A 72,089-nucleotide genomic window follows, 5' to 3' on the forward strand; every position below is an offset into this window, starting at 1 on the left:
ACCACAGTGATGTCCTCCTGTTTATCACAGGGACGTCCTTCCCACAGTCCACCAAAGGTGTCCTTCTTACTGACCACCACAGGGATGTCCTCCTGTGCACCACAGCAATGTTCTTCTCACTGACAACACAAGAACTTCTTCTTCACTGTCCACTACAGGGACATCCTCCTCACTGTCCACAACAGGTATGTCTTCACAGTAAACCACAGGGATGTCCTCAAGACTGTCCACCACAGGGACAACCTCCCCACTGTCCATCACAGAGATTTCCTCTTCCCTGTCCACCACAGTGATGTCCTAACCACTGTCCACCACATGGATGTCCTCCCATTGTCCACCACAGCAACATCATCCTCACTGTCCATCACAGGGATATTTTTCTCACTGTCCACCACAGTGATGTCCTCTCCATTGTCAACCACAGGAATGTGGTCCCCAGTGACCACTACAGGGATGTTCTTGCCACTGTCCTCCACAGAAAAATTTTTTCCACTCTGTACCACAGAGATGTCCTCCTCACTGTCACCACAAGGATGTTCTCTTCACTGTCCATCACAGGGACCTCTTGCCCACTATCCACCACAGAGATGTCCTCTTCACTGTCCACCACAGGTAGTCCTCCTGTGTATCACAGGGACGTCCTTCCCACAGTCCACCACAGGTGCATGCTTCTTACTGATCACCACAGGTACCCCGCTGCCCACCACAAGGAGGTCCTCCACAATGTCCACCACAGTAAAATCTTTCACACAGTCAACAACAGAGACATCCTTCCCACTGTTCATCTCAGGGAAATCCTCCCCACTATCCACCACAACGACATCTTCCTCACTGTCTACCACAGGTATGTCCTTTCCACTGTAAACCACAGGGATGTTCTCCCCACTGTCTGCCACAGGGCCAACCTCCACACTGTCCATCACAGGGATGTCCTCCTAACTGTCCACCACATAGAGGTCCTACACACTGTCCACCACATGGATGTACTCACTACTGGCCACCACAAAAAGTCCTCCTCACTGTTGATCATATAGAGATATGGTCCCCATTTTTTGCCACAGGGATGTCCTCCCTACTGTCCACCACAGAAAAATTATTTCTACTGTGCACCACAGGACGTCCTCTTCATTGTTCACCACAGGATATTCTTCTCACTGTTACCACCGGGATGTCCTCTTCACTGTCTACCACAGGGACATCCTCCCCACTGACCACCACAGGGACATTTTTCTCACTGTGCACCACAGGGATATCTTCCCACTGTCCACAACAGAGATGTGCTTGCCACTGCCCACCACAGGGATGTTCTCCCCATTTTCCACCACAGAAAAAATTTTCCACACTGTCCAACACAGTGACGTCCTCCTCAGTGATCACCACAGATATGTCTTCCTTACTGTCACCATAAGAATGTCCTCTCCACTGTCCACCAGAGGGAATATGCCCTTTCAACCACAGGGGCATCCTACTTACTGACCACCACAGGGACCTCCTCCACACTGTCCACCAAAGAGATGTCGTCCCCACTGTCCACCACAGGAACATTATTCTCACTGTCCACCACAGAGAAGTCCTTTTAACCATCTACCACAAAGACATCCTCCGCATTGTCCACCACAGGAACATACTCCAGGTTACCACAGAAATTTTGTCATCATTCTTCACCACAGGGGTGTCCTCCCCACAGACCACCAAAGGGACTTTCTCAACACTGGCCCCCACAGAGACATCCTTTCCACTGTCCACCCCAGGGACCTCCTCCACACTGCCCACCACAGAGAAGTCCTCCAGTGTACCACAGGGACGTCCTCCCAACTATCTACCACAAAGATATTCTCCCCATGGCCCACCACAGCGATGTCCTCCACACTGTCTACCACAGGGAAAACCTCCCCACTGTCCATCACAGGGAGATCCTCTTACTGCCCACCAGAGGAACATCCTCCTGTGCACCACAGGAACGTCCTCCCCACTGCCCACAACAAAGACGTCCTCCCCACTTTCCACCACAGTGAAATCCTCCTCACTGTCTACCAAAGAAACATCCTCTCCCATGTACACCAAAGGGATGTCCTCCCCACTGTCCACCTCAGGAAAATCTTCCCCACTGTCCAACAAAGTGTTTTCGTTTTCACTGTCCACAGCAGTGATGTCCTCCACACTGTCAACCACAGAGATATGCTCCCCAATGTCCACCACAGGGATGTCCTCCCCACTGTGCACCACAGGGACATAAACCTCATTGTCCACCACAGGGATGTCCTCCTGTGTACCACAAGGATGTTCTTTCCACTGTCCACCAAAGGTGCGTCCTCCTTACTGACCACCACAGGGACATCCTCCTGTGGACTACAGTAACGTCCTTCCCACAGCCCACCAAAAGAACTTCCTCCCCATTGTCCACCACACTGAAAACCTCCCACATTCAACCAAAGGGTCATCCTTCCACTGTACACCAGGGGAAATCCTCCACACTGTCCACCACAGGGATATCCTCTTCACTGTCCATCACAGGTATGTTTTCTCCACTGTAAACCACAGTGATGTTCTCCCCACTGTCCACCACAGGAACAACCTCCCCACTGTCCATAACAGAGACATCCTCCTCACTGTCCACCACAGAGATGTCCTACCCACTGTCCACCATATGGATGTCCTTTCACTGTCCACCACAGACACATCTTCCTCACTGTCCACCACAGGGATGTCCTTCTCAATCTCCACCACAGGAATGTCCTCTACATTGTCCACCACAGAGATGTGGTCCCCAGGGACCACAATAGGGATGTTCTCCCGACTGTCCTCCACAGAAAATCTTTTCCACTGTGCAGCACAGGGATGTCCTCCTCACTGTCATTACAGGGATGTTCTCTTCACTGTCCATCACAGGGATGTGTTGCCTACTATCCACCACAGAGATTTCCTTCCTACTGTCCACTAGAGGTAGTCCTCCTGTGTATCACAGGAATGTACTTCCAACAGTCCACCACAGGTGCATCCTTCTTACTGATCATCACAGGGACGTCCTCCTATGTACCACAGGAACGTCCTCCCTACTGCCCACCAGAAGGACGTCCTCTGCAATGTCCACCACAGTGAAATCTTCCCCATGGTCACCAACAGGAATATCCTTCCCACTGTCCATTTCAGGGAAATCCTCCCCACTGTCCACCACAAGTACTTCTTCCTCACTGTCCACCACAGGTATATCCTCCCCACTGTAAACCACAGTGATGTCCTCGCCACTGTCCACCTCATGGACAAACTCCCCACTGTCCATCACAGAGAAATCCTCTTCACTGTCCACCACAGAGATGTCCTACACACTGTTCACCACATGAATGTACTCCCCACTGTCCACCACAAAAAGTCCTCCTCACTGTCCTCCACAAAGATATGGTCCCCACTATCCACCACAGGGATGTCCTCCCCACTGTCCACCATAGAAAAATTATTTTTACTGTGCACTGCAGGACGACCACCTCATTGTTTACCACAGGGATGTCCTTCTCACCGTTACCACATGGATGTCCTCTTCACTACCACAAGGATGTCCTCCCCACTCTCCACCACAGAAATGTCCTCCTGTGTAAAACAGGGATGTCCTTCACACTGTCCACCACACAAAAGTCCTCCTTACTGACCACAACTGGAATGTCCTCCCCACTGTCCACTACAGGGACATTCTCCTCACTGTTTACCACAGAGATGTCCTAACACCAATCCACCACAGGGATGTCATCCACACTCTCCACCACAAGAAAGTCTTCCCCACTGTCCACCACAGGGAAGACCTCCTCACTGTCCATCACAGGGACATCCTCTTACTGTCCACCAGAGGGACATCCTCTTGTGCACTACAGGAATGTCCTTGCCACTGTCCACCACAAGGACATCCTCTCCACTGTCCATGACAGTGTAATCCTCCTCACTGTCCACAACAGAAACATCCTCTCCAATGTACACCACAGGGATGTCATCCCCACTGTTCACTTCAGAAAAGTCTTCCCCACTGTTCAACAAAGTGATTTATTTTTCACTGTCCACCACAGTGATGTCCTCCACACTGTCCAGCACAGAGATGTGCTCCCCACTGTCCACCAATTAATGACCTCCCCACTGTCCACCAAAGAAAAATCCTTCCCACTGTGTACCACAGGGACGTCCTCTTCATTGTCCACTACAGGGATATCCTTTACGTTTTCCACCACAAAGATATGGTCCCCACTGACCGTGACAAGGATATTCTCCTCACTGTCCTTCACAGAAAGATCTTTTACATTGTGCACCACAGGGATGTCCTCCTCACTGTCACCACAGCGATGTTCTCTTCACTGTTCATCACAATGACATCATGCCCACTATTCACCACAGATATTTTCTCCTCATTTTCCACCACAGGTAGTCCTCCTGTGTATCACAGGGACATCCTTCCAACTGTCCACCACAGGTGCATCCTCTTTACTGATCACTACAGGTACATCCTCCTGTGCACTACAGAAACATCCTCCCCACTGCCCACCACAAGGACATCCTCCACAATGTCCACCAGTGAAATCCTCCCCACAGTCAACAACAGGGATATCCTTCCCACTGTCCATCTCAGGGAAATCCTCCCCACTGCCCACAACAAGGACGTCTTCCTCACTTTTCACCACAGATATATCCTCCTTACTGTAAACCACAGGGATATCCTCCTTACTGTCCACAACATGGACAACCTCCCCACTGTCCATCACAGAGATATGGTCCACACTGTCCACCACAGGGATGTCCTCCCCACACTCCACCACAGAAAATTTTTTCTACTGTGCACCACAGGACATCCTCCTCATTGTCCACCACAGAATTTTCCTTCTCACTGTTACCACAGGGATGTCCTCTTCACTGTCTACCACAGGGAAGCCCCCACTGTCCACCACAGAGATGTCTTCCTGACACTCCACCACAGCAATGACCTCCTTTTTAAAACAGGAATGTCCTTCCCACTGTCCACCCCAGAGGAGTTCTCCTTACTGACCACAACTGGGACATCCTCCCCACTGTCCTCAACATGGACATCCTCCTGTTTACCACAGGGACATTCTCACCACTGTCCACCACAGTGGTTTCCTCATCACTGACCACCACAGGGACATCCTCCACACTGTCCACCACAGGGTGTCCTCCTCACTGTCTACCACAGGGATATCCTCCACACTGTCCACCACAGTAAAGTCTTTCCCATATTTTGCCACAAGGATGTCCTACTCACTGCCCACCAAAAGGATGTCATCCCCACTGTCCACCATGGAAAAATCCTCTCCTTTGTCCATCACATGGATGTCCTCCTCATTGACCACCACCGGGATATCCTTCTAACTGTCACCACAGGGATGTCCTTTCACTGTCAACCACATGGAAGTCTACCCTACTGTCCACAATGGGGACGTTCTTTTCATTGTTCACAGGAACATCCTCCACACTATTCACCACAGTGATGACCTCCTGTCCACCACAGAATAATTGCCCCACAGTCCGCTACAGAGATGTCCTTTCCACTGTCCACCACAGGAACGTCCTCCCCTATGTCCACCATAAGGACGTCCTACCCACTGTCCACCAGTTAAATCTTCCCCATTGTCTACCACAGGGACACCCTTTCCAATTTCTACCACAGAGACATCCTCCTCATGGTCCACAACAGGGAAGCCTTCCCCACTGTCCACCACAGACACGTGCTCCCCACTGTCTACCACAGGGATGTCCTCCTCACTGTCCACCACAGGGAAATCCTCCTCACTGTCCATTATAGACATCCATCTCATTGTTCAACACAGGGATATCCTCCTAACTGTCCACCACAGGGATGTCTTCTTCAATATCCACCAAAATAAAGTTCTCCCCACTGTTCAACACAGGGACATCCTCATTTTCAACCACAGGGACTTTGTCCACACTTACCACAACAGGGATGAACTCCTGTGCAACACAGCAACATCCTTCCCACTGTCCACCACAGGGAAGTTTTCCCCACTGTCCACCACAGGGATGTCATCCCCAGTTTTCACCACAGACACATGCTCCTCACTATCCACCACAGGGATGTCCTCCCCATTGTCCACCACAGCGAAGTCGTCTCCACTGTCCATCACAGGGACTTCCTCCTTACTGTCCACCACAGGGATGTTAACCCTACTCTCTAACTCAGGGATGTCCTCCCCACTTTCCAACACAGGAACATCTTTCTGTGCAACCAGGAACATACTCCCCAAGGTTCAACACAAGAAAGTCCTTTACACTGTCCATGACAGTGAAATCCTCCACACTCTTCGTCACAAATACATCCTCCTCACTGTTCTTCTTTCTGTCAGCTACATAAAAGTTCTCCTCACTGTCCACCCTTGGGACATACTCCCCATTGTCCACCACAGAGACATCCTCCTCACTGTCCACCACAGAGAAGTCCTCCACACTGTCTACCACAGGGATTTCCTCCTCACTGTCCAACAAAGAAACGTCCTTCCCACTGTCCACCACAGGGACATCCTCCCCACTGTCTACCATAAAGACCTCATCTTGTGTCCTACAGAGATGTCCTCCCAACTGTCCACCACAGGGGCATCCTCCCCATTGACCACCACAGGAATATACTCCACACTGTGCACCACAGTTATGTTCTCCACACTGTCCACAACAAGGACGTTTTCCTGTGCACCACAGAAATGTCCTCCCCGCTGTCCACCACAGTGAAATCCTTTCTTCTGTCCACCACAGGGACATCATTCCCACTGTTGACCTTCGGGATGTCCTCCCCCTGTCCACCACAGAAACATCTATCCCACTATGCACCACAGAATCATCCTCCTTTTCACCACAGGATGTCCTCACTATTGTTCAGCACATAGACATCCTCCACACTGTCCACAACAGGAACATCCTCCCCATTGTCCACCACAGAGATGATCTCCACAGTGTCCACCAGAGAGATGTCCTCCCAACTATCCACAAGAGGAAAATCCTCCCCACTGTCCACCACAAGGATGTCCTCCCCACAGTCCACCACAGTGAAATCCTACCCACTGTTCACCACAAAGATATCATCCTCACTGTCCACCACAGGGATGTTCTCCTCATGGTCAACCACAGAGAAGTACTTCCCACAGTCTACCACAGTGATGTCCTTCCCACTGTCCACCAAAGGCACATCCTCCCCACAGTCCACCACAGGGAAATCCTCTCTGCTGTTTACCCCAGAAAAGCTCTTTTCACTTTCCACCACAGGGATGTCCTTCTCACTGTCCACTTAGAAATGTTTTCCCCACTGTCCACCACAGGAAGGTCTTCCACACTATCCACCAAAGTGACGTCCTCATGTGAACCACAGGGACATCCCCCCCACTGTCAAACACAGGGACATCATCCACACTATACACAACAGAGACTTTCTCTCAACTGTCCAATATAGGGATATCCTTCTCACATTCTACCACAGAGACGTCCTCTCTACTCTCCACCACATGGGCTTTTGCTCCACTGTCCACCACAGAGATGTCGTCTACAATGTCCATCACAGTGATGTCCTCCACACAGTCCACCACAGGGACGTCCTTTTCACTGTCCACCATGGGAACGTCCTCACCACTGTCCACCACAGGGACATCCTCCTATGCACCACAGGGATGTCCTCTCCAGTGTCCACCATAAAGGCATCCATTTACAGTCCAACACAGTGAAATCCTCCCCACTGTTCACCACAAAGATGTCATCCTTACTGTTCAACACAGGGATGTTTTCCTCACTGTAAATCACAGAGAAATCTTGCCACTCTACACCAGAGAAATGTCCTCCCAATGTGCCCACAGAAACATTCTTTTGTGCACCACAGGGATGTCTTCGCCACTGTCCACCACAGGGACATCCTCCTGTGCACCACAAGAACATCCTCCCCACTGTCAACCACAGTGAAATCTTCCTCACTGTTCACCCAAAAGATGTCATTGTTATTGTACAGCACAGGGACATCCTCCTCACTGTCAACCACAGGGAAGTCCTTCCCATTGTCCGCCAAATGGACATCCTCCCCACTGTCCTCTGCAGGGACATCCTCCTCACTGTCCAACTCAGGAATGTTTTTCTTTCTGTCCTCAACAGTGACATCCTTCCCACTACACACCACAGAAACATCCTCCTGTGAACCACAGGGACGTCTTTGCCACTGTCCACCATAGAGACATCCTCCTGTGCACCACAGGAATATCCTCCCCACTGTCAACCACAGTGAAATCCTCCCCATTGTTCACCCAAAAGATGTCATCCTCATTGTACAGCACAGGGACATCCTCCCAACTGTCAACCACAGTGAAATTTTCCCGACTGTTCACCTTAAAGATGTCATCCTCTCTGTCAACCACAGGGAAGTCCTTCCCACTGTCCACAACAGGGACGTCCTCCCCAATGTTCACAACAGTGACGTCCCCCCATAGTCAACCACAGGGAAATCCTCTCGGCTGTCCAACACAGGTAAGTCCTCTTCACTGTCCCCCAAAGAGATGTCCACCTCACTGTCCACTCCAAGGATTTCTTTCCCACACTCAACCACAGGGCTGTCCTCTACACTGTCCATCCCTGAAATATTCTCCACGAAGTTGACCATAGGAACATCCTCCTCCCTCTCCACCATAGAAAATTCCTCCCCACTGTCCACCACAGGGAAGTCCTCCCCAGTGTCTAACACAGGAATGTCCTTCTGACTGTCCACCACAGTGAAGTCCTCCACACTGTCCACAACATGAACGTCCTCCTCACATTTCCCCACAGGAATGTACTCCACTGTCCACCAAAGTGATGCCCTCCCCACTCTCCACCACAGGGGCATCCTCCCCACTGTCCACCACAGAAAATTACTCCTCACTCTCCACCACAGAAAAGTCTTCCCCACTGTCCACCAATGGGAAGTTCTCAGCATTGTTCAGCACAGGGATGTCCTTCTCACTGTTCACCACAGGAATGTCCTCCCCACTGTCCACCACATGGAAGTCTTTCCCACTGTCCACCACAGTGATATCCTCTTCACTGTCCACCACAGTTATGTGCTCCAAACTGTCCACCACAGTGATGTCCTCCCCGTTGTCCACCACTGGCTAGTCTTCCCCCTCTGTCTAATATAGTGATGTCCACCTCATTGTTAAACCAGGGATGTCTTCCTAACTGTTCACTACAGGGATGTCTTCTTCAGTGTCCACCACAGGGAAGTCTTCCTCACTGTCCACCAAAGGGATGTTCTCCCCTGTGGGGAAAAAAAAGGCTTAGGGATCCCACGGTGCCTCCTGCCATGCTGTTAGTAGTTGGCTGGGAACGCTCTGGGTTTCTCCAGCTGGAAGTTGGGCCTGGCTGTTCATTAACTAAAAGTCTCTCCCTGGCTCCTCATGGTTCCTCATAGCAGTGCAGCCCCAACACACGAGGAAGCCCTTGGGTTTCCAAAACTGGTTTATTCACATGGAGGATCGTGGATGGATCTGGATGCATACCCCCAAACCCAGGATCGACCTGAGTTAAAAGGGGAGGGGAGAAGGGGGGAGGGGCTGGGGAGGAATGTTTAATCGGCTCCACCTCGGGCCTTCAGGTACCTCATTAGTATGTAAATCTCTCTAGGGCCTGTTTGCCCCCTCCACCTGTGTACATGACTGAAGGTTGGAGGTGGAATGGAGATTAGACCTCGTGTTTGGCCCAACACTCCCCACTGTCCACCACAGGGATGTTATCTTCACTCACCACCTCAGTCAAATCCTCCCCACTTTCCAACACATGAATGTCCTCCTGTGCAACAAGGAATGTGCTACCCATGGTTCAACACAAGAACGTCCTTTCTTCTTTCCATGAGTGTGAAATCCTCCCCACACTTCACTACAAAGAAGTCCTCTTCACTGTCCACTATAGTCATGTCCTCCTCCTGTCAACTAGAGAAAAGTCCTCCCCTCTGTCCACCACAGGGATATCCTCCCCACTGTCCACCACAGGGACATCCTCTCCACTGTCCACCACAGGAATGTCCTCTCAACTGTCCACCACAGGAAGTCCTCCCCACAATCCACTACAAGGACTTCATGCTTACTGTCCATCACATTGAATTCCTTAACAATGTACACCACAAATTCATCCTCCCCACTGTGCAACACAGGGACATCTTCCCCACTGTCCACTACAGGGATGTCCTCCTCACTGTCCACCACAACAAATTCCTTCCTACTGCCCACAACAGTGAAGTCCTTCCCATTGTCCACCACAGGGATATGCTCTTTAGTGTCCACCACAGAAACATCCTTCTCAATGTCCATCACAGAGACGTCCTCTCCACTGTCCACCACAAAGACCTCCTCTTGTTTCCCCAGAGACGTCATCCTCACTGTCCATCACAGGGTGTCCTCCCCAAAGACCACCACAGGGATGTCATCCTCACTGTACACCACAGAAACATCCTCCCCAGTGACCCCCACAGTGACATACTCCACACCATCCACCACAAGGATGTCCTCTACACTGTCCACAACAAAGATGTCCTCCACACTGTCCACCAAAGAAACATACTCCTGTGTACTACTGTGACATCCTCTCCACTGTCTACCACAGGAGCATCCTCCCTCATAACCACCACAAGGATGTCCTCCACACTGTTCAATATTGAGATGTACTCCCCACTGTCATCCACAGGGAAATCCTCCCAATTGTCTACCACATGGATGTCCTCCCCACTGTCCACCACAGGGACATCCTCTGGGCACCACAGGAACTTCTTCCCCACTGTGCAACACTGAAACAATGACCTGAGCACCACAGGGACATCCTCCCCACTGTCCACCAAAGAGATGTCCTTCGCACTGTCCACCACAGGGACATCCTCCTGTACATGACCAGAATGTCCTCCCTACTTTTCACAAGGACATACACCCCACTGTCATCCAAAGGGAAATTTTTTCAAGTGTCCAAATCTGGAACTTCCTCCCAACTGTCTACCACAGAAACTTCCTTGCCACTATCCACCACAGGGATGTCCTTCAAACCTTCCACCACAGAAATGTCCTCCTCACTGTCCACTAAAAGATGTCCTCCTCACTGTCCAACACAGGGACATTTTCCCTACTGCCCACCACAGGGACATCCTCATGTGCACCTCAGGAACATCCTCACCACAATCCAATACAAGGATGTCTTCCATCACATTACATTCCTCCCCACTGTCCATCATAAATACATCCTCCCCACTGTTCAACACAGGGATTTTTTCCTCACTGTCAACCACAGGTAAGTCCTACCCACTGTCCACCCGAGGGACGACCTTCCACTCTCTTCTACAGAGATGTCCTCCCCACTGTCCACCACATGGACGTCCTCCTCACTGTCCACCAAAGACACATCCTCATGTGCATCAGAGCAACATCCTACCCATGGTCCAATACAAGGACTTAGTTGCTAATGTCCACCACATTTGAATACTCCCCACTGTCTACCACAAAGACGTACTCCCCACAGTTCACTACAGGGAAGTCCTCCTCACTGTCAACAAAAGGAAAATTTTCTTCACTGTCCACCACAGGGATGTGCTCACCACTGTCTACCACAGTGAGATCCTCCCTCCCCAATATCTACCACAGGGAAGTCCTCCCCACTGTCCACAACAAAGACGTCCTGCTCACTGCCTACCACAAGGAGGTCCTCTCCAATGTCCACCACAGGGATGTCCTTCTCACTGTCCACCACAGAGATGTCCTCCTCACTGTCCACAAAAGAAAGTCCTTCCCACTGTCCACCACAGGTACATCCTTTCCACTGTCCTCCATAAAGACCTCATCTTGTGTCCCACAGATATGTCCTCCCCCCTGTCCACCACAGGGGTGTCCTCCAAATTGGCTACCACAGGGATGTCCTCCACACTGTCCACTACAGGTATGTCCTCCCCACTGTGCACCACAGTGATGTCCTCCACACTGTCCAGCACAGCGATGTCCTTTATACTGTACACCATGTGGACATACTCTTGTATACCACAGGGACATCCTCCCCACTGTCCACCACAGGGGCGTCCTCCCCACTAACCACAACAAGGTTGTCTTCCACACTGTCCACCACAGGGAAATCCTCCCCACTCTCTACCACCTGGATGTTCTCCCCACTGTCCATCACAGGGAGGTCTTCCTGTGCACCATAGGAATGTCCTCCCCACTGTCAATCACAGGGACTTCCTCATCACTGTCCACCACAGGGGCTTCCTCCCCACTCTCCACCATAGGGCCGTCCTTCTAATTTACCACCACAGGGACGCTCTCCACACTGTCCACCACAGGTATGTCCTTTCCACTGTGCACCACAATGATATCCTCCACACTGTCCACCACAGCGACATCCTCCACACTGTACACCATGGAAACATACTCCTGTATACCACAGGGATGTCCTCCCCACTGTCTACCACTGGGGCGTCCTCCCCACTAACCACCACAAGGACATCCTCCAAACTGTCTAAGACAGGGATATCCTCTCCACTGTCCACCACAGGAAAATCCCCCCCACTGTACACAACAAGGACATAATTTCCACTCTCTCTACACAATGGGGACTTACTCCTGTATACCCCAAGGACATCCTCCCCACTGTATACCACTGGAGCATCCTCCGCACTAAACACCCCAAGAACATCCTCCCCAATTTTCACCACAAGGATGTCCTTTTTACTGTCCACCATAGGGTTGTCCTCCACACTGTACTCAACAGGGTTGTTTTTCCCACTGTACACAACAGGGACATCCTTTTTACAGTCCACAACAAGGATGTCCTTCTTACTGTCCACCACAGAGAAGTCTTCCCCACTGTCCACCACAGAAAAGTCCTCCACACTGTCAACAACAGAAATGATTTCTCCACTGTTCACCACAGGGTCATTCTCCCAACTGTCCATCACAAGGATGTCCTCCCCACTGTCCACCACAGTGATATCCTCCCCACTGTCTATGACAGGGACTTTTTTGTGCACCACAGGAATATCCTTCCCACTGTCCACAAGGATGTCCTTCCCACTGTTCACCACAGTAAAATCCTCCCCACTGTCCACCACAGATATGTCGTCCCTACTGTTTACCACAGAGTTGTCCTCCTCACTGTCCGCCTCAGGGATTTCCTACACACTGTGTAACACAGGGACATTCTCCCCAAAGTCTACCACAGGGACGTCCTCCAGTGCATTATAGGAACATCCTCCTTATGGTCCACCACAAGGACATCCTCCATGCTGTCCACCACACTTAAATCCTCTACACTGTCCAACACAAAGACGTCCTCAGCACTGGCCATAACAGGGATGTTCTTCTCACTGTCAACCACAGGGAAGCCCTCCCTACTCTCTACCACAGGGATGTCCTCCCCACTGTCCACAAAAACGATGTTCTCCCAACTTTCCAACACAATGAAATCATCCTCATTGTCCACCACAGTGAAGTCCTCCCAACCTTCCACCACTGGGGTGTCCTTCTCACTGATCACCATGGGGATGTCGTCCCCACTGGCCACCACAGGGATGTCCTCCCCATTGTCAACCACAGAGATGTCCTCCCACTGTCAACCACAGGGATGTCCTCCCCACTGTCCATCATAGGGACATCCTCCCCACTGTCCACCACAGGGAAGTCCTCATCACTGTCCACCACAGAAATGTCCTCCTCATTTTCATCACAGTGATGTCCTCCCCACAGTGCACCACAGGGATATCCTCCTCACTTTCCAACAAAGGGAAGTACTCCCACTGTAAACCATAGGGATGTCCTTCCCACTGTACACCACAGGATTATCCTCTTTACTGTTCACCACAGGGATATCCTCCCCACTGTCCACAACAGGGATATCCTTCTACCTCTCCACCAAAGAGAAGTCCTCCCCATTGTCCACCACAGGGAATTTCTCCCAAGTGTCCACCACAGGAATTTCCTTGCCCCTGTCAACCACAGGGATGTCCTCCCCACTGTCCACCAAAGGGATAACCTCTCCCCTGTCCACCACAGGGATATCCTCCCCACTGTCCACAACAGTGATTTCCTTGTTACTGGCCACCAGAGAGAAGTCCTCCCCACTGTCCACTACAGGGAAAACCTCCCAAGTGACTACCACAGGAATGTCCTTCCCACTGTCAACCACAGAGACATCCTCCACATGGTCCAACACTGGGATGTCCTCCCAACTGTCCAACACAGACATGTCCTATCCACAGATATGTCCACAGACATGTCCACCACAGGGACATTTTCCTGTGCACAACGGGAATGTTCTGCTCATGGTCCACCACAAAACATCCTCTCCACTGTCCAGTACAGTGAAAACCTCCACACTGTCTAGCACAGAGACATCCTCCCCACTGTCCATTACAGGGACGTCCTTCTGTGCACCACAGGAAGATCCTCCCCATAGTCCACAAGGACGTTTTACCACTGTCCACCACAGTGAAATCCTTTCCACTGTCCACCACAGGGACATCATCCATACTGTGCACAACCAGGACATCTACCCTGTCCACCATGGGGATGTCCTTTTCATTGTCCAACACAGTAACATCCTCTCAACTGTCCACCAGAGGGACATTCTCCTGTGCACCATGAGAAAATCCTTCCCACGGTCCACCACAAGGTCGTCCTTTACACTATCCACTACAACAAAATCCTCCCCACTGTGCATCACAAAGACTTTCTCCCCACTGGCTACTACAGAGGTGTCCTACTCACTGTCATCCAAAGAGACGTTCTCCACACATTCCACTACAGGAACATACTTCCCACTGTCCACAAAAGGGATGTCCTCTCCACTGTCCACCAGAGGGAAGTCCTTCCCACTGTCCAACAAAGGGTGTTCTTCCTTACTGTCCACCACAGAGATTTCCTCCCCACTGTCCAACACAGGGACATCCTCCTGTGGGCCACAGGGACATCCTTTCAACTGTCTATGACATAGATTTTCTCCCCACTGTCTACCACAGGGACGCCCTCTCACTGTCCACCACAGAGATGTCCTCCCCACTGTGCACCAAAGGGGCCTCCACCCAATTGACTACCACTGGGACATCCTCCACACTGTCCACCACAGAGATGTCCTCCCCACTGTGCACCAGAGGGTCCTCTGCCCAATTGACCACCACCGGGACATCCTCCACACTGTCCACCACAGAGATGTCCTCCCCACTGTCCAACACAGGAACATTCTCACAACTGTCCACCACAGGAATGTCCTCTTGTGTACCACAGGGTCTTCCTCACCACTCTCCACCACAGGGGCATCCTCCCCACTGTCCACAACAGAGATGTCCTCCATACTGTCCACCAAGGGAATGTCCTCCTGTATACCCCAGATATGTCCTCCCCATTGTCCACCACAGGGGTGTCCTACTTACTGACCACCACTGGGACGTCCTCCACACTGTCCACGAAAGAGATGTCCTCCCCATTGTCCACCACAGGGACGTTCTCTGCACTCTCCACAACAAGGATGTCCTCCTGTTCACCACAAGTATGTCCTCCCCACTGTCCACCACAGGAACATTATTTCCACTGTCCACCACAGACCCGTCCTTTCAACTATCTACCACAGTGATGTCCTCATCATTGTCCACCACAGGGATGTACTCCAGTGTATCATAGAAATGTCATCACCACTCTCCAGCACAGGGGTGTCCTCCCCACAGACCACCACAGGGACTTCCTCCTCACTGTCCACCACAGGGACCTTCTTCACACTTCCCACTACAGGGAAGTCCTCCTGTGCACCCCAGGGACGTCCTCGCAAATATGTACAACAAAGCTGTTCTCCCCACTGCCCACCACAACTATGTCCTCCCCTATACACCACAGGGATGTCCTCCCAATGGTCCACCATAGGAATATCCTCTCCAATGTACACCACAGGGATGTCCTCCCCACTGTTCACCTCAGGAACGTCTTCCCCACTGTCCAACAAAGTGATTTCCTTTTAACTGTACACCACAGTGATGTCCTCCCCACTGTCCACTACAGGGTTGTCCTCCCCATTGTCCACCACAGAGATGTGCTTTCCACTGTCCACTACAGGGATGTCCTCCACACTGTTTACCACAAACAATTTTTTTCTACTTTGCACCACAGGACATCCTCCTCATTGTTCACCACAGGGATGTCCTTCTCACTGTTACAACAGGGATGTCCTCTTCACTGTCCACCACAGGGATGTCCTCTGCACTGTCCACCACAGGGGTGTCCTCATGAGCACCACAGGGACGGCCTTCCAACTATCTACCACAAAGATGTTCTCCCCACTGCCCACCACAACGACGTTGTCCCCACTATCCACCAGAGGGAAGAACTCCTCACTGTCCACCACAGGGACATCCTCTTACTGTCCACCAAAGGGACGTCCTCCTGTGCACTAAATGTAAGTCCTCCCCACTGCCCACCACAAGGACATCCTTATTACTGTCCACCTTAGTGAAATCCTCCTCACTGTCCACCAAAGGAACATCCTCTCTAATGTACACCTCAGGGATGTCCTCTTCACTGTCCAACTCAGAAAAGTCTTCCCCACTGTCTAACAAAGTGATTTCTTTTTCACTGTCCACAACAGTGATGCCCTCCCCACTGTCCACCACAGGGATGTCCTCCCCACTGTCCACCACAGAAAAATTTTTTCTACTGTGCACCACAGGACATCTTTCTCATTGTTCACCACAGGGATGTCCTTCTCACTGTTACCACAGGGATGTCCTCTTAACTGTCCACCACAGAGACCTCTTCCCCACTGTCCACCACAGAAATGTACTTTCAACTCTTCACCACAGCAATGTCCTCCTGTGTAACACAGGGACATCCTTCCCACTGTCCACCACAGAGGAGTCCTTCTTATTGACCATAACTGAGGCATCCTCCCCACTGTTTACCACAGGGACATCCTCCTGTTTACCCCAGGGACGTCCTAACCACTGTCCACCCCAGGGGTTTACTCCCCACTCACCACCGCAGGTCCATCCTCAACACTGTCTACCACAAAATGTCCTGCTCAGTATCCACCAAAGGGACATCTCCCACACTGTCCAACAGAGTCATCCTCCTCACTGTCCACCACAGGGCATCCTCCTCACTGTCCACCACAGGGATATCATCCCCACTGTAAACCACAGGGATATCCTCCCCACTGTCCACCACAGAAAATTCTTCCCCACTGTCTACCAAAAGCATGTCCTACTCACTGCCCACCACAAGCATGTCCTTTCCACTGTCCACCACAGAAAAATCCTTCCCTCTGTCCATCACAGGGACATCCTCCTCATTGACCACCACTGGGATATCCTCCTAAATGTCACTACAGGGATGTCCTTTTCATGGCCCACCACAGGGAAGTCCACTCCACTGTCCACAATGGGGACGTCCTTCTCACTGTACACCATAGAGATGTCCTCTGCATTGTCCTCCACAGGGACGTCCTCACCACTGCCCACAACAAGGACATCCATCCCACTTTCCACTACAGTGAAATCATCTTCACATTCTGCCACAGGGACAGGCTTCCCACTGTCCACCACAGGGATGTCCTCCACACTGTTCACCACAGGGAAATCATCCCCACAGTCCATCAAACGGATGTCCTCCCCACTGTCCACCACAGGGACGTCCTCTTGTGCACCACAGGGACATCCTCCCCACTGTCCACCACAGGGGAATTCTCCTTACTGACCCTCAAATGGACATTTTCCACACTGTCCACCACAGAGATATCCCCCCCACTGTCCACCACAGGAACTTCCTCCACACTGTCCACCACAGGGACATTCTCCTGTGCACCACAGAGACATCCTTTCCACTGTCCACCACAGGTATGTTTCTCTGTGCACCACAGAAATATCCTCCTCACTGCCCACCAGAAGGATGTTTTTTCCACTGTCCACCACAGGGACATCCTTCCCACTGTCCACCACAGGGATGTCTTCTTCACTATACACAACAGGTACATACATTGCACTTTCCACCACTGTGATTTTTTTAACTGTCCACCACAGGGATGTCCTCCCAACTGTTCACCACCTTGAAATCCTTCCTGCTGTTCACCACAGAAAATTCTTCTCCAGTTTCCTCCACAGGACAGTCCTCCCCACTGTCCACCAATGGACATCCACCACACTGTCGACCACATGGATATACTCCCCACTGTTTACCAGAGGCATGTTCTTCTCAATGACCACCATAGTGAAGTCCTCCCCACTGTCCACTATACCGATGTCCTCCCCACAATCCACTGTAGGGACATTCTCCTCACTTTCCAGCACAGAGATGTACTCCACTCTGTCCACCACAGGGACATCCTTCTCACTGTCTACCACAGGGTTGTCCTTCTGTTCACAACAGGGACATCCTCTCAACTGTCTACCAAATACATGTTCTCACCACTGTCAACTACAGGGCGGTCCTCCCCACTATCCACCACAAGGACGTCCTTCTGTGCACCACAGGCACATCCTCCCCACTGTCTACCACAGGGATGTCCTCCTCACTGTCCACAAAAAGGAAGTCACCCCACTGTCCACCAACGGTTGTCCTCCCAACTGTCCACCACAGAGACGTTCTCCCCACTGTCCATGACGGAGAGAATCTTGCCGCCGTTTACCACAGAAAAATCCTTTCCACTGTCCACCATAGGGCTGTCGTCCACATTGTCCACCACAGGGATGTACTCCCAACTGTAAACCATAGGGATATCCTTCCCACTGGCCACCACAGGACATCCTATTCACTGTACACAACAGGGACATCCTGCTGACTGTCCACCACAGAAATGTCCCACCCACTGTCCACCACAGAGATGTCCTCCCCACTCACCACCACAGGAAAGTCTTTTCCACTGTCCACCACAGGGATGTCTTATCCAATGTCCACCAAAGAAAAATCCTCCCCACTGTGCACCACAGGTATGTCCTCCTCATTGTCCACCACAGGCATGTCCTCTCCACTGTAAACCACAGGGATGTCCTCCCCATTGTCCATCAAAAGGATATGCTCTCCACGATCCACCACAGGACTGTCCACCACAGATAATTTCTCCCCACTCTCCAACACAGGAAAGTCCACTCCACTGTCCATGAAAGGGATGTCCTTTTCACTGTTCCCATATAGGGATATCCTCCCCACTGTCCACCAAAAGGACGTCCTTCCCACTGTCGACCACAGTGAAATCCTTCTCACTGTCCACCAAAGGGATGTTCTTTCCAATGTCCACCACAGGGATGTCCTTCCTCACGGTCCACCAAAGGGAAGTCTTTGCAACTGTTCACCACATTGTTGTCCTCCCAAATGGCCAGCCATGGACTTCCTCCCCATTGTCCACCACAGGGACATTCTTCCCACTATCCACCCCAGGGAAAACGACTTCACTGTCCACAACAGCAACGTCCTCCTTGCTATCCCCCAAAGGTATATCCTCCCCACTGTAAACCAGAGGGACATCCTCCTCACTGTCCACCACAGGGACATCCTGATCACTGTCCACCACAAAGATGTCCTAACCACGTTCCACCACAGGTATGTCCTCCCCACTGTCCACCACAGGAAATTCTTCTCTGCTGTTCAACACAGGAATGTTCTTCTCAGTGTCCACCACAGGTTTATCCTCAACACTGTCCACCACAGAGATGTGCTCCAAACTCTCAACCACAGTAATGTGCTCGGCACTGTCCAGCAGAAAAAATCCTCCCCATTGTGCACCACAGGGACATCCTCCTCATTGTCCACCACAGAAATGTTCTTCTCACTGTCATAACAGGGATATCCTCCTCTGTACCAGAGGGATGTCCTCCCTACTGTCCAACACAGGGATGTCCTCCTTACTGACCTCCACAGGGATGTTCTCTACACTGTTCACCACAGAGGTAGTCTCCCCACTATCCACCACAGGGATGTCATTCTTTACTGTCTACAACAAGAATGTCATCCTGTATACCACAGGGATGTCCTCCCCACTGTCAGAAGCCAGGACCCTTGCCTCTTACCCTCACCCCCCCTACTTTGCCCCACCTGCACAATGTCCCCATGCAGCTTCATCCCTCTGACAACCACAAGATCCTGCTTGATAGTTAAGTCCCCTGCAGCTTCATCCCCCTAGCAACCACAAGGTCCAGCTTGACAGTTACAGATAGACTTATAGACTCAAAGCAGTGTACCGTATCTTTTGAGAAAAGCAGTTAGACTGCCATTGTTTCAGGGCACAGGCCAAGAAGATTTTGTACTTTCCCATCACCTGGATCCCTCTTACACCTCTCTTTCTAAACTGTATTATAAATAAGCGCTTTGCACCCAAATATATGACTCTTGACAAGCATTTGCTTCCTTGAGTCCTTTCCCCTGTCTCGCCCATTCTTCTTTCAGGTTGCGGTCCTTCTCGTGTCCACAAATTACTAGGCCTGTGGGTCAGGTCAGGTGGCGCCCAACTGTGAGGCTCGAGGCACGGACCCCTCCGGATGGATCCACAGCAGAGGAAGTGCACATGATATATATAGGGAGTGAGACAGAGATCATCACCCATGACCTGTCGTCCTTGGGGTAAGCTTCATTTTCATTGCATCCCATAAGAATGGGCCAAACTCTCTCTAAGGAGGCATCCTTTATAAAGGACCTTAAACAAAGTCTCAGAGATAGGGGAATAAGGGTTAAAAATAAAGATCTAATAAAGTTTTTTGTCTTTATCGATGGGGCATGTCCCTGGTTCATGATTGATGGTCCCACCATACACCCTAAGAAGTGGCAAAAAAGTGAAAAAATTAAATGTGAGGGTGATGATGCGATTGATGCAACAATTTTCTCATTCTGGGGCATTATCAGAGATATCATTGAAGAGGCCAATAAAGATTCAGGAAAACGTCAGCTTTTGTCTGTAGCCAAATTCTGCTTGTCACAGTCTTGCCCTAGCTCTGCCTGTCCTTGCCGCCCACCATCTCGAACTCCTTTTCAGGCATCCGTTTCTTTTACATCTACTGATATGCCTTCAGAATCTCGGCTTCCCTCTTCTGATCCTCCTTGCATTTATCCTGAATTGCCAGCTTTGAATTCTCCACCGTTGGCCTTGTCTGTGTGCCCCCGCCAAAATTCCACGCACACTGTTTCTTTGCCATCACTGTATGTGTCTTCAACCATTGGCGATCCTTGGCCTCTCATTCTCAAATTTCCTATTATAATCCTGTTCTCCAGAAGCCTCTGCTTCTATGCCCTCCCTACACTGCTTTTTGGCATTTGTCTCCATACCCCTCCCCAGTCTATCCCGTGGCTGCAGGCGCAGCATCTGTGCCCCCATGGCCGCCATTCCAGTGTGCGGCAACTCCGCCCTTCCAACGGCTGCCGCCTCAGTGAATTTTGCCCCGCCCTTTCAGCTTCAGCAAGCTCTGCCTCAGCGCTCTCTACCCCCACTTCTGAATCGCAGCTTTTGGATCCTGGTGCTTCTGCCACGTTTGTGGAAGAAGCATCTCCCACAGCCGCCGTGCCATCTCTGGTTCCTTTGGCCCCCGCAGCGCTCCCTACACCTGTAATTCTGACCTTCCCTGCTACTTTGTCTGCTTCTGTTTCTGATATGAAGGCCCACCTTTCTTCCCAGGTCCATGAATTGACAGAGATCCACCATAGAGATATCCTCCACACAGTTTACCACAGAGAAGTCCTCCCCACTCTCCACCACAAGGACGTCCTTCTCACTGTCCACCAAAGAGATGTCCTCCACACTATACTAAAAAGTGTTGTCCTGCACACTGTACACAACAGGGACATCCATTCCAATGTCCATACAAAAATTTTTTACTGTCAACCACAGAGAAGTCCTCCCAACTGTACACCACAGGAAAGTCCTCTACACTGTCAACAGCAGGGATGTTTTCCCACTGTTCACCACAGGGACATCCTCCCAACTGTCCACCAAAATGATGTCCTCCTCAATGTCCACCACAGGGATGTACTCCCACCTGTCCAACATAGGGAAGTCCTATCCAGTGTACACCACTGTGATGTCCTCATGTGCACCACAGAAACATCTTCCTAACAGCCAACCAGAAGGACATCCTTCTCACTGTTCACCATGGTGAAATCCTCCCCACTGTCTACCACAAGGACTTTTTTTGTGCACCACAGGAATATCCTTCCCACTGTCTACAAGGACGTCCTCCCCACTGTTCACCACAGTAAAATTCTCCAAAGTCAAACACAGGGATGTCCACCCCATTGTCCACCACAGGCACGTCCTCCCACTGTTTACCACAGAGTTGTCTTCCTCAATGTCCACCACAGGGATGTCCTACACACTGTCTACCACAGGGGCATTCTCCCCAATGTCCACCACAGAAACGTCCTCCAGTGCATTACAGGAATGTCCTCCCTATGGTCCACCACAAGGACGTCCTCCATGCTGTCTACCACAGTTAAATCCTCTCCACTGTCCACCACAAAGACGTCCTCAGCACTGGTCATTACAGGTATGTTCTTCTCACTGTCAACCACAAGGAAATCCTTCATACTGTCTACCACAGGGACAACCTCCCCACTGTCCATCAAAGTGATGTCTTCCCAACTGTCCAACACAATGATGTCATCCTCATTGTTCACCACAGTGAAGTCCTCCCTACCTTCCACCACTGGGATGTCCTTCTCATGAATAACCATGGGGATGTCCTCCCCACTGCCACCAGAGGGATGTCCTCCCCACTGTCAAACACAGTGAAGTCTTTCCCACTGTCCACCACAGGGACGTCCTTCTCACTGTCCACCAAAGGGATGTCCTCCTCACTGTCCACCACAGTGATATCCTCCCCACTGTGCACCACAGGGATGTCCTCCACACTGTCCAACACAGAGAAATCCTCCCACTGTAAACCACAGGGATATCCTCCCCACTGTCCACCACAGTGATATCCTGTCCACAGTCCACCACAGGGATAGCCTCCTTACTGTCCACAACAGAAATGTCCTTCTCACAGTCCACCAAAGAGAAGTCCTCCCCACTGTCAAGCACAGGAATGTCCTCTCCACTATCCACCCCAGGGAAATCCTCTCCACTGCCCATCACAGGCATATCCTCCCCAATGCCCACAACAGGGATATCCTTCTCACTGTCCACCAGAGAGAAGGACTCCTCACTGTCCACCACAGGGAAAACCTCCCAAGTGTCCACCACAGGAATGTTCGCCCCACTGTAAAACACAGGGATGTCCTCATCGTGGTCTAACACTGGGATGTCCTCCCAACTGTCCACCACAGACATATCCTATCTTCTGTCCATGACAAGGACGTTTTCCTGTGCACAACAGGAATGTTCTGCCCATGGTCCACCACAAGGACATCCACTCCACTGTCCACTACAGTGAAATTCTCCCCACTTTCCAGCACAGAGACATCCTACCAACTGTCCATTACAGGGACATCCTTCTGTGCACCACAGGAACATCCTCCCTGTAGTACACAGGGACGTTTTTGCCACTGTCCACCCCAGGGATGTCCTTTTCATTGTCCAACACAGTGACATCCTCTCAAATGTCAACCAGAGGGACTTCCTCCTGTGCACCACAGCGAAATACTCCCTAGTGTCTACCACAAAGACTTCCTTCTCATTGGCCACCACAGTGCTGTATTACTCACTGTCATCCATAGGGAAGTCCTCCCTACAGTCCACTACAGGAACATTTTTTCCACTGTCCACAACAGGGACAGCCTTTTCACTGTCCAGCATAGGGACATCCTCCAAACTGTTCCCCTCAGGGACGTCCACCTGTGACCCACAGCAAACTAATTCCAAAGTCCACAAAAGATTTGTCTTCCCCACTATCCAAGACAGGGACGTCCTCCCCACTGTCCACAATAAAGACATCCTCCTGTGCACCAAAGTGATGTCTTTTCCACTGTCCACCACAGGGAAGTCCTTCTCACTGTCCAAAACAGAGACTTCCTTTCCACTGTCCACCACAGGGATGTCCCTCTGTTCACCACAGAAACATCCTCCTGACTGCCCACCAGAAGGATGTCCTTTCCACTTTCCACCACAGGAACGTCTTTTTCACTGCCCACCACAGGGATGTCTTTCACACAATGCACCACAGGTACATACACTGTACTTTCCACCACAGTGATGTCCTTTTAACTGTCCACCACAGGGATGTCCTCCCAACTGTCGACCACAGTGAAATCCTCCCTGCTGTTCACCACAGGGAAGTCTTTGCCACAGGCCACCACAGGGTAGTCCTCCTCACTGTTCACAAATGATCGTCCACCCTTCACAGTCGACCACCCTGATGTCTTCCCCACTGTTTGCCACATGGATGTTCTTCTCACTCTCCACCACAGTGAAGTTCTTGCCACTGTCCACTACATGGACATCCTCCCCACTCTCCACCATAGGGACGTCCTCCTCAGTTTCCACCACAGAGATATACTCCGCTGTGTCCAACACAGGGACATCCTTCTCACTGTTCACCACAGGGACATCCTTCCGTTCACAACAGGGACATCCTCCCAACTGTCTACCAAATACATGTTCTCCCCACTGTCAACTACACATATGTCCTTTCCATTGTCCACCACAGAGATGTCCTTCACATTGTGCACCAAAGGGGCCTACTCCCAATAGACTACCACAGGGACATCCTCCATACTGTCCACCACAGAGATGTCCTCCCCACTGTCCAACTCAGGGACATTCTCACCACTATCCACCACAGGAATGTCGTCTTGTGTACCACAGGGACGTCCTCACCACTGTCCAACACAGGGGCATCCTCCCCACTGACCACCACAGGGATGACATCCACACTGTCTATCACAGAGATATCCTCCCTACAGTCTACAACAGAAACATCCTCCACACTTTCCAACCAGAAGTCATCCTCCTGTGCACCACAGGGTCTCCCTCCCAACTGTCCAGAACAGAGATGTCCTACTGACTATCCAACAAAAAGACATTCTCCACAATTATAACCCGCACGTGCACGCTCTTGCCCGCGAAAGATGACACGCACGTCAGGATCCTTCCACAACAATATTTATTTCATCAATGAGGAGAGGAGACGGGACAGGCAGGGGTCCGTGGTGCCAGCTTATATAACCCTTAGCTTGTCGTGTTTACACTCGATTGGCTGTTTGCCAGATTGCTCATATCCTGCCCTGGTTTGGGCCGTGAGTTTGGCGTCTCTAACCGTAACGCTTATTGTATGGAACTAACTGCCTGAGAGGAAGTGGGCTGTATCCTGAGCGAGCTCCGCAGCTTGTAGTTTTTCTCTCTGCACTTTCCTAGCTGCCAGTTCGCGCGCTCCATCCCCCTCAAACGGAGCCTGAGCTCCAGTGCGGCTCATAACACACAATATCCAACAGAGGGACTTCCTCTTATGCAATGCAGGGACATCCTCCCCACTATCCACCACAGATATGTCCTCCCCACTGTCCACCACAGGAATGTCCTCCTGTCTACCACAGATATGTCCTCCACAGTGTCCACCACAGGGGCATCCTACTTACTGACCACCACAAGGATGTCCTCCACACTGTCCACCAAAGAGATGTTCTCCCCACTGTCAACCACAGGAATGTCCTTACCACTGTCCACAACAAGGATGTCCTCCTGTGCACGACAGGGACATCCACTCAACTGTCCACCACAGAAACATTATTCCCACTGTCCACCACAGAGACATTCTTTTAACTATCTACCACAGGGACGTAATCCCCATTCTCCACCACAGGGATGTACTCCAGTGTACCACAGAAATGTCGTCACCACTCTCCAACACAGGGGTCTCCTATCCACAGACCACCACAGGAACTTTCTCAACACTGGACACCATAGAGACATCCTCCCCACTGTCCACCACAGGGACCTCCTCCACACTTCCCACTACAGGGAAGTCCACCTGTACACCACATTGACATCCTTCTGTCTACCACAAAGATGTTCTCCCCACTGCCCACCACAGTGAGTTCCTGCCCACTGTCCACCACAGGGAAGACCTCCCCACTGTCCACCACAGGGATGTCCTCTTACTGTCCACCAGAGGGATGTCCTCCTGTGCACCACAGGAATGTCCTCCCCACTGCCAACCACAAGGACGTCCTCCCAACTGTCCAACATAGTGAAATCCTCCTCACTGTCCACCACAGGAACATCCTCTCCAATGTACACCACAAAGATGTCCTCCCCACTGTCTAACTCAGGAAAACCTTCTCCACTGTCCAACAAAGCAATTTCCATTTCACGATCCACCACAGTGATGTCCACCACACTGTCCACCAGAGAGATGTGCTCCCCACTCTCCACCACAGGGATGTCCTTCTCACTGTTTAACAAAGAAAAATCCTTCCCACTGTGCACCACAGGGATGTCCTCCTCATTGTTCACCACAGGGACGTCCTCCTGTGCACCACAGTAATGTCCTTCCCACTGCCCACCACAAGGACGTCCTCCCCACTGTCCACCACAGTGAAAACCTCCCCACTGTCCACCACAGGGACAACCTCCCAACTGTCCATCACAGAGATGTCCTCCTCACTGTCCACAACAGAGATGTTGTACCCACTGTCCACCACAGAAACATCTTCCTCACTGTCCACCACAGGGATGTCCTCCTCACTGTTTACCACAGAGAGGTCCTAACAACAGTCAACCACAGGGATGTCCACCACACTGTCCACCACAGGGATGTCCTCCCACTGGTCACCAAAGTGATGTGCTTGCCACTGTCCACCACAAAAATGTCCTCCACATTTTTCACCACAGAAAATTACTCCATACTGACCTCCATAGGGACGTCCTTCTCATTGACCACCACAAATATGTCTTCCTCACTGTTGACACAGAGATGTCCTCTTCACTGTCCACCAGAAAGAATTTCCCCATTGTCCACCACAGGGGCGTCCTACTTACTGACAACCACAGGGAAGTCCTCCCCACTGCCAACCACAGGGACATCCTCCCAACTATCCACTACAATTAAATCCTCCTCACTGTCCACCTCAGAAACGTCCTTTCCAATGTACAGCACAGGAAAGTCTTTCCCACTGTCCAACAAAGTGATTTCCTTTACACTGTCCACCACAGTGATGTCCGCCACACTGTCCACCACAAAAGTGTGTTCACCAGTCTCCACCACAGGGATGTCCTCCCCACGGTCCACCAAAGTAAAATCCCCCCCCACTGTGCACCACAGGGACGTCCTCCTCATTGTTCACCCCAGGGATGCCCTCCTGTGTACCACAGGGACATCCTTCCCACTGTTCACAAAGGTGTGTCCTCCTTACTGACAACCACAGGGATGTCCTCTTGTGCACCACAGTAACATCCTTCCCACTGCCCACCACAAGGTCTTCCTCCCCAATCTCCATCAAGTGAAAACCTGCCCACAGTCAATCACAGGGACATCCTTCCCTCTGTCCACCATAGGGAAATCCTCTCCACTGCTCACAACAGAGACCTCCTCCTCACTGTCCACAACAGATATGTCTTCTCCACTGTAAACCAGAGGGATGTCCTCCCCACTGTTCACCACATGGACAACATCCACACTCTCCATCACAGAGACGTCCTCCTCACTGTCCTCCCCAGAGATGTCCTATCCACTGTCCACAACATGGATGTCCTCCCACTGTTCACCACAAAACATCTTCCTCAGTGTCCACAACAGGGATGTCCTTCTCAATGTCCACCACAGGGATGTCCTCTCCATTGTCCACCACAGAGATGTGGTCCCCAGTGACCACCAGAAGGATGTTCTCCCCACTGTCCCCTACAGAAATATCTTTTCCACTGTGCACCACAGGGATGTCCTTATCACTGTCACCACAGGGATTTTCTCTTCACTTTCCATCACAGGGACACCTTGCCCACTGTCCACCAAAGGTAGTTCTCCTGTGTATCACAGAGACGTCCTTCCCACAGTCCACCACAGTTGTATCCTCCTTACTGATCACCAAAGGGACATCCTCCTGTGCACCACAGGAACGTACTCACCACTGCCCACCACAAGGACTTCCTCTGCAAAGTGGACCACAGTTAAATTCTCCCCACACATAACAACATGGACATCCTTCCCACTGTCCTTCACAGGGAAATCCTCCCCACTGTCCATCACAGAGACGTCCTCCTCACTGTCCACCACAGAGATGTCCTACAAACTGTCCACCACATGGATGTACTCCCTACATTCTACCACACAAAGGTCCTCCTCACTGTCCACCACAGAGATATGGTGCCCACTGTCCACAACAGGGTTGTCCTCCCCACTGTCCACCACAGAGATGTCCTCCCCACTCTCCACCACAGAAAAGTTCTCCTGTGTAAAACAGGGACGTCCTTCCCACTGTCCACCACAAAGGATTTCTTCTTACTGACCACAACTGGGACATCCATCCACCCTGGGGACATCCTTCTGTTTACCAAAGGGATGTCCTCACCACTGTCCACCACTGGGTTTCCTCCCCACTGACCACCACAGGAACATTCTCCACACTGTCCACCACAAAGATGTTCTTCTCAGTATCCACAAATGGGATATCTTCCCCACTGTCCAACACAGAGACATCCTCCTCACTGTCCACCACATGGACAACCACCCCACACATCCCTGTGGTGGACAGTTGGGAAGACCTCCCTGTGGTGGAGAGTGGAGAGGATTTCACTGTGGTGGACAGTGGGGATGACAGCCTTGTGTAAGTGGGGAGGACGTTCCTGTGGTGCACAAGAGACTGTCACTTTAGTGGATAGTGGTAAGCATGTCCCTGTAGTGGAGAGTGCAGAGAACATCTCTGCAGTGGACAGTGGGGAGGATGTCCCTGTGAGGGACAGTTGGGAGGATGTCCTTGTGGTGGACAGTGGGAAGGACATCCCTTTAGTGGACAGTGGAGAGGACTTCCTTGTGGTGGACAGTGAAGAGGACCTCCCTATGGTGGATAGTGGGTAGAATGTCCCTTTGGTGGACAGTGGAAAGGATGTCCCTGTAGTGCAAAGTGGTGAGGACTTCTTTGTTCTACACAGGAGGATGTCCCTCTGGTGCACAGTGGGGAATATGTCCCTGTGATGAACAGTGAAATGGACATCGCTGTGCTGGAATTTGTTGAGGATGACCCTGTGGTTTACAATGGTAAGGACATCCTTTGGTATACAGGATGATGTCCCTGTGGTAGACAGTGGGTAAAACATCCCTGTGGTGTCCAGTACGGTTGACAACTTTGTGGTGGATTGTAGGAAGAATGTACCTGTTGTGGACTGTGGGAAAACATCACTGTGGTGGACAGTGGGAAAGATGTCTGTGTGGTGGAAATTGGTGAGGACGTCTCTGTGGTGGACAGTGGAAAGGACATACCTGTGGTGGAGAGTGGGGAGGATGTCCCTTTGGTGAAAAGTGTGAAGGACGTCCCTGTTGTGGACAGTGGGAAGGATGTCTCTGTGGTGGACAATGGAACATACATCACTATGTTGAATAATAGAGAGGATTTCCTTGTGGTGGACAGTGGTGAAAACGTCCCTGTTGTGGAAAGTGGTAAGGACGACCCTGTGGTGGATAGTTGGGAGGATGTCTGTGTGGTAGACAGTTGGAAGAATGTCCCTGTGGTGGACAGTGAGAAGGACGTCTCTTTGGTAGACAGTGGGAAGGACATCCCTGTGGTGGAAAGTGGGAAGGATGTCCCTCTGGTGGACATTGGGAAGGACATCTCTGTGGTGGACAGTTGAAAGGACATCCCTGTGGTGGACAGTGGAGAGGACCTGCCTGTGGTGGACAGTGGAGAGGACCTCCCTGTGGTGGACTTGGGTATGACATTCCTGTGGTAGACAGTGGGTAGTACATTCCTGTGGTGGTCAGTGGGTAGGACATCCCTGTGGTGGACAGTGGAAAGAACATCCCTGTAGTAGACAGTGAGAAGGATGTCCCTGTGGTGGACAGCAGGGAGGATCTCTATGTGGTGGACTGTGGGAAGAACATCCCTGTTGTGGACAGTGGCAAGGACATCCCTATTGTGGACAGTGGAAAGGACATCACTTTGCTGGACAGTAGGGAGGACCTCCCTGTGGTGGACAGTGTGAAAAAGGTCCCTGTTGTGGAAAGTGGGAAGGACATTAATGTTTTGGAGAGTGGGAATGACATCACTGTTGTGGACATTGGGGAGGAACTCCCTGTGGTGGACAGTGTGAAAAAGGTCCCTGTTGTGGAAAGTGGGAAGGACATTAATGTTTTGGAGAGTGGGAATGATGTCACTGTTGTGGACATTGGGGAGGAACTCCCTGTGGTGGACAGTGGGAAGGATGTCCCTGTGGTCGACAGAGGGGAGGACGTCACTTAGGTGAATAGTGGGATGGACATACCTGTTGTAGACAGTGGGTAGGACATCCCTGTGGTGGACAGTGGGGAGGATTTCACTGTGGTAGACATGGGGAAGATGTTACTGTGGTGGACAGTGGGATAGATGTCTCTGTGGTAAAAAGTGGGGAGGACATCACTGTGGTGGACAGTGGGGAGAATGTTTTTGTGGTAGAATGTGGGAAGAATGTCTCTGTAGTGGACAGCAGGAAGGACATCTCTGTGGTGGACAGTGTGAAGGATGTCTCTGTTGTGGACAGTGGAAAGGATGTCCCTGTGGTGCACAGTGGTGAGGATGTCCCTGTTGTGCACAGGAGGATGTCCCTGTGGTGCACAGTGGGGAGGATGTCCCTGTTGTGCATAGGAGGATGTCCCTGTGGTGAACAATGGGAAGGATTTCACTGTGCTGGACATTGGTGAGGATGACCCTGTGGTGGACAGTTTTAAGGATGTCCTGTGGTACACAGGAGGACGTCACTGTGGTGGACAGTGGGGAGGACCTTTCTCTCATAGACAGTGGGGAGGACATTCCCTGGTGGACACTGGGGAGGACCTCCCTGTGGTGGAGAGTGGGGAGAACATCCCAGTGGTAAAAAATGGGAAGTATGTCATTTTGTGGACAGTGGAAGGACGTCCATGTTGTGGACAAGGGGAGGATGTCCCTTTTGTGGACAATGGGGAGGACCTCCCTGTGGTGTACATGGGTAGGATGTCTCTGTGGTGGACAGGGGGTAGGACATCCCTGTTTTGGCCAATGGGGAGGACATTACTGTGCTGGACAGTGGGAAGGACCTCCCTGTGGTAGACTATTGGGAGAATCTCCCACTGGTGGACAGTGGGGATAATGTCCCTGTGGTGGACAGTGGGATGGACATCTTTGTGGTGGACAGTGGGAAGAACCTCCTTGTTTTGGACAGTAAAAGAATGTTCCTTTGGTGCATATTGGGGAGGATGTCACTGTGGTGAACAGTGGGAAGGATGTCTCTGTGTTGGACAGTGGGGAGGACATCCCTGTAGGGGACAGTGGGGAGGTCATCCCTGTGGTAAACAGTGGGAAGGATGTCATTTTTGTGGACAGTGGAAGGATGTTCATGTTGTGGACAAGGGGAGGACATCCCTATGGTGGACAGTGGGGTGGACCTTCCTTTGGTGGACATGGGTAGAAAGACTCTGTGGTGGACAGTGGGAAGGACATCCCTGTTTTGGACAACAAAGAGGATATTATTGTTCTGGACAGTGGGAAGGACATCCCTGTGGTAGACAGTTGAGAGAACCTTCCTCTGGTGGACAGTGTGGAGGACGTCCCTGTGGTGGACAGTGGGGATGACGTCTCTGTTGCGGACAGTGAGAAAAATGTCTCTGTGGTTGACAGTGGAAAGGATTTCTCTGTGGTGGACCATGGGAAGGATGTCCCTTTGGTGGACAGTGGGAAGGATGTACCTGTGGTGGAAAGTGGAAAGGACGTTTCTGTGGTGGACAGTGGGAAGAATGTCCCTGTGGTGGAGAGCGGGGAGGACCTCTCTTTGGTGGACTGTGGGAAGGACATTCCTGTATTGGACAGTAATAGGATGTCTCTTTGGTGCACATTGGAGAGGATGTCCCTTTGGTGAACAGTGGGAAAGACATTACTGTGATGGACAGTGGTGAGGATGACACTGTGGTGAACAGCAGGGAGAACCTCACTTTGGTGAATATTGGGAAGGACCCCTTGTGGTGGACAATGCAAAAGACGCCCTTGTGGTGCACAGTGGTGAAGACGAATCTGTTGTGCACAGGAGGATGTACCTGTGGTGCACAGTGGGAAAAACATCACTATGCTGGAGATTGATGAGGACGACCCTGTGGTGGACAGATTTAAGGATGTTCTTTTGGTACACAGGAGGATGTCCCTGTGGTGGACATTGGGGAGGACCTCGCTCTGGTGTACAGTGGGGGAGGACAGACCTGTGGTGGACAGTGGGAAGGACGTCCCTGTGTTGGACTGTGGGAAGGAACTCCTTGTGGTGGACAGTTGGGAGGACATTTCTGTGTTGGACAGTGGGTAGGACTTCTCTGTTGAGGACAGTGGGAATGACTTCCTTGTGGTGGACACTGGGGAGTATGTCCCTGTTGTGTACAGTGGGATGGATGTCTCTGTGGTGGACAGTTGGGAGGATATTTGTGTGGTGGACAGTTAGGAGGACATCCCTGTGGTAAACATTGGGAAGGACGTCTCTTTTGTGGACAGTAGAAGGATGTCCATGTGGTGGACAATGGGAAGGATGTCCCTCTTGTGGACAGTGGGGAGGTTCTCCATATGGTGGACAGTAAGAACATCCCTGTGGTGGACAGTGGGGTGGATGTCCATGTTTTGGACAACTGGGAGGACATTACTGTGGTGGACAGTGTGAAGGAGGTCCCTGTGTTGGACAGCAGGGAGGACCTCTCTGTCGTGGACAGTGGTAATGATGTCCCTGTGATAGACAGTAATGAGGATGTTTCTGTGGTGGACAGTGGAAAGGACGTCCCTGTGGATGACAGCAGGAAGGATTTCAGTGGGGTGGATAGTGAAGAGTGTATCTCTTTGGTGGAGAAGGGGAAGGAAGTTCCTGTGGTTCACAGAAGTACGTCCCTGTGGTGGACAATTAGGATGATGTCCCTGTGGAGGACAGTGCAAAGGACATGTCTGTCATCGACAGTGAGGACCATGTCCCTGTGATGGACAGTAATGAGGATGTTTCTGTGGTGGACAGTAGAAAGGACGTCCCTGTGGATGACAGCAGGAAGGATTTCAGTGGGGTGGATAGTGAAGAGCACATCTTTGTGGTGGAGATAGGGAGAAAGTTCCTGTGGTTCACAGAAGTATGTCCCTGTGGTGGACAATTAGGATGATGTCCCTGTGATGGACAGTGTGCAGGACGTCTGCGTGTTGGACAGTGGGGAGAATGTCACTCTGTTGGAGAGTGGAGAGGATGTCCCTGTGGTAGACAGTAGTGAGGACATCTCTGTGGTGAACAGTGAGAAGGAAGTACCTGTGATGGACAGTGGGAAAACATCCCTGTGGTGGACAGTGGGAAGGGTGTCCTTGTGGTGGACAGTGGGAAGGATGTCCCTGTGGTGGACAGTGGGTGATGTCCCTGTGGTGGACAATGTTAAGGATGTCCCTCTTTTGGACAATTGGGAGAACGTCCCTTTGTAGGACAGTGGAAATGACATCTTTTTGATGGACAATGGGTATGACGTCTCTGTTGTGGACAGTGGGGAGGATGTCTCCCTCGTGGATAGTGGGGAGGACGTCCCCATGGTGGACAGTAAAAAGGGTGGCCCTGAGGTGGACAGTGGGAAGGATTTCCCTGTTGTGGACACTGAGTAGGACATCCTTGTGGTCGACAGTTTTGAGGATGTCCCTGAAGTGGACAGTGAGGAGGCCTTCCCTATTGTATATAGTGAAGAGGACATTTCTGTGGTGGACAGTGGGGAGGACACCCCTGTAGTGGACAGTGTGAAGGAGGTTCCTGTGGTAGACAGTGAGGTGCGGGTCTTTTATGTAAACAGTGTGGAGGACTTTCCTCTGGTGGAGAGTGAGGAGGAAGTCCCTGTGGTGGATAGTGGGAAAGATGTTCCTGTGGTGGACAGTAAGAAGGACTGGCCTGTGGTGAACAGTGAGGAGGACATCCCTGTGGTTGACAATGGGGAGGACGTCCCTGTGGTGGACAGTGGAAAGGACATCACTGTGGTGGACTGTGGGTATGACATCCCTGTGGTGGACAGTGGAGAGGGTTTCCCTCTTTTGGACAATGGGGAGGATGGCCCTTTTGTGGACAGTGGAATGATATATCTTTGGTGGACAGTGGATATGATGTCCCTGTGGTGGACAGTGGGGAGGATGTCTCTCTGTTGGGCACTGAAAAGGATGTCTCTGAGATCGACAGTGGGGAGGACTTTCCTGTTGTAGACAGTGGGGAGGATGTCCCTGTGGTTGACAGTGGGGAGGAATTCCGTCTGGTGAACAGTGAGAAAGAAATCCCTGTTTTTGACAGTGGGAAGGAAGTCCCTGTGGTGGACAGTGAAGAGGATTTCAGTGGGGTGGACAATGGGGAGGATGTCCGTTTGGTGAACAGTGGGGAGAACGTTTCTGTGGTGCACAGGAGGAGGTCCCAGGGATGGATAATAAGAAGGATGGTCCTGGGGTGAACAGTGCAGAGGATATATTTGTGGTAGACGGAGGGGAGGAGGTCACTGTGGTGGGCAGTGGGGAGGAATTAACTGTGGTGGTCAGTGTGGAGGACATCCTTGAGATGGGTAGCGGGGAGGATGTCCCTGTCATGCACAGAGGGGAGGATGTCTCTCTGGTGGAGACTGGGGAGGACATCTCTGAGGTGGACAGTGGAGAGGACTTCCCTCTCCACTTCCCTGTTGTTGACAGTGATGAGGATGTCCCTGTGGTGGACAGTGGGGAGGACATCTCTGTCATTGACAGTGGGGAAGACATCCCTGTGGTGGACAGTCGGGAGGACTTCACTTTAGTAAACAGTGGAGAGGTCGTACCTATGGTGGACAGTGCAAAGGATGTCCCTAAGGTGGACAGTGGGGAGGACATTCTTGTGGTGAACAGTGGTGAGGATTTCACTGTGGTGGACACTGGGGAGGATGAGCTTATGGACAGTGGGGAGAAATTCCTATCATGCACAGGAGGACATCCCTCTGGTGGACAGTGCGCAGGATGCCCCTGTTGGGAGGATATACCTGTGGTACACAGCAGGACGTCCCTATGGTGGACAGTGTGGTAAACATCACTGTGATGGACAGTGGAGTGGCCATCATTGTCATTGAGGGTGGGAAGAATGTACCTGTGGTGGACAGTGGGGAGGAGATCCCTGTGGTAAACAGTGGGAAGGATGTCCCAGTGGTGGACAGTGGAGAGGAAGTCTCTGTTCTGGACAGTGGGGGGGATGTCCCTGTAGTGGACACTGGGAAGGATGTCTCTGTGGTGGACAGGAAGGAGGAAATTCCTGAGGTGGACAGTGGGGATGACATCTCTGTGGTGGACACTGAGGAGAACATTCCTGGGATGGGCAGTGGGAAAAAGTTCTTGTGGTGGGAAGTGGGGAGGATGTCCCTGTGGTGGAGAGTGGGGAGGACTTCCCTGTGCTGGACAGTGGGGAGGATATCCCTGTGGTGGACATTGGGGTGGAGGTCTGTGTGGTTGACAGTGGTTAGGACGTCCTTGGACAAGGATTTGGACAGTGGGAAGGATGTCCCTGTGGTGGACAGTGGGGAGGATTTTTCTATGGTAGACAGTGGGGAGGACGTCACTGTGGTGCACAGGATTAAATCCTCATGGTAAACAGTGGAGAGACTTTCATGTTGAGGACAGTGAGGAAGATATCCCTGTGGTTGACAGTGGGGAGAACGTTCCTGTGGTGGACTGTGAGGAGGACTTTACTATTGTGGACGGTGAGGAGGACATCCTTGTGGTGGACAGTAGAAAGGACATCCCTGTGATGGACAGTCAGGAGGACATCACTGTGGTAGACAGTGGGGAAGATTTCAGTGGTGTAGACAGTGGGGATGACATCCTTGTGGTGGACAGTGAGGAGGATGTCCTTGTGGTGGACAGTAGAAAGGACATCCCTGTGATGGACAGTCAGGAGGACATCACTGTGGTAGACAGTGGGGAAGATTTCAGTGGTGTAGACAGTGGGGATGACATCCTTGTGGTGGACAGTGAGGAGGATGTCCTTGTGGTGGACAGTGGGGAGGACATCCTTCTGGTGGAGAGTGGGTAGGCCGTCTCTGTGGTGGACAGTGGGGAGGATTGCAGTGAGGTGGATAGAGAAGAGTACATCCATGTTGTGGACAGGGGAGAGGACGTTCCTTTGGTGCACAGGAGGACATCCCTGTGGTGGACAATAAAGAGGATGTCCCTGTGGTGGACAGTGAAAAGGACATCTCTGTCATTGACAGTAAGGAGGATGTTTCTGTGATGGACAGTGTGAAGGACTTGCATGTTGTTGACAATGGGGAGAATGTCACTCTGTTAGAGAGTGGAGAGGATGTCCTTGTGGTGCACAGTGGAAAGGAGGACCCCGTGGTGGAAAGTAGTGAGGACACCTCTGTGGTGGACAGGGAGGAGGACTTACCTGTCGTGGACAGTGGGAAAATGTCCCTGTGGTGGACAGTGGGGAGGATATCACTAAGGTGGACAGTGGGTAGGACTTTCCTGTATTGGAAAGTGGAAAGGACATTTCTATGGTGGACAGTGGGGTGGACATCTCTGTGGTTCACAGGAGGATGACCCTGTGGATGACAGTGGGGAGAATGTCCCTGTTGTGGACACTGGAAAGGATGTCACTATGGTGGACAGTGGGGAGGATGTCCCTGAGTGGACAGTATGGAAGACTTCCCTGTGTGGACAGTGAGGAGGACATTCTTTTTGTGGACACTGAAGTGGAAATTCCTGTGGTAGAAAGTAAGGAGGATGTCCCTGAGTGGACAGTGGAGAGGACTTTCGTTTTAAGGACAGTGAGTAGGATGTCACTGTGGTGGACAGTGTGGAGGACGTCCCTGTTGGTGGACAGTGGAAAGCACATCCTCTGGTGGACAGTGGGGAGGAAGCCTCAGTGGTTGGCAGTGGGGAGAATATCCCTGTGGTGGACAGTGTGGTGGGTGTCCCTTAGGTAAGCATTCTAGAGGAATTCCCTATGATGGACAGTGAGAAGGACATCCCTGTGTTGGATAGTGGAGTGGAATTACCTCTGGTTGACAATGAGGAGAAAATCCCTGTGGTGCATAGTTGGGAGGATGTCTCTGTAATGGACAGCAGGAAAAATTTCAGTGGGGTGGACACTGAAGCGTATGTCCTTGTGATGGAAACTGGGTAGGATGTCCCTGTGGTGGACAGTGGAAAGGACTTCCTCTTGGTGGACAGTAGTGAGGACATCTCTTTGGTGGACAGTGAGGAGGACATACCTGTGGTACAAATGTGGAGGACATCCTTGTGAAAGACAGTGGGGAGGACATCCCTAAGGTGGACAGTGGGGAAAGTAGGGAGAATGTCCCTGTGGTGGACAGTGGAGAGGACGTCCCTGTGGTCCACAGGAGGACAACACTGTGGTGGACAGTGCGGAGAACATTCCTGTGTTGGAGAGTCGATAAGATGTCCCTGTGATGAACAGTAGTGAAGATATCCCTCTGGTGGACAGTGAGGAGGATGCCACTTTGGTGGACAGTTTTAAGAAAGTCCCTGTGGTACAATGGGGAAAACACCCCTGTGATGGACAATGGGGTGCCCATCTCTGGAGTGGACTGTTCGAAGAACATACCTGTTGTGGACAGTGGGAAGAACATCTCTGATGTGGACAGTTGGGAGGACGTCCCTGTGGTGAACAGGAGGACGTCTCTTTTGTGGACAGTTGTGAGGACGTACCTGTGGTAGAAATTGGGGAGGACATTCTTAAGGTGGACAGTGGGGAAGACTTCCCTGAGGTTGAGAGTAGTGAGGACTTTTCTGTGGTAGACAGTGGGGTGGCTGTCTCTGTGGTAGACACTGAGGCAGAGATCCCTTTGGTGGTCAATGGTGATGACACCATTTTAGGGAATAGTGGGGAAGACGTCCCTGTGGTGAACAGTGGGTAGGATGTCCATGTGGTGGACATGGGGAGGATATCTCTGTGGTGGACAGTGAGGAGGACATTCCTGTGGTGGACAGGAGAGAGGACGACCCTGAGCTGGACAGTGGGGAGGAAGTTATTGTGGTGCACAGGAGGACGTCCCTGTGATGGACAATTGTAAAGACATCTCTGTGGTGGACAGTGAGGAGGCCGTAAATTTGGTGGAAAGTCAGGAGGATGTACCTGTGGTTGACAGTGGGGAGGATGCCTTTAAGGTGGACAGTGGGGAGGATTTTTCTGTTGTGGACAATGGGTGGACATAAATGTGGTACAGTGGAGAACATCCCTGTGGTGGACTGTGGTTTGGATGTCCCTGTGGTAGACAGTGGGGAGGACGTTCCTGTGGTGGACAGTGGGGAGGATGTCTTTGTGGTGGACAGTGGGGAGGACATTTCTGTGGTGGACAGTGGGGAAGAGGTTTAGTGGCACACAGGGGGATGTCCCTGTGGTGGACAGTTGGGAGGACATTTCTGTCATGGACCTTGAGAAGGACGTTCCTGTGGTGGACAGTGGGGAGGACATCTCGAATGTGGACAGTGGAAAGGACTTCCATGTGGTGGACACTAGGGGAGGATGTTTCTGTGATGTACAGTGGGGTGGACATCAATGTGGGACATTGGAAGATATACCTGTGGTGGACAGAAGGAAGGACTTCCCTGTGGTGGACAGAGGGGAGGATATTCCTGTTTTGGACAGTGGGAAGAACATCTCTGTTGTGGACAGTTGGGTGGATGTCCCTTTGGTGCACAGGAGGTCGTCCCTGTGTTGGAAGGTGGGGAGGATGTCCCTGTGGTGGACAGTGGGGAGGAAGTCTGTCTGGTGGACAATGAGGAAGAAGTCCCTGTGGTGTTCAATGTTGAGGATGCCCCTGTGGAGGACAGTGCTGAGGAAGTCCCCGTGGTACATAGGTGGATGTCACTTTGGTGGACAGTGGAAATGATGTCCCTGTGGTGGACATTGGGGATGAGTTCTCTGTTGTGGAGTGTGAGGAAAACATTTCTGTACTGGACAATGAAGAGGACATACCTGTGGTGGACTCTGGGGGGAGGCCATGCCTGTGGTGGACTCTGGGGGGAGACCATGCCTGTGGTGGACCATGAGAAGTACATCCCTGTGGTGGACAGTAGGGAAGACTGGCCTGTTGTGGACAGTAGCGAGTACATCTCTGTGGTGCAGGAAGTGTGTGTGTGTGTGTGTGTGTGTGTGTGTGTGTGTGTGTGTAGGAAGTCCCTGTGGTGTTCAATGGGGAGAATGCCTCTGTGTGGACAGTGGGAAGGACATCTCTGTGGTACACAGGAGGATCTCTTTGTGGTGGACAGTGGTGAGGACGTCTTTGTGGTGGACAGTGGGTATGACATCCCTGTGGTGGCCAGTGGGGAGGATGTCCCTGTGATGCACACTGGGGAGGACATCCCTGTGGTGGACAGTAAAATGTACATCACTGAGTGGACAGTGGCAAGGATTTCTCTGTTGAGGAGGGTGAGGAGGAGGATGTGCCTGTGGCAGAAAGTAGGGAGGATGTCCCTGTGGTGTACTGTGTGAAAGATTTCCCTGTGGTGGTCAGAGTTGAGGATGCCCCTGTGGAGGACAGTGCTGAGGAAGTTTTTGTGGTACATAGGAGGAAGTCACTGTGGTGGACAGTGGAAAGGATGTTTCTTTGGTGGACAGTGGGAAGTATGTCCCTGTGGTGGATATTGGAAAGGACATTTCTTTGGTGGAGATTTGGAAGTATGTCCCTGTGGTGGACAGTGGGAAGAGGGTCCCTTGGTGGACAGTGGAGAGGACATCTCTGTGGTGGACAGTGAGAAGGACATCCCTGTGGTGCAAGGTAGAGAGGATGTTCCTGTGGTGGACTGTGGGGAGAACCTCCCTCTGGTGCACAGGAGGATGACACAGTGTTGGACATTTGGGAGGACATCTTTGTGGTAGACAGTTCAAGGATGTCCTGTGGTACACAGGATGATGTCCTTGGGGTACACAGTGGCAAGAATGTCCATGTGTTGAACAATGGGGAGCAAGACCCTATGGTAGACAGTGGGTAGGATGCCCAAGTGGTGTACAGTGGTAAGGGTGTTCCTGTTGTACACAGGAGGATGTCCCTGTGGTGTACAGTGGGGAAGATATACCTGTGGTGGACAGTGGGGAGGACGTATCTGTGGCAGACAGTGGGAAGTACGTCACTGTAGCACATAGTGAGGAGGATGTCTCTGTTTTGGACATTGGGGAGGACATCCCATTGGTGCACAGGAGGATGTCTGTGTGGTGGAGAGTAAGGAAAACTTCCATGTTGAGCACAGTGCGGAGGATGTCCCTATTGTGCACAGTGGGAAGGATGTCCCTATGGTGGACAGTGGGGAGGATGCCTCTGTTTTGGACAGTGATAAGGATGTCCTTGTGGTATACAGGAGGACGTCTCTGTGGTGGACTGTGGGGAGGACATCCCTGTAGTGGACCGTGGGAACGATGTTCCCATGGTAGATATTGGGGAGAACGACTCTGTTGTGGACAGTGGGTAAGATGTCCCTGTGGTAGAGAATGGAGAGGACATTCCTTTGGTGCACAGCAGGATGAAACTGTGGTGGACAGTGGGGAGAATATCACTGTGGTGGAAAGTGGAAAGGTTGTCCCTGTGGTGAATAGTGGGGAGAATATCTCTGTCTTGGACACTCTGGAGGATGTCCTTGTGTTGGTCAGTGGGGAGGACACCCCCGTGGTAGACAGTGGGCAGGACGTCCCTGTAGTACACAGGAGCAGGTCCCTGTGGTGGACAGTTTGGAGGAAATCTCTGTGCTGGAAAGTGGAAAGGACATAGCTGTGGAGGATATCCCTGTGGTGGACAGTCAGGAGCATTTTTCTGTGGTGGACAGTAGGAAGAAAGTCACTGTGGTGTACAGTATTAAGTCCTAGTGGTGGAGAGTGGGGAAGATATTGCCGTGGTGGACAGTGGGGAGGACATCTGTTTGGTGGACGGTGTGGAGGAAGTCACTGTGGTGGTCAATGGGGAGGACGCCTCTGTGGAGAAAATTGGAGAGGACTTTTCTGTGGTATACAGGAGGACATCTTTGTGGTGGACAGTGGCGAGGAAATCTTTGTGGTGGACTGTTTAAAAAATGTTGCTGTGGTGAAAAGTGAGGAGGACGTACCTGTATAAATACCTAAAAAGAAAAGGATGTATACTACATGAGTTAAAGACAACTACTAGGGAGTGAAAAACACTAAATGTACATTACTTCTGCAGTTTGAGTTAAGACGTGTTCTTTTGATTTTGATATAAACACTGTATTAGCTGACCATGCATTGTTCTTTCTTTTGTATACTATGTACAAATACATACTTGTATTGCAGGTAAAACACATGATAAAATGTAAGGCAGTTTCTGACTGTAAAAATACCCAAGGACAAAAGCACATGTACTACTTGAAAGACAATGATTAGAGAGCTGAAACAATACATGCACATTACTTGTGAAGTTTGAGTTAAGATGTGTTCTTTTGATTTTGGTATAAACATTGTAGTCACCAGCCAAGCACTGCTCACTGCTCATTTTTTGTATACCATGTACAAATAAGTAACTGCACTGCAGCAAAAATGCATGATAGAATGTAAGGCAGTAGCCATCTGTAAAAATACCCAAGAAGAAAAGCATGTGTACTACCTGAGTTAAAGAAAATCTATTAGAGAGCTGAAAACAGAAAATGCATGTTACTTGAGCAGTTTGAATTAAGACGTGTTCTTTTCATTTTGGTATAAACACTGTATTAGCCAGCCATGCATTGTCCCTTTGGTGGACAGTAAGAAGGACATTCATCTGGTGGACAGTGTGTATGACATTCCTGTGGTAGACACTGGGGAGAATGTCCTTGTGGTGGACATTGGGGAGGACGTTCCTGTCTTGGACAGTAAGGTGGATGTCCCTCAGTGTACAGTATGGAGGATGACCCTGAGTGGATAGTGGGGAGGAATTCCATGTTGAGGAAAGTGAGGAGGATGTCCCTGTGGTGGACAGTGGGGAGGACTTCCCTGTTTTGGACAATGAGAAGAACATCCTTGTGGTTTACAGTGTAAAGGACATCCATGGGGTGGACAGTGGGGAGTATGTCTCTGTGGTGGACAGTGGGGAGGATGTTCCTCTGGTGGACAGTGGAAAGGATTCCCCATGGTGGACAGTGGTGAGGACATCTCTGTGGGGGACAGTGGGGAGGACATCCCTAAGATGGACAGTAGTGAGGACTTCCCTGTGATGGACCCTGGGAAGGACGTCCTTCTGGTGCATAGGAGGATGTCCCAGTGGTGGACTGTGGTGAGGATTTCAATAAGGTAGACAGTGAGAAGTATGTCCCTGTGTGACAGAAAGTGGGGAGGATTTTTCTCTGGTGGAGAGTGAGGAGAAAATCCCTGTGGTGCACAGTAGGGAGGATATCCCTGTATTGGACAGTGGGGAGGATTTTAGGGGGTGGACAGTGGGTAGGACGTCCTGGTGTTGAACAATTGGGAGGACGTTTCTGTTGTGAACAGGAGGACATCCTTGTGTTGGACAATAAGGAGGTCATCTCTGTTGTGGACAGTGTGGAGGACATCTCTGTGGTGGAAAGTAAAAATGACATCCCTGTGGTTGACAGTAGGGAGAAGGTTCCTGTGGTGGATCGTGGAGAGGACATCCCTGTGGTTGACAGTGAGAAGGACTTTCCTGTGATGGAAAATGGTGAGGATGTTTTTTGGTGGACAATGGCAGGAAGTTCTTGTGTTGGACAGTGGGGAGGACTTCCTTGTGATTTACAGTGAGGAGGACATAGGTATGGTGGACAGTGGGGAGGACATTTTTGTGGTGGACAGTGGGGGTATGTCCCTATGGCAGACAGTAGGGAGGACATCCCTGTGGTGGACAGTGAGGAGGATGTCCCTGTGGTGGACAGTGGGAAAGATGTCCCTGTGGTGGACAGTAGGGAGGATGTGCCTGTGGTAGACAGTGGAGAGGACATCTCTGTGGTGGACAGTGAGGAGGATGTCCCTGTGGTGTACAGAAGGATGACATTGTGTTGGACAGTGGGGAGGACATCCCTGTGGTTGACAGTGGGGAGGATGTTTCTGTGGTGCACAGTGAGGAGGACATCCCTGTGGTGGACATTAGTTAAGATGTCCCTGTGCTAAACACTGAGGAGGTTGTCTTTGTGGTGAATATGTGGATGACACTGTGGTGGACAGTGGAGAGGACATCCCAATGGTGGATTGTGGGGAGACCTTTTCTGTGGTGATCAATGTGGAGGACGCCACTGTGATGGAAACTCGGGAGGACATGTCTTTGGTGCACAGTGGAGAGGAGGTTTCTGTGGTGGACAGTGGGGAGGATGTACCTGTGCTGGACAGTGTGGAGTATGCCCCTGTTGTAGACAGTGGAAAGGACAGCTGTGGGGGACAGTGGGGAAGACGTTGCTGTGGGGCACAGGAGGACATCCCTGTGGGTCCATGGGGAGGACGTCCCTGTGCTGGACAGTGAGGAGGATGTCCTTGTGGTGGACAGTGAGGAGGACGTCCTTGTGGTGGACTGTGGGAGGACTTCCCTGTTGTTGACAGTGAGGAGGATGTAAGTATGGTGTACAGTGGGGAGGATGTCTTTGTGATGGACAATACGGATATGTCCCTGTGATGGACAGTGGGAAGGACTTCCCTGTGGTGGACTGTGGGTAGGCCGTCCCTGTGGTGGACAGTGGAGAGAACTTCCCTGAGGTAAACAGTTGGGAGGATGTCCCTGTGGTGTACAGTGGAAAAAACCTCCCTGTGTTGGACATTGGGGGGATTTCACTGTAGTGGACAGTGGGAAGGACGTCCTTGTGGAAAGTGGAGAGGATGTTCCTATAGTCCAAAGGAGGATGATGCTGTGGTGGACTGTGGGAATGATATCTCTGTGGTGGAGAGTGTGGAGGACCTCTCTGTGTTGGACAGTGGTGAGGACGTCCATGTTGTGCTTACGAGGATGTCCCTGTGGTACACAGTGGAGAGGATGTTCCAGGGGTAGACAATGGGAAGTATGTCCCTGTGGTTGACAGTGGGGAAAACATCCCTGTGGTAGACAGTGCGGTGGACATCTGTGTGTTGGATGGTGGGAAGAACGTACCTGTGGTGGACAGTAGGAAGGACATCCCTGTTGTGGACATGGGGAAGGATGTTCCTATGGTGGACATTGGTGAGGACATTTCTGTTGTGGACAATAGGGAGGATGTCTCTGTGGTGGACAGTGGGGAGGATTTCACTGTTGTTGACAGTGCGGAGGATGTTCCTCTGGTGGACATTGCAAAGGACGCCCCTGAGGTGGACAGGGGAGAGGACATCTCTGTGGTGGAAAGTGGGGAGGTTATCCCTGTGGTGCACAGTAGGAAGGATGTCCCTGTGGTTCACAGAAAGATGCCACTGTGTTGGACAGTGGGGAGGATGTACCTGAGGTGTGCAGTGAGGAAGACATCCCTGTGGTGGACAGGAGGGAAGATGTTCATGTGCTGGACAGTGGGGAGGATGTACTTGTGGTGAATATGAGGATGACACTGTGCTGGACAGTTGGGAGGACATGCCTGTGATGGACAATGGGGAGGACGTTTCTGGGGTGGTCAATGTGGAGGACACCACAGTGATGGACAGTGGGGAGGACATTTCTTTGGTGCACAGTGGAGAGGACATTTCTGTGGTGGACAGTGGGGAGGACGTACCTGTGCTGAAGGTTGGGGAGGATGTTCCTGTTGTGGACAGTGGAAAGGACATCTTTGGGAGACAGTGGGGAGAATGTTGCTGTAGGGCACAGGAGGACGTCCCTGTGGTGGACAGTTGGGAGGACATCCTTGTAGTGGGCAGTGAGGAGGATATCCTTGTGGTGGACTGTGGAGAGGAATTCCCTGTGGTTTACAGTGAGGAAGACATAAGTATGGTGGACAGTGGAGCAGATGTCTTTGTGGTGGACAATATGGAGTATGTCTCTGTGGTGGACAGTGGGGAGGACATCCCTGTGGTGGACTGTGGGTAGGCTGTCTCTGTGGTGGACAGTGGGGAGGACATTCATGAGGTAAAACAGTTGGGAGGATGTCCCTGAGGTAGACAATGGGAAGAACCTCCCTGTGTTGGACATTGGGAAGATTTCACTGTAGTGGACAGTGGGAAGGACATCCTTGTGGAAAGTGGAGAGGAAGTTCCTATGGTGCAAAGGAGGATTACCCTGTGGTGGAGAGTGTGAGGGATGTCCCTGTGGTGGAGAGTGCAGAGGATATCTCTGTGTTGGATAGTGGTGAGGATATCCCTGTTGTGAACATGAGAATGTCCCTGTGTTGCACAGTGGGGTGGATGTCACTGTGGTGGACAATAAAACGTATGTTCTTGTGGTTGACAGTGGAAAAAACATCCCTGTGGTGGACAGTGGGGAGGAAGTCCCTGTGGTGCACACAAGGATGACACTGTGGTGGATAGTGAGGAGTAAATACCTGTGGTGGACAGTGGGGAGAATATCACTGTTGTGGACAGCAGGGGGATGCCCCTTTGTTGGACAGTAGGGAGAATGTCCCTGTGGTTGACAGTGAAGAGGACATCTCTGTGGAGGACAGTGAAAAGGACGTCCCTGTGGTCATCACTGAGGAGGTTGTCCCTGTGGTAGACAGTGGAGAGGACGTCCCTTTTGTGCACAGCAGAACGTCACTGTGGTGGACAGTGGGGAGAATGTTTCTGTGGTGGACAGTGGAAAGAACATCTTTGTCTTGGACAGTGTGGAGGACGTGCTTGTGGTGATAAGAGGAGAGAATGCCCCTGTGGTGGGCAGTGGGGAGGACATCCCAGTGGTGGACAGTAGGGAGGATGTTTCTGTGGTGGACAGTGGTTAGGATATCTCTGTTTTGGATAGTGGAGAGGAAGTCCCTGTGGTGGACAGTGGAAAAAATCACTGTTGTGTACAGGGAGGAGGAAGTCTTTGTGGTGGGTATTTCAGAGGACCTCCCTGTAATGGACACTGTGGAGAACATCACTGTGGTGGACAGTGCGAAGGACATCTCTGTGGTAGACAGTGTGAGGATGTCCTGTGATGCACAGTAGGATGTCCTTGTGATGCTCAGTGGTGAGGATGTCCATGTCATGGACAATGGGGATCAAGACCCTATGGTAGACATTGTTGAGGATGCCCCTGTGGTGGACAGTGGTAAGGATGTCCTTGTTGTACACAGGAGGACTTCCCTGTGGTGGATAGTGGGAAGAACATACCTGTGGTGGACAGTGGAAAGGACATCCCTGTGTCAGACAGTGGGAAGTACGTCCATGTGGTGGACAGTGGTGAGGACGTCTCTGTTTTGGACAGTGGGGAGTATGTCCCTCTGTTGGATAGTGGGGAGGATTTCCCTGTGATAGACTGTGGAAAAGACGTCCCAGTGGTGGAGTGTGGGGAGGACATCTCTGTGGTGGACAGAGGGAAAGATGTCCTTGTGTTGCACAGTAGGACTTCCCTGTGGTGGACAGTGGTGAGGACATCTCTGTGGTGGACAGTGAGGAGGATCTACCTATGGTCGACTGTGGAGAGGGCGTACCTGTGGTGAACAATGGGGAGCACGTCCCTAAAATGGACAGTGGGGAGGACTTTCCTGTGATGGAAAGTGGGGAGGAAGTTTCTGTGGTGGACAGTGGGGTGGACATCTCTGTGGTACACAGAAGGATGTCCTTGTGGTGGACAGTGGAGAGAACGTCTCTTTGGTGGACAGAGGGAGAACATCCCTGTGGTGAAAGGGATGAAGACATCCCTGTGGTGGACAGTGGGGAGGACGTACCTGTGGCAGACTGTGGAAAAAAATCTCTGTGGTGGACAGTGGAGAGGACATCCTTGTTGTGCACAGGAGGATGTCGCTTTGGTGGACATGGGGGAGGAAATCCCTGTGGTGGACAGTGGGGAGGATGTCCCTGTAAAGGTCAGTGGAAAGAACACCCCTTTAGTAGACAGTGATGAGGATGTCCCTGTGGAGGTAAGTGGAGAGGATACCCCTTTGGTGGAAAGAGGGGAGGACGTCCTTGTGGTTGACAGTGAGGAGAACATAGGTATGGTGGACAGTGGGGAGGATGATTTGGGGAAGACAGTGGAAAGTATGTCCCTATGGTGGACAGTGGAAAGGAATTCCCTGTGTTGGACAGTTGGGAGGACATCTTTGTCATGAAGAGCGAGGAGGACTTCTTTGTGGTGGTCAGTGGAAAGGATGCCCTGTGGTGAAGAGTGGGGAGTGTGTTTCTGTTTGGACAGTGGTGAGAATATCCCTGTGGAGGTCACTGGAGAGGAGTCCCCTTTGGTGGACAGTTGAGAAAATGACCTTGTGGTTGACAGTTAGGAGGACATACATATGGTGGACAGTGCGGAGGATGTTTTTGATGTGGACAGTGGAGAGTATGTCACTGTGGTGGACAGTGGGGAGGACATCCCTCTGGGGCACAGTGAAGAGGATTTCCTTGTGGTGGACTGTGGGGAGGACATCACTGTGGTGGACAGTGGGGAGGATTTCACTGTGGTGAACAGTGGGGAGAATGATTCTCTGGTGGACACTGGGAAGGATACCCCTGGGTGGACAGTGGAGAGGACATCTCTTTGGTGGACAGTAAGGAGGACATCCCTGTGGTGGACACTGGTGAGATTGTCCCTGTGGTAAACAGTGGGGAGGACCTCCCTCTGGTGCACAGAAGGACAACAGTGTTTTGGAGAGTGGGGAGGACGTACCTGTGGTGGACAGAGGGGAGGATGTCCCTGTGTTAAATAGTTGCTTGGACATCTTTGTCTTGGACAATGAGGAGGACTTTCTTGTAAAGGTCAGTGGGGAGGATGCCCTGTGGTGCACAGTGGGGAGGACATTTCTGTGGTGGATAGTAGGGAGGATGTCACTTTGGTGGACAGTGGGGAGGATGTCCTTTTGGTAGACAGTGGGGAGGATTTCGTTGGAGTGGACAGTAGGGAGATTGTTCCTGTTGTGGACAGTGCAGAGGACATCTTTGTCTAAGACAGTGAAAAGGAATTCCTTGTGGTGGTGAGTGGGGAAGATGCCCTTGTGGTGGACAGTGTGGGGGATGTCCCTGTGGTAGACAGTGGGGAGGATTTCGTTGGAGTGGACAGTAGGGAGATTGTTCCTGTTGTGGACAGTGCAGAGGACATCTTTGTCTAAGACAGTGAAAAGGAATTCCTTGTGGTGGTGAGTGGGGAAGATGCCCTTGTGGTGGACAATGAGGAGGACATTTCTGTGGTGGACAGTGGGGAGGATGTCCCTATGGTGAACATTGTGGAGGATGTCCCTGTGCTGGACAGTGGGGAGGATTTCACAGGGGTAGACAGTGTGGAGAACTTCCCTGTGGTGGACAGTGGGGAGGAAATCCCTGTAATGGACAGTAGGGAGGATGTCACTGTGGTGGACAGTGGGGAGGACATCCTTGTGGTGGACAGTGAAAAGGATGTCCCTGTGGTACACAGTGGTGAGGACGTCACTGTTGTGCACAGGAGGATGTCCCTGTGGTGCACAGTGTGGATGATGTTCCTGTGTTGAACAGTGGGAAGGACGTCACTGTGCTGGACTGTCCACCACAAGGATGTCCTCCACACTGTCCACCACAAGGATGTGATTCCCACTGTCCACCAAAGGGACGTCCTTCCCAGTGTCCACGACAGGCTGTGTCCTTTCCACTCTCCACCAAAGAGAAGTCCTTCACACTGTCCATGACAGGCTGGATCCTTCCAACTGTCCACAATAGGGACATGCTCCCCACTGTCCACAACAGGGACGTCCTTCGCACTGTCCACCACAAGGACGTCCTTCCCACTGTCCACCAAAGAGAAGTCCTTCGCACTGTCCACGACAGGCTGGGTCCTTCCTACTGTCCACAAGAGAGACATTCTCCCCACTGTCCACAACAGGGACGTCCTTTGCACTGTCCACCACAGGGATGTCCTTCCCACTGTCCACCAAAGGGACAACCTTTCCACTGTCCACCACAGTCACGTCTTCCAAATTGTTCACCAAAAGGACATCCTTCCCACTGTCGGCAAGAGGGACGACCTCCCCACTGTCCACCACCGCTATATCCTTCCCAATGTCCACCACAGGAAGGTCCTCTCTACTGTACACCACAGGGACTTCCTTTCCACTGTCCATGATAGGCATGTCCTCCAAATTGTCCACCAAAAAGACATCCTTTCCACTGTCCACCACACGGACATCCTTCTTACTGTCCACAATGGGGACGTCCTTCTCACTGTCCACCCTGGGACATCCTTCCAAATGTCCACCACAGAGATGTCCTCCCTACTGTCCACCACAGGGAAGTGGGAACTTCTTCTGGTGGACAGTGGAAACGACGTCCCTGTGGTGGACAGTGGGGAGGATGTCCTTGTGTTAGACACTTTGGTGGATGTCGCTTTCCCATTGTCCAACAAAGGAAAATGTCCCTTTGTTGGACAATGGGAAGGAGGTCCCTGTGGTGGACAATGGAAAGTACATCTCTTTGGTGGACAGTTGGAAAGATGTCTCTATGGTGAACTGCAGAAAGGACTTCCCTGTGTTGGACAGTGGGGAGGACGTCCCTTTTGTGGACAGTGGAAAGGATATCCCTGTGGGTCACAGTGGGGAGGATGTCCCTGTGGTGAACAGTGAGATGGACGTCACTATGATGGATATCAGTGAGGACGACCCTGTGGTGGACAGTGGAAGGGAACTCCCTCTAGTGTACAGTGGGGAGGATATCCCTGTGGTGAACAGTGGGAAGGATGTCCCTGTGGTGGACAGTGGGAAGGAAGTCACCTTGGTGGACAGTGGGAAGGGCTTCCCTGTGGTGGACAGTGGGAAGGACGTCCCTTTGTTGGACAGTGGAAAGGATGTCACTGTGGTGGACAGTGGGGAGGATGTTACTGTTTTGGAAGTTGGGGAGGACCTCCCTGTGGTGGAGTGTGGGGAGGATGTCCCTGTGGTAGACAGTAGAAAGGACGTTCCTGTGGTCGACAGTGGAGAGGACCTTTCTGAGGTGGACAGTGGTAAGGAAATCCCAGTAGTGGGCAGTGGTTAGAGCGTCAATGTCGTGGACTATAGGGAGGACATCCCTGCAGTGAACAGTGGGAATGATGTTGCTGTTGTGGACAGTGGGAAGGATGTCCCTGTGGTTGACAGTGAAGAGGATGTCCCTGTGGTGGAGTGTTGGGAGGATGGCCCAGTGGTGGACAGTGGGAAGGACATCACTGTGGGGAGGACGTCACTGTGGTGAAAACTAGGGAGGACATTTCTGTGGTGGACAGTGGGGAGGAGTTTCTTGTACTGTACTGTGGAGAGGAAGTCCCTGTGGTGGACACTTTGAGGACGTCTCTGTGGTTGACAGTGGGAAGGACGTTTCTTTGGTGGACAGTGGAAAAGACATCCCTGTGGAGGACAGTGGGGAGGAACTCTCTGTGGAGGACAGTGGGAAAGACGTCCCTGTTGTGGACAGGGTAAAGGATGTCCCTTTGGTCCACAGTGGTGAGGACGTCCCTGGTGTGCACAGAAGTATGTCCCTGTGGTGCACAGTGGGGAGGATGTCCTTGTGGTGAACAGTAAAAAGGATGTCCCTGTTTTGGACAGTGGAAAGTACGTCCCTGTGGTGGACAGTTGGCAAACATTCCTGTGGTTTACTGTGGGAAGGACGTCATTTTGGTGGACAGTAGAAAGGACGTCCCGTTGTGGACAGTGGGGAGGACCTCCCTGTGGTAGACAATAGGAAAAAAATCCCTGTTGTGGACAGTGATAAGGATGTTTCCGTGGTGGACAGTGCAAAGGACATCTCTGTGGTAAACAGTGGAGAAGACCTTCATGTGGTGGAGAGTGGAAAGGAAGTCCCTGTGGTGGACAGTGGAGAGGACCTCACTGTGCTGGACAGTTGGAAGAACATCACTGTGGTGGACAGTGGTTAGGATGTCACTGTTGTGGACAGTGGGAGGGACGTACCTGTGGTGGACAGTGGGGAGGATGTCCATGTAGTGGACAGTTCAGTGGACATACTTTTGGTGGACAGTGGGAAGGGCGTCCCTGTGGTGGACCGTGGGGAGGATGTCACTGTGGCTGACATGGAGAGCAGGTCCCTGTGGTGGACAGTTGGAAGGACGTCGCTTTGGTAAACAGAGGGAAAGAAGTCACTTTGGTGGACAGTGGGAAAAAGTCCCTATGGTGGACAGTGGGAAGGACGTCCTTGTGGTGAACAGTGGGGAGGATGTTCCATTGGTGTACTGTGGGGAAGACCTCCCTGTGGTTGACAGTGGGTAGGAACACTATGTGGTGAACTGTGGGAAGGACGCCCCTGTGGTGGACAGAGGGGAGGACGTCCCTGTTGTGGACAGTGTGGAGGACGTTTCTGTGGTGGAGAGTGTAGAGGATCTCTGTTGAGGAGAGTGAGAAAGATGGCCCTGTGGTGGACACTGATGAGAAGTTTCTGTGGTGGACAGTAAAAAGGACGTCCCTGTGGTGGACAGTGGAGAGGACCTTCCTGTGGTGGACAGTAAAAAGGATGTCCCTGTGGTGGACATGAGGAGGATGTCCCTGTGTTGGACAGTGGAGAGGACCTCCCTGTTTTAGACAGTGGGAAAGATGTCCCTTTGGTGCACAGTGTCGAGGACATCACTGATGTGGACAGTGAAAAGGACGTCCCTGTGGTGGACAGTGCGGAGGATATCCCTGTGGTCGATAGTGGGAAGGATATTTCTGTGGTGGACTGCTGGGAGGACCTCTCTGTGATGGGCAGTAGGGAGGATGTCCTTGTTGCAGACAGTGAAAAAGATGTCTCTGTGTTGCACAGTGGTGTGGATGTCCCTGTTGTGCACAGGAGGATGTCCCTGTGGTACACAGTGGTAAGGATATCCCTGTTGTGCACAGAAGAATGTGCCTGTGGTGCACAGTGGGAAGGATGTCCCTTTGGTGAACAGTGGAAAGGAAGCCACTGTGCTGGACATTGGTAAGGACAACACTGTTGTGGACAGTGGTGAGGAGGTTTCTGTAGTGCACAAGAGAATGTCCCTTTGGTGGACAGTGGGAAGCATGTCCCTGTCGTGGAGAGTGTGGAGGACATCTCTGGGGTGGACTTTGGAGAGGATCCCCACGTTGTGCACAGAGGGAAGCATGTTCCTGTGGTGGACATTGGTGAGGATGACCCTGTGGTGCACAGTGGTAAGGACACACTTGTGGTACACAGTCTCTGTGAGGGACAGTGAGGAAAATATACCTGTTGTGGCCAGTGGGGTGGACATCTCTTTGGTGGATGGTGGGAAGAATGGACCTGTGGAAGACTGTGGGGAAAACATCTCTGTGGTGGACAGTGGGAGGGATGTCCCTGTTCTGGAAACTGGGGAGGATGTCCCTGTGGTGGACATTGTAAAGGACATCCTTGTGGTGGACTGTTCGGAGGACCTCACTGTGGTGGACAGTGGGGAGGACGTCCCTTTGGTGGAAAGTAGGAAGGAGGTCTCTGTGGTGAACATTTGGGAGAATGTCCCTGTGGTGGACAGTGGGAAGGATGTTGCTTTGGTGGACAGTGTAAATGACAACCCAGTGGTGGACAGTGGGGAGGATGTCTCTGTGGTGGAGAGTGGGAAGGACGTCTCTGTTGTGGTCAGAGGGGAGAACGTTTATGTGGTAGACAGTGGAAAAAAATGTTCCTGTGGTGGATAGTGGGGAGATCCTCTCTGTGGTGGAGAGTGGGTAGGATGTTCCTGGGGTAGACAGTGGAGAGAAACTTTCTGTCATGGACAGTGAGGCAGACGTCCCTGTGTTGGACATTGTAGAGGACCTCCCTTTTGGGGACAGTGGGAAGGAGGTCCCTGTGGTGGACTTTGAAAGGGATGTCCCTGTTGTGTACAGTGGGAAGAATGTACTTATGGTGGACAGTGGGGAGGATGTCTCTGTGGTAAACAGTTTGGAAAACATCCCTGTTGGTGGACACTGGGAAGAACATCACTTTGGTAGACAGTGGAAAGGATGTCCTTGTGGTGGACAGTGGAGAGGATGTCCCTGTGGTGTAAAGTTGGAAGGATGTCCCTGTGGTGGACAGTGGGAAGAATGTCTCTTTGGTGGACAGTGGAAAGGACATCCCTGTGGCAGACATTGGTGAGGATGTTCCTGTGGTGGACATTGGAGAGGACCTTTCTGTGGTGGACAGTGGGGAGGACGTTCCTGTGGTGAACAGTGGGGAAGACATCCCTGTCGTTGACAGTGGTGAGGATGTTTCTGTGGTGCACAGGAGAACATCCCTTTGGTGGACAGTGGGAAGGATGTTACTATTGTGGTGAGTTTGTAGGACTCTGGGGTGGACAGTGTTGAAGAAGTTTCAGATGTGCACAGGAGTATGTCCCTGTGGTGCACAGAGGGGAGGATGTTCCTATGGTGAACATTAGGAAGAACGTCACAGTGCTGGACATTTGTGAGGACGATCCTGTGGTGGAGAGTGGTAAAGACATCCTTGTGGTACACAGGAAAATGTCCCTGTGGTAGACATTGAGGAGGACCTCCCTCTGGTGGACAGTGGAAAGAACTTCCCTGTGGTGGACAGCGGGGAGGACATCTCTGTGGTGCACAGTGGAAGGGATGACTCTGTGGTGGACAGTGATGAGTATGTTTCTGTGGTGGACAGTATAAAGGGTGTCCCTGTGGTGGAAAGTTGGGAGGATGTTCCTCTGATGGACAGTGGAGAGGAACTTTCTGTGGTGGACAGTAGGAAGGACATTCCTTTGATGGACAGTAGGGCAGCTGTCACTGATGTGGACAGTGGGAAGGACGTCTCTGTTGTAGACAGTGGGGAGGATGTCCCTGTGGTGGACAGTGGAGAGAACCTCCCTGTGGTGTCCAGTGAGAAGGACGTCCTTGTGGTGTACAGCGGGGAGGACCTCTCTGTGTTGGACACTGGGGAGGATATCTCTGTAATGAACAGTGGGAAGGATGTCACTGTGCTGGACATTGGTGAGGGCATCCCTGTTGTGTACAGTGGAGAGAACCTCCCTGTGGTGGACAGTGGGGAGGACGTCCATTTGTTGGACAGTGGGAAGGATGTACCTGTCGTGGAGAGTACGGAGGACATCTCTGTGGTGGACAGTAGTGAGGACATCCCTGGTGTGCAGAGAAGGATGTCCTTGTGCACAGAGGTGAGGACATCCCTTTTGTGCACAGGAGGATGTCCCTGTGGTGCACAGTGGGAAGGACGTCCCTGTGGTGGACATTGGTTAGGACCACCCTGTGGTGGACTGTGGTAACTACATTCTTATGGTACACAGGAGGACGTCCCTATGGTGAACAAGGGAAGGACGTCTCTTTGGTGGATGGTGGGAACAATGTTCCTGTGCTAGACTGTGGGAAAAACATTTTTTTTGTGTGTTTGACAGTGGGAGGGAAGTCCCTGTGTTGGAGATTGGGGAGGAAGTTCCTGTGGTGGCAGTGGAAAGGACGTCCCTGTGGTGGACTCTGGGGAGGACCTTTCTGTTGTGGTCAGTCGGAAGGACATCCCTGTTGTTGACAGTGGGGAGGACATCCCTGTGGTAGACAATGGGGATGACATCCCTCTGGTGGACAGTGGGGAGAATGTCCCTGTGGTGACATTGGAAAGGACCTCCCTCTTCTGGTCAGTAGGAAGGACATCTTTGTTGTGGACAGTGGGGAGGACCTCTCTCTTGTGGTCAGTGGGTAGGACATCCCTGTGGTGAACAGTGGAGAGGACTTCCCTCTGGTCGACAGTGGGAAGGATTTCCCTGTGGTGAACATTAGGAAGGCCCTCCCTGTTGTGGGCATTGGTGAGGATGACCCTGTGGTGGACAGTGGTAAAGATGTTCCTTAGTGGAAAGCGGGGAGAACCTCTCTCTGGGGGACAGGGGGAGGATGTCCCTGTGGTGCAGAGTGGTGAGGATGTCCCTGTTGTGCACAGAAGGATGTCTCTGTGGTACACAGTGTCTAGGACAATTCTGTTGTACACAGGAGGATGTCCCTGTGGTGCACACTGTTTAGGATAACACTGTGGTGAACAGTGGGAAGGACATCACTGTGCTAGACATTAGTCAGGATCACCCTGTGGTGGACAGTGGTAAGGACATCCTGTGGTACACAGTAGGACATCCCTGTGGTGGACAGTGGGGAGGATGTCCCTTTTGTAGACAGTGGAAAGGATGTCAGTATGCTGGACAGTGGGAGATGTGCCTGTGGTGGACAGTTGGGAGGACAACCCTTTGGTGGACAATGGAAAGGATGTCTCTTTGGAGGGCAGAAGGGAGGACGTCCCTGAGGTTGACAGTGGGGCGGAGGTCCCTGTGGTGGACAGTGGGAAAAACATCCTTGTGGTGGACAGTAAAAATGATGTCCCTGTGGTAAACAATGGATAGGACCTTCCTGTGTTGGACAATGGGGAGGATGTCCCTGTGGTGGACAGTGAGGAAGACGTCCCTGTGGTGGACAGTGGGGAGGACATACCCATGGTGGAGAGTAGGGAGGACCTCCCTGTGGTAAATAGTGGGTAGGAAGTTCCTGTGGTGGACAGTGGGGAGGACATGCCTGTTTTGGACAGTGGGGAGGACGTTTCTGTGGTGGACTGTGGGGAGGATATCTTTGTGGAGGATAGTGGGACAGATGTCCCTGTTGAGGACTGTGATGAGGATGTTTCTGTGGTGGACAGTATAAAGGACGTCCCTGTGGTGGACAGTTGAAAGGATGTCCCTGTGGTGGACAGTTCAGAGGATGTCCCTGTGGTGGACAGTGGAGAGGACCTCCCTGTGGTGGACAGTGGGAAGGAGGTCTCTATGGTGACTGCGAGGAGGACCTCTCAATTGGACACTGGGGAGGATGTCCCTGTGGTGGACAGGGGAAAGAATGTTTCTGTTGTGCATAGGAGGATGTCCCTGTGGTGCACAGTGGTGAGGATGTCCCTGTGTTGAACAGTGGGAAGGACGTCACTGTGCTGGACATTGATGAGGATGACCCTGTGGTGGACTGTGGGAAGGATGTAATTGTGGTACACAGGAGGGTGTCCCTGGGGTGGACTTTGGAAAGGACATCCCTGTTGTGGACAGTGACAAAGACGTCCCTGTGGTGGACTGTGTGGGGGACTCACTGTGGTTTACAGTGAAAAGGACATTTCTGTGGGGGACAGTGGGGAGGACATAACTTTGGTGGTCATTGAGGAAGATGTCCCTGTGGTGTATACTTGGGAGGACCTCACTCTGGTAGACAGTGTGAAGGATGTCCCTGTGGTGGACAGTTGGGAGGAGGTCCCTGTGGTGGACAGTGGAAAGTATGTCCCTTTGGTCCACAGTAATGAGGACGTCCCTGTAGTGGAAAGTGGGAAGGACGTCCCTGTAGTGGACAGCATGGAGGATGTTCCTGTGGTGGACTGTGGAGAGGACCTCACTGTGGTGGACATTTAGAATGAAGTCACTGTGGTGGACAGTGGTTAGAATGTCCCTGTTGTGGACAGTGGCAAGGATGGCCCTGTGGAGGACAGTGGGGAGGATGTTTCTGTGGTCAACATTTTGGCGGACGTCCCTGTGGTGGAAAGTGGGAAGGACATCCCTTTGTTAGATAGTGGGAACAATGACCCTGTGGTTGACAGTTGGAAGGACATCACTGTGGTGGACAGTGGGAAAGAAGTCCCTGTTGTGGACAGTGGGGAGGACCTCCCTGTGGTTGACATTTGGTAGGACCTTCCTGTGGTGGACAGTAGGAAGGGCATTTTTGTGGTGGATAGCAGACAGGACTTCTCTGTGGTGGACAGTGTGAAGGACGTATCTGTTGTGCACTGGAGGATGTCACTGTGGTGCACAGTTGTGAAGTTATCCCTGTTGTACACTGGACATTGTCCCTGTGGTGCACAGTGGGGAGGATGTCTCTCTAGTGAACAGTAGGAATGACATCACAATGCTAGATATTGGGGAGGATGACCCTGTGGTGGACAGTGGTAAGACGTCCTTCTGGTACACAGGAGGATATCCCTGTGGTGGACAGTGGGGAAAACATCCCTGTGTTGGCCAGTGGGGTAGACATCTCTGTGGTGGATGGTGAGAAGAATGTACCTATGGTGAATAGTGGGGAGGATGTCCTTGTGTTGGGCAGCTAGAAGGAAGTCCCTGTGTTGGGCAGTGGGGAGGATGTCACTGTGGTGGACAGTGGAGAGGATGTCCCTGTGGTGGACTGTGAAAAGGACATCCCTGTGGTAGACAGTGAAAAGGATGTAACTCTGGTGGAAATTTTAGAGAATGTCCATGTGGTGGGCTGTAGAAAAACGTCCGTGTAGTGGACAGCGGGCTGAACCTCTCTGTGGTGGACAATGAGAAGGTTGTCCCTGTGGTGGACAGTGGGGAGGATGTCCCGGTTGTGGACAGTGTGAAGGACGTCCCTGTGGTGGACAGTGAGGTAGATGTCCATTTGGTGGACAGTGGAAAGGATGTTTCTGTGGTGGACACTTTGAAGGACATACCTGTGGTGGACAGCGGGGAGGACTTCTCTGTGGTGGACAGTGAAGAAAGTGTCCCTTTGGTGGACAATGGAAAGAATGTTTCTGTGGTAGACGGTGGAAAGAAGGTCCCTATGGTGGACAGTGGGAAGGATGTTTCTGTGGTGGACACTGGGGTTTACCACCCTGTGGTGGACAGTGGAAAAGACATCCTTTTGGTGGTGAGTGGGGAAGATGTTCCTGTTGAGGACAGTTGGGAGGACCTCTCTGTTGGACAGTGGGGAGGATATCAGTGTGGTGGACAGTGTGATGGACGTCTGTTGTAGACAGTTGGGAGAACATCCCTGTGGTAGACAGTGGGGAGGATGTCCCCATGGTGGAAAGTTGGATGTTCCTGTAGTGGACAGTGGGGAGGATGTCCATTTGGTGGACAGTTTGAAGGACGAGCCTGTGGTGGACAGTGGAAATGACATCACTTTGGTGGACAGTGGGTAGGACGTTCCTGTTGTGGACAGTGTGGAGGACATCCCTGTGGTAGACAGTGGGGAGGATGTCCATGTTGAGGACAGTTAGAAGGACACTCCCTGTCATGGACAGTGGGAAGGACGTCTCTGGGGTGGATAGTGGGAAGAACGTCACTGTGGTGGACAGTGGAGAGGACCTCCCTGTGGTGGACAGTAGGAAGGACATGCCTGTGGTGGACAGTGGGGAGAACATTCCTGTTGTGGACTGTGGGAAGGACATCTCTGTGGTGGACAGTGGGTAGATTGTTTCTTTGGTGGAGAGTGGAAAGGATGTCCCTGTAGTGGACAGTGGGTAGATTGTTTCTTTGGTGGAGAGTGGTGAGGACCTTTCTGTGGTGCACAGGAGAACTTTCCTTTGGTGGACCATGTTAAGTATGTCCCAGTAGTGGCAAGTGCTTAGGACATCTCTTGGGTGGACAGTGGTGAGGACATCCCTGGTGTGCACCGGAGGATGTTTCTGTAGTGCACAGTAGTAAGGATGTCCCTGTATTGCACAGGAGGATGTACCTGTGGTGCACATTGGGGAGGATGTCCCTATGGGGAAAAGTTGAACTTCTCTCTTGTGGACAGTGGGAAGTATGTCCTTTTAGTGGACAGTGGAAAGGACGTCCCTGTGGTGGACAGTGGGGAAGACCTTCCTCTGGTGGACACTGGGGAGGAAGTCCCTGTGGTGGACAGTGGGGAGGATGTTCCTGTGGTGTACAGTGTGTAGATTGTCCCTTTTGTAGACAATGGGAAGGATGTCTTTTTGGTGGATACGGGGAAGACATCCTCATGGGTGGTGGACAGTGGATAGGACCCCCTGAGGTGGACAGTGGGTAGGTTGTCCCTGTGGTGGACAGTGAGGAGGACCTCTCTGGAGTGGATAGTAGGAAGGACATCCTTGTGATGAACAGTAGCAAGGATGTTTCTGTGTTGGACAGTGAAAAGGACATCACTGTGGTGGACAGTGGGAATGACGTCCCTGTTGTGGACAGTGGAAAGGATGTCCCTGTTGTCCACAGTGGTGAGGACATTCCTGTTTTACACAGGAGAATGTCCCTGTTCTGCACGGTGGGGAGGATATCCCTGTGGTGAACAGTAGGAAGGACATCCCTGTGGTAGACATTGGTGAGGATGACCCTGTGGTGGATAGTTGTAAGGATGTCCCTTGGTGGACAGTGGGGAGGACAATTCTGTGGTGGACAGTAGGGAAGATGTCCCTGTGGTGGAGAGTGGAAAGGATGTGCATGTGGTGGACAGTGGTGAGGATGTCCCTGTAGTGCACAAGAGGATGTCCCTGTGGTGCACAGTGGGGAGGATGACTCTGTGGCAAACAATGGGAAGGACATCACTGTGCTGGACATTGGCGAAAAAAAACTTTGTGATGGACAGTGGTAAGGGCGTTCTTGTGGTTTACTGGAGGTTGTCCCTGTGTTGGACAGTGGGAAGAATGTCCCTGTGGTGGACACTTGAGAGGATGTTTATGTGGTGGACAGTGGGAAGAACCTCTCTGTGGTGGATATTGGGATGGAATTCCCTGTGGTGGATGTGGGGAGGACATCCCTGTTATGAACAAGGGGAAGGACATTTATTTGTTAGACCATGGTAGCACGTCTCTTTGGTGGACAGTAGGAAATGTGTTCCTGTGGTGGACAGTGAAAAGGATGTCATTCTGGTGGACTGGGAGAGGACCTTCCTGTTGTGGACAGTGGGTACATCACTCTGGTGGACAATGTGCATGACTTTTCTGTGGTGGACAGTGGTTAGGACGTCACTGTGGTGGACAGTGCGTAGGACGTTTCTTTGGTGGACAATAAAAATGTCATCCCTGTGGTGGACAGGGAGGACCTTACTCTGGTGGACAGTGGGAAGGACGTCCCTGTTGTGGACAATGGAAAAAATATCCCTTTGGTCCACAGTGGTGAGAACATCCCTGTTGTACACAGAAAGATGCCCCTGTAGTACACAGTGTGGAGGACGTTTCTGTGGTGGACAGTGGGTAGGATGTTCCTGTGGTGGACAATTGGAAGGACGTCCCTGTGGTGGACTGTGGGAAGGACGTCCCTGTTGTGGACAGTGGATAATTTGTTTCTGTGGTGGACAGTGTGGAGGACTCCCTGTGGTAGACAGTGTGTAGGATATGCCTGTGGTGGACAGTGGGGAGGATTTCATTTTTTTGGACATGGGGGAGGACGTTTCTATGGTAGACAGTGGGAAGGATGTCCCTGTGGTGGAGAGTGAGGAGGATCTCTCTTTGGAGGACAGTGGGAAAGATGTACCTGTGGTGGACAGTAAAAATGACATCCTTGTGGTCAACAGTGGAGAGGACCTTCCTGTGGTGGACAATGGGGAGGAAGTCACTGTGTTGGACAGTGGAGAGGACCTCCCTCTGGTGGACAGTGGGTAGGTCGTCCTTTTGGTGGACAGTAAGAAAGATGTCCCTGTGGTGGACAGAGGGGAGGACATCCTCATGGTGGACAGTGGAGAGTATGTTTCTTTTGTGGACAATGGTTAAGATGTCGCTATCATAAACAGTGGGTACGATGTCCCTGTGGTCGACAGTGGTGAGGACGTTTCTGTGGTGCACAGGAGAACTTCTCTTTGTTGGACTGTGGGAAGTATGTTCCCATAGTGGAGTGTTTGTAGGACATCTCTTGGGTGGACAGTGTTGAGGACATCCCTGGTGTGCACAGGAGGATGTTACTGTGGTGCACAACAGTAAAAATGTCCCTGTTTTGCACAGGAGACTGTACCTGTGGTGCACAGAGGGGACTATTTCCTTGTGGACTACATTTGGGTGAACATCCCTCTTGTGGACAGTGGAAAAGACATCCCTTTGGTGGACAGTGGGGAGGATATCCCTATGGTGTACAGTGTGTAGATCGTTTTTTGGTGGACATTGGGAAGGATGTCCCTTTGGTTGACAGTGGGAAGGACATCCTCTTGGTGGACAGTGGAGGAGACCACTCTGTGGTAAACAATGGGAAGGAAATCCCTGTGGTGGACAGCTGGGAGACCTCTCTGGGGTGGACATTGGGGAGGACGTCCCTGTGGTGGACAGTGGAAAATACATACCTGTGGTGAACAATAGGGAGGATGTTTCTGTGGTGGACAGTGGGAAGGACGTCCCTGTGTTATTAAGAAAAATGTCCTTGTTGTGGACAGTGGAAATCATGTCCCTGTGGTCCACAGTGGTGACGAGGCCCTGTTGTACCCAGAAGGATGTCCCTGTGATGCACTGTGGGGAGGATGTCCCTGTGGTGAACAGAGGAAAGGACATCACTGTGCTGGACATTGGTGAGAATGACTCTGTGGTGGACAGTGGTAAGGTATTTTTGTGGAACACAGGAGGATGTCCCTGTGGTAGATAGTCGGGAGGACATCCCTGTGGTGGACAGTGGGAAGGATGTTCCTGTGGTGGAGAGTGGGCCGGAAGTTTCTGTTGTGGACAGTGGGAAGGACCTATCTGTGGTGGACATTGGGAAGGAATTCCTTGTTGTGAATAGTGGGGAGGACATTTGTTGGATAGTGGGTAGGACGTGCCTTTGGTGGACAGTAGGAAATATGTCCCTGTAGTGGACAGTGGGAAGGACATCTCTCTGGTGGACTGTGGGATGTACCACCTTGTGGTAGACAGTGGGTAGGACATCCCTCTGGTGGACAGTGTGTAGGACCTTTCTGTGGTGGACAGTGGGAAGGACGTCGTTGTGGTGGACAGTGAGTAGGACATTTCTGTGGTCGACAGTAAAATGACATCCCTGTGGTGGACAGGGGGAAGGACGTCCCTGTTGTGGACAGCAAAAAGGATGTCCCTGTGGTCCACAGTGGGGAGAATGTCCCTGTGGTGAACAGTCTAAAAGATGTCCCTGTGGTGGACTGCGTGTAGTACCTCCCTGTGGTAGAAAGTGGTTAGGACATCCCTGTGGTGGACAGTGGAAAGGACTTCCCTCTTTTGGACAGTGAAGAGGATGTTTCTGTGGTGGACAGTAAAAATGACATCCCTGTGGTGGACATTGGGGAGGACCTTAGTGTGGTGGACAGTGGGAAGGATGTCCCTGTTGTGGACAGAGGAAAGGACATCCCATAGTTCCACAGTGGTGAGGATGTCCCTGCTGTACACAGAAGAATGCCCCTGTGGTACACAGTGTGGAGGACGTCCCTGTGGTGGACAGTGGGGAGGATGTCCCTGTGGTGGACAGTGGGGAGGACCTCCCTGTGGTGGACAGTGGGTAGGTCATCCTTTTGGTGGACAGTGAGAAGGACATCCCTGTGGTGGACAGAGGGGAGGACATCCTCATGGTGGACAGTGGAGAGTACGTTTCTGTTGTGGACAATGGTTAAGATGTCGCTATCATAAACAGTGGGTACGAAGTCCTTGTGGTTGATAGTGGTGAGGATGTTTCTGTGGTGCACAGGAGAACTTCTCTTTGTTGGACTGTGGGAAGTATGTCCCCATAGTGGAATGCTTGTAGGACATCTCTTGGGTGGACAGTGTTGAGGACATCCCTAGTGTGCACAGGAGGATGTTCCTGTGGTGCACAACAATAAAGATGTCCCTGTTTTGCACAGGAGACTGTACCTTTGGTGCACAGAGGGGAGGATATCCCTGGCGTGGACAGTGGTTAGCATGTCCCTGTGCTGCACAGTTGCGAGGACAGTGGGGAGGACGTTTCTTAGGAAGACTGTGGGAAGTATGTCCCTGTGGTGAACGAGGAGGATCTCTCTTTGGAGGACAGTGGGAAAGACGTCCCTGTGGTGGACAGTGGTGAGCTGATTCTGTGGTGGACAGTATAAAGGACGTCATGGTGGTGGACAGTGGGGAAGATGTTCTTCTTATAAATAGTGTGAAGGACTTCCCTGTGGTGGACAGTGGGGATTATGTCCTGGTTGTGTTCAGTTGGGAGGACGTCCTTGTGGTGGACAGTGGGAAGGACATCCTCTTGGTAGACAGTGGAAAGAACGTCCCTGTGATGGACAATGGGTATGACCTCCCTCTAGTAGACAGTGGGTAGAAAGTCCCTGTGGTGGACAGTGGGAAGGATGACCCTTTTTTGGACAGTAGTGGTAGACTGTGGGAAGGATGTCCCTGTCATAGAGAGCGAGGAGGATCTCTCTTTGGAGGTCATTGGGAAAGACATTTCTGTGGTGCACAGTGGTGAGATGTTTCATTGGTGGACAGTAAAAGGGATGTTTCTGTGGTGGACAGTGGAAAGGACCTTCCTGTGGTGGACAGTTGGAAATGTCACAGTGGTGGACAGTGGATAGGAACAACCTGTGGTGAATAGTGGGAAGGACCTCCCTGTGGTGGACAGCAGGGAGGACCTCTCTGTGGTGGATAGTGGGAAGGACATCCCTGTGGTGGACAGTGTAAAGGATGTTCCTGTAGTGCACAGTGGTGAGGATATCTCTATTGTGCACAGGAGGATGTCCCTGTGGTGCACAGTGGGGAGAATGTCCCTGTGGTGGACAGTGGGAAGGATATCACTGTGCTGGACATTGGTGTGGACAAGCTGGTGGTGGACAGATGTTAGGACGTCCTTGTGGTACACAGGAGGACATCCCTGTGCTGGACAGTGAAGACGACTTCCCTCTGGTGAACAATGGGTAGAAATTCCCTGTGGTGGACAGTGGGGAAGATGTTTCTGTGGTGGACAGTGAAAAAAATTTCCCTGTCGTGGAGAGTTTGGAGGACATCTCTGGTGTGGACAGTGGTGAGGATGTCGCTGGTGTGCACAATAGGATGTCCCTGTGGTGCACTGTGTTGGGGATGTTCCTGTTGTGCACAGGAGGATGTCCCTGTGGTGCACAGTGGTAAGGACATCCTTGTGATACACAGGAGGACATCTCTGTGGTGAACAGTTCGAAGGATCTTCCTCTGGTGGACGGTTTGGGGGACGTCCTTGTGGTGGACAGTGGGAATGACATCTTTGTAGTGGACAGTGAGAAGGATGTCCCTGTGTTAAACAGTTTGGAAGAAGCTTCTGTGGTGAACAATGGGAAGAACTCTCTGTGGTGGACTATTGGAAGGACGTCCCTGTGGTGGACAGTGCGGAGGACATCCCTGTTTTGGACAGTGTGAAGGATGTCCCTGTTGTGGACAGTGGTAAGGATGTCCCTGTGGTGGATTATGGGGAAGATGGCCCTGTTGTGGACAGTGGTAAAGATGTCCCTGTGGTGGATTATGGGGAATATGTCCCTGTTGTGGACAGTGGGAAGGAATTCCCTGTGGTGAACAGTCGGAAGGAGTCCCTGTTTTGGACAGTGGAGAGGACGTTTCTGTGGTGAATAGTTGGAATGTCGTACCTGTGGTGGACACCACGGGGGACACTTTTTGGTGGACATTGTGAAAGACGACATTATGATGGACAGTGATGAGGATATTTCTGTGGTAGACAGTGTAAAGAACGTCCCTGTGGTGGACACTGGAGAGGACCTCTCTGTGATGGACAGTTAGAAGGACGTCCCTGTGATTGACAGTGGGGAGGACATCTCTCTGGTGGATGGTGGGAATCACATCCGTTTGGTGAACAGTGTGGAGGACATCCCTGTGGTGGACCATACAGAGGACCTTCCTATGGTGGACAGTTAGAGGACGTCACTGTGGTGGAAATTGGGAAGGATATCCCTGCGGTGGACAGTGGGGAGGACCTCCCTTTGGTGGACAGTGGGAAGGACGTCCCTATTGTGGACAGTAGAAAGGATGTTCCTGTGGTCCACAGTGGTGAGGATGTCCCTGTTGTGCACAGAGGATGTCCCAGTGGTGCACAATGGGGAGGATGTCCCTTTGGTGAATACTAGGAAGGACATCCCTATGATGGACAGTGATGAGGACATTTCTGTGGTAGACAGTGTAAAAGGACATCCCTGTGGTGGACATTGGTGAGGATGACCCTGTGGTGGACAGTGGTAAGAATGTCCCTTGTTGGACAGTGGGGAGGACCTCTCTGTGGTGGACAGTGGAGAGGATGTATTTGTGGTGGACAGTTAAGAGGATGACTTTGTGGTGGACAGTGGGAAGGACATCTCTTTGGTGGACACTGGGGAAGACATCCCTGTTGTGGACAGTGGGAATGAACTCACTCTGCTGGACATCCCTGTTGTGAACAGTTGGGAGGACATCTCTATGCTGGACAGTGGGAAGGACATATCTGTGGTGGACAGTGGGAGGACATATCTGTGGTAGACAGTGGGAAGGTCGTCACTGTGGTGAAAAGTAGAGAGGACCTTCCTGTGGTGGACAGTGGGAAGGACTTCACTGTGCTGGACATTGATGAGGACAACCCTGTGGTGGACAGTGGTAAGGATGTCCCTCTGGTGGAGTGTGGGGAGAAACTCCCTCTGGTGGTCAGTCAGGAGGATGTCCCTGTGGTGAACTGTGGGAAGGATGTCCCTTTTGTGGACAGTGGAGAGGACATCCCTGTGGTTGACAGTGGGGAGGACCTCACTCTGGTTGACAGTGGGGAGGACATTCCTGTTGTGGACAGTGGAGAAGATGTCCCTGTTGTGGACAGTGGGAAGTATGTGTCTGTGGTGGACAGTAGAATGGATGTCCATATGGTGGACAGTTGGAAGGATGTCCCTGTTGTTGACAGTGGGTAGGACTTCTCTGTGGTGGACAGTGGAAAGGACTTCCCTGTGGTGGACAGTGGAGAGGATGTCCCTGTTGTGGACAGTGGGAAAGATGTCCCTTTGGTGGACAGTAGGGAGGATGTCACTGTGGTGGACAGTGGAGAGGACATCCCTGTGGTGGACAGTAAGGAGGACCTCCCTATGTTACACATTGGGTACTCCCTCCCTTTGTTAGACAGTGGGGAGGACGTTTCTCTTTTGGACAGCCGGGATGAAGTTTTTGTGGTGGACAGATTCAAGGATGCCCCTGTGGTGGACAGCGGGGAGGATCTCTCACTGGTGAACATTGAGTTAGATGCTCCTGTGGTAGACAGTGATGAGGACGTTTCTGTGGTGGACAGTAGAAAGGACGTCCCTGTGGTGTACAGTAGAAAGGATGTCCCTGTGGTGTACAGTGGGGAGGACGTCCCTGTGGTGGACAGTGGAGAGGACGTCTCTGTGGTGGATACTGGGGTGGACGTCCCTGTGGTAAACAGAGGGGAGGATATATATTTGGTAAACAGAAAAGAGGATTTTCCTGTGGTTGACAGTGGGAAGGACGTCACTTTGGAGTACAGTGGGGAAGACGTCACTGTGGTGGACATTGGGAAGGATGTCTCTGTGGTGGACAGTGGGGAGGATGTCCCTGTGGTGAACACTGGGGTGGACATCCCTGTGGTGGACAGAGGGGAGGATGTCCCTGTTGTGTACAATGGAAAGGCTGTCCCTTTGTTGGACAGTGGGGAAGATGTCCCTTTGGTGGACAATTTGGAGGATGTCCCTGTGGTGGACAATAGGAAGAACATCCCTCTCATGGGCAGTTGGAAGGACTTCCCTGTGTTAGATTGTGGGAAGGATGTTTCTGTTGTGGACAGTGGGGAGGAGGTACCTGTGGTGGACAGTAGAGAGGATCTCCCTGTGTGGGACAGTGGGGAGGACATTTCTGTGGTGGACAGTGGGGTGGATGTCCCTGTGGTGGACAGTGATGAGTATGTTTCTGTGGTGCACAGGAGAAAGTACCGTTGGTGCACCTTGGGAAGGATGTCCCTGTCTTTGATAGTGCATAGGACATCTCTTGTGTGGACAGTGGTGAGGACATTCCTGGTGTGAACATGAGGATGTGCCTGTGGTGCACAGTGGAAAGGATGTCCCTGTGGTGAACAGGAGGATGTTCCTGTGGTGCACAGTGTTAAGGATGTCCTTTTGTTGAATGGTGGTGAGGACGTTCCTTTGGTGGACAGTGGGAAGGATGTCCCTGTGGTGGACAGTCGGGAGGACCTCTCTGTGGTGGACATTGAGGAGGACGTCACTGGTGTGGACAGTGGAAAGTTTGTCCCTGTGGTGCACTGTGGTAAAGACATCCTTGTGGTACACAGAAGAACATCCCTCTGGTGGACAGTAAGGAAAACATCCATGTGGTTGCCAGTGTGGTCGATGTCTCTGTGGTGGACAGTGGAAGGAATGTCAGTGTGGTGGACATTAGGGAGAATGTCCCTGTGGTGAACAGTGGGAAGGACATCACAATTCTGGACATTTGGCAGGACAACCCTGTGGTGGACACTGGTATAGACATCCTATTTGTATACAGGAGGACATCCCGGTGGTAGATATTGGGACAAAATCCCTGTGGTGGCCAATGTGGTAGACGTCTCTGTGGTGGATTGTGAGAAGAAGGTACCTGTGGTGGACTGTGGGGAAAACATCCCTGTAATGGACAGTGGAAGGGCTATCCCTGTGGTAGACATTGGTGAGGATGTCCCTGCGGTGGACAGAAGGTAGGACGTCCCTGTGTTGGACAGTGGGAAGGAAGTCCCTGTGGTGGACAGTGATGAGGACATTTCTGTGGTGGACAGTGGAAAGGATGTCACTGTGGTGGATAGTGGAGAGGACCTTTTTGTGGTGGACAGTGGGCAGGATATCCCTGTGGTAAACGTTTCTGTGGTGGACAGCAGGAAGGACATCTCTGTGGTGTACAGTGGGGAGGACTTCCCTCTTGTGGACACTAAGAAGGATGTCACAATGCTGGATATTGGGAAAGACGACCCTGTGGTGGACAGTGGTAAGGACATCCTTCTGGTACACAGGAAGATATCCATGTAATGGAAAGTGCAGAAAACATCCCTGTGGTGGCCGGTGTGGTGGATGTCTCTGTGGCAGATGGTGAGAAGAATGTACCAGTGGTGAACAGTGGGTAGGATGTACCTGTGGTGGATAGCGGGAAGGAAGTCCCTGTGGTGGACATTAAGGAGGATGTCAGTGTTGTGGACAGTGGAGAGGACATCCCTTTGGAGGACAATGGGGAAGAAATCCCTGTGGTGACCAGTGGAGAGGATGTCCCTTTGGTGGAAATTTAAGAGCATGTTCATGTGGTGGACAGTGGGAAGGACGTCCCTGTTGTGGACAGTGGATAGGACGTTTCTGTGGTGGACAGTGGGGAGGACCTCCCTGTGGTAGACAGTGTGTAGGAAGTTCCTGTGGTGAACATGTGGGAGGATGTCATTTTTTGGACAGCGGGGAGGACGTTTCTGTTGTAGACAGTGGGAAGGACGTCCCTGTGGTGAAGAGCGAAGTGGATCTCTCTTTGGAAGACAGTGGGAAAGGCTTCCCTGTGGTGGACAGTGGTGAGATGTTTCTGTGGTTGACAGTAAAAAGCACGTCCTTGTGCAGGACAGTGGAGAGGACCTTCCTGTGGTGGACAGTGGGAAGGCATCTCTGTGGTGGACAGTGGAAAGGACTTCACTGTCATGGACAGTGGAGAGGACCTCCCTGTGGTGGACACTGGGAAGGATATCCTTGTGGTGGACAGTGGGGAGGACATCCCTTTTGTGGACAGTGGGAAGGGTATCCTTGTGGTTGACAGTGGGAAGGACATCATCCCTATGGTGGAAAGTGGAAAGCACATCCATGTGATAGACATTGGGGAGGACTTCTCTGTGGTGGACTGTGGGAAGGATGTCCCTGTTGTGGACAGTAGAAAGGATGTCTCTGTGGTCCACAGTGGTGAGGATGTCACTGTTATACACAGAAGAATGTCCCTGAGGTTCACATTGGGGAGGATGTCCCTTTGGTGAACAGTGAAAAGGATGTCACTGTGGTGGACATTGGTGAGGATGACGCTTTTCTGGACAGTGGTAAGGAAGTCCCTGTGGTGGACAATGGGGAGGAACTGCCTCTGGTGTACATGGGGATGACGTCCCTGTGGTGGACTCTGGGGAGGATTCCCTGTGATAAACAATGGGAAGGACATCACTTTGGTGGACAGTGGGAAGGGCATCCCTGTCTTGGACAGTGAGAAAAATGTCCCTTTGGTGTACAGTGTCGAGGATGTCCATGTGGTGGACAGTGGGGAGGATTCTTGTGGTGGAGAGTTTGGAGGATGTCCTTGTGGTGGACAGTGGGAAGGACATCCCTTTGGTGGACAATGGGAAAGAGGTCCCTGTGATGGACAGTGGGAAGTACGTATCTTTGGTGGACTGTGGGAAGGACCTCCCTATGGTAGACAGTGGAAAGGATGCCCCTGTGGTGGACAGTGGTGAGGACCTCCCTGTGGTTGACAGTGGGTAGGACATTCCTGTGGTGGACAATATGTAGGACTCTCTGTGGTGGACAATGAGAAGGACGTTCCTGTGGTGGGCAGTGGGGAGGACCATCCTGTGGTAGACAGTGTGTAGGAAGTCCCTGTGGTGGACAGTGGGGAAGATGTAACTTTTTTGGACAGTGGAGACAACGTTTCTGTGGTGGACAGTGGGAAGGACATCCCTGTGCTGGAGAGTGAGGAGGATTTCCCTTTGGAGGACATTGGGAAAGATGTCCCTGTGGTGGACAGTGGTGAGATGTTTCTGTGGTGGTCAATAAAAAGCACGCCCCTGTGCTGGACAGTGGAGAGGACCTTCTTGTGGTGGGCAGTGGGAAGGACGTCTCTGTGGTGGACAGTGGGGAGGATGTCCCTGTTGTGGACAGTGGGAAGGACGTCCCTGTGGTGGACAGTGGTTTGATCATCCCTTTGTTGGACAGTGGGAATGACATCCATGTGGTGGATAGTGGGGAGGACGGCCCTGTGGTAGACAGTGTTAAGGACGTCCCTTTGTTGGACAGTGGAAAAGACGTCCCTATGGTGGACAGTGGGGAGGACGTCCTTGTGGTGTACAGTGGGGAGGACCTCCCTGTGGTGGACACTGGGGAGGAAGTTTCTGTAGTGGACAGTGGACAGTGGGAAGGACCTTTCTGTGGTGGAAATTGTGAAGGACTTTTCTGTGGTGGACATTGGGGAGGACATCCCTGTTTTGGACAGTGGGAAAGACATCCATTTGTTGGACAGTGGGTTGGACATCTCTTTGGTGGACAGTAGGAAATATGTCCCTGTGGTGTACAGTGGGAAGGATGTCCCTGTTGTGGACAGCGAAAAAATATCCCTGTGATCCACAGTGGTGAGAACGTCCCTGTTGTAAACAAAAGGATGTCCCTGTGTTTCAATGTGGTTAGGATGTCCCTGTGATAAATAGTGTGAAGGACATCCCTTTTGTGGACAATTGGAAAGACATCTCTGTGGTTGACAGTGGGAAGGACGTCCCTCTGGTGCACAGTGAGGAGGATGTCTCTGTGGTGAGCAGTTGGGAGGATGTCCCTCTTGTGGACAGTGGAAAGGATGTCACTTTGGTGGACAGTGGGAAGAATGTCCCTGTGGTGGACAGTTTGGAGGACATCCCTGTGGTGGACAGTGGAAAGGACGTCCCTTTGGTGAACAATGGGAAGGACGTCCCTGTTGAGGACAGTGGGAAGGATGTTCATTTGTTGGCCATTGGGAAGGAAATCCCTTTGGTGGACAGTAGGAAATAAGTCCCTGTGGTAAACAGTTGTAAGAACGTCCCTCTGGTGGACTGTGGAGACGACCTCCCTGTGGTGTACAGTGGGTAGAACATCCCTCGGGAGGACAGTGTGTAGGACCTCTCTGTGGAGGACAGTAGGAAGGACGTCCCTGTGGTGGACAGTAAAAAGGACATTCTCTGTTGTAGACAGTGGGAAGGATGTCACTGTGTTGGACAGAGGGGAGGATGTCCCTGGGGTGGACAGTGTGTAGGGACTCTGTGTTGGACAGTGGGGAGGACATCTCTGTGGTGGACAGTGATGAGGACGTTTCTGTGGTAGACAGTGAGAAGAAGTCTCTGTGGTGGACAGTGGAGAGAACATCCCCATGGTGGGCAGTGGAAAGGACATCCCTGTGGTGGAGAGTGGGGAGGACCTCTCTGTAGTAAACAGTGGGTAGGACATCCCTGTTGTGGACAGTGGAAAGGATATCCCTGTGGTGCACAATGGGGAGGACGTCCCTGTGATGGACAGTGGAAAGGAAATCCCTGCTGTGCACAGTGGTGAGGACTTCCCTGTTGTGCACAGGAGGATGTCCGTGTGGTACACAGTGGTGAGGATGTCCCTGTGGTGAACAGTGGGGAGGATGCCTCTGTGATAAACAGTGGGGAGGATGTTACTGTGCTGGACACTGGTTAGGACAACCCTGTGATGGACAGTGGTATGGATGTCCTTGTGGTACACAAGAGGATGTCCCTGTGGTGGACAATGGAAAGGATGTTCCTGTAGTCGACAGTGGGGAGGACCTTTCTGTGGTGGACAGTGAAAAGGACCACTATGTGTTGGTCAGTGGAAAGGATGTCCCTGTGGTGGAAAGTTCAGAGGGCATCACTGTGGTGGACAGTGGGGAGGATATCTGGGTGGTGGAAAGTTGGGAGAATGTGTCTGTGGTGGACAGTGGAAAGGACGTTCCTTTGGTGGACAATGGGGATGACATCCCTGTGGTTGACAGTGGGGAGGACCTTCCTATGGTGGACAGTGCAAAAGACGTCCCTGTGGTGGATAGTGGGGAGGAGTTCCCCGTGGTGGACAGTGGGAAGGACATCTCTGTGGCGAACAGTGTGGAGGTATATGGTGGAAAGTGGGAAGGATGTCCCTTTGGTGCACAGTGGGGAGTATGTCCTTCTGGTGAACAGTGGGAAGGACGTCACTGTGCTAGACATTGGTGTGGATGACCATGTGGTGGACAGTGTTAAAGACATCCTTGTGTTACACAGGAGGACGTCCCTGTGGTGGACAGTGGGAAGGATGTCCGTGTGGCAGAATGTGGGGCAGAAGTTTCTGTGATGGACAGTGGGAAGGACCACTCTGTGGTTTACAGTGGGAAGGATGTCCTTGTGGTGGACAGTGGGGAAGATTTCCCTATTGTGGACAGTGGGAAGCACATCACTGTGGTGGACAGTGGGGATGATGTCCCTGTGGTGGATATTGGGGAGAACGTCCCTTTGGTGGACAGTTTGAAGGACATCTTTTTGGTGGACAGTGGGAACGATGTCACTTTGGTGGACATTGGGGATGATGTCCTGCAGTGGACAGTGGAAAAGTCCTACCTATGGTAGACAGTGGGTAGGATATCCTTGTAGTGGACAGTGTGAAGTACGTCCCTGTTTAGAACAGTGGAGAGGATGTTTCTGTGGTTGACAGTGGGAAGTACTTCCCTGTGATGGACAGTGGAGAGGATCTCTCTGTGGTGGACAGTGATGAGGA

Source organism: Arvicanthis niloticus, chromosome 3, assembly GCF_011762505.2.
Source record: "Arvicanthis niloticus isolate mArvNil1 chromosome 3, mArvNil1.pat.X, whole genome shotgun sequence".
In the NCBI taxonomy this organism is placed as follows: Eukaryota; Metazoa; Chordata; class Mammalia; order Rodentia; family Muridae; genus Arvicanthis; species Arvicanthis niloticus.